The sequence below is a fragment of the Melanostigma gelatinosum genome, assembly GCF_949748355.1.
Source record: "Melanostigma gelatinosum genome assembly, chromosome: 12".
NCBI lineage: Eukaryota > Metazoa > Chordata > Actinopteri > Perciformes > Zoarcidae > Melanostigma > Melanostigma gelatinosum.
The window spans coordinates 10,991,861-11,063,949 of NC_136645.1; the positions used below are offsets into that span (position 1 = coordinate 10,991,861).

The window sequence follows — 72,089 nt, forward strand, 5'->3', positions numbered from 1 at the left end:
CCTGGTAAAATCAAGACTTGCATAGCCACAGCACATGAACAGGCTATGTATGTATTAGGCCTATGCATCGACAGGTCTTGTTCTCAATCAGCTGTGGAAAAATCACGATTAAAGAGCTTTGGGGAAAAAAAGATCAAATATTGTGGCATTTGAATTGTTCCATCCAGAGACCTGAAAGACTTGCAGCTGACTTGAACAGCTGATGAAGAGACTGGGACCTGAATTGAGACTTGCTTTGACACGAATTGAGACTGGACTTGCCATAAAATCCTTTAAAACAGATCTGCTGTAAATATATTTCCACCATAAAAACATTTAATTCAAGTTAACAAAAGCATCACATCCCCATAAAGGTTGAACCACCATCGTATACAGTCAAACGCGTATCTTTAAGAACTCTATTGCCACTCTGGGTGTCTGAATTGGTTGAATGCATAAACTGATGACGCTCATTCTCTCAGCTGAACTTGGTATTTCCTAGTATTCCCTTTTTGGCTGAAATACTTCAGTAGTGAGTTTGGGCAACGCAAGGCCTGCCAGTCGTAATGTATTCATATTTATGTTTTAAACACTGAGTTAGTATAAGCCCCCTACTATATGTACCTCTAATGCAGTGGTTCTCAACTGGTCTGGCTGCGGGACCCACCATCACCCCTTAATGACAAGCCGGGACCCACCCAAATTATATATATATATAAAATGTATATATTCAAATTATATATAATTTGGGTATATCTATATTCAAGAAGTCTAGTAATGTCTCTGTGTAGTAAACTGTCAAATCAAATAAATAAAGTATGCATCAATTATATTTTAACAAATATTCTTATTTTTCAAATTTAACTGGATGGATTATAAATAATACATAGAAATACATGAATAAATGTTCTTCTCATTTCAAATAAAATAACGGCTGGATTAAAGAATAAATTACGTAACACAATTCATTTTAGATAAATTATGTTCACTGAATTGTCCTGCAGCTTTAAACTCAGTTCATTCAGGGTGAAGTGAAAAAGCCACAATATTATATTTTTCTCATCTTCTAAAAAGAGAAAGTAGAGTTGGAAGAATTCACCTCTGTGAGTCTGTCCAGTCAGAGTCTAATGAATCTGGTCTCTCTGGACATTTTCTCTTTTGGAGATCGTCCGATGATTTGACTTTCACAACTCTCACTTCAACAGTCCTGCTCTGCTCTCTGTATCCTCGTCTCTCCCCGTGTGTCAAGGTGTGTACATCTCACTCAAGTCAGGAAACTTGTCAGAATACCCATATTTGATTGGATGAGCTGCATCACGTGATGTGATTCACAAATGCCCTTCAAAATAAAATCACAATTTAATTTTTTTTGTCAAACGAAACGGGTCCGCGACCCACCAGTTGAGAATCACTGCTCTAATGCACATCCCTTTCCATGAGCAGCACGGCAGTTTCCGCAGCGCTTCAGCCAAGCTGAACACAATGCTGCCATTGAACTAGGGCCACAGTGGATGCCTTTATATATACCATCAAGAGTGATACGCAACAGCACCTGGGCTTCACTTAAAGTGATAGGCCACATTAATGCAGTTACATACGAGCATCTTATATATTAGTTGGCACCAAAAACAATACACACAAATCTCACGACGAACACATTTACAGGGGGCGTATTTACAATTTAGCTGGTTTTAATATTTCTGGTGATTTTATTTCTTTGAGTTGGGCGCTGACAACTTCTTGCACAATAATGCGCGTCCAAGAACACAGAGTTTATAAGTACAGAAGCCGCTTTGTAAATTAACACCCAAACTGCCTGTTTCCCTAGAGGTGAGGAGGCAGCAGTGAAATACATTACTACTCTGACTACTGGCTTTAAGGAAAAGCAACACTTGTATGATAAAGACACATGTTTCTGAAGTAAGATATTTATTCCATAGCTACTCATTTTATACAACCCCATGTGTATTATATAGCCATCTTAATTGGCCTCTTTTTTTATGGTATATTGAGAATTGCTTGAAATGGCATTTTGGTAAATACATCAAAGATGATTCTGTATTTTCAGTGACCTATGAATACTCCTCATGAAGACGCCATCAATTGCAATGCCACATTCACTTCACCTGAGTCGGATATTTAAAGCCCTATGAGAGCACATCAGGTCTAATCTAAATAAATCCATTCTGTCAGTTGCCTAGTTGAGTACAGATGTATCAAAATACAGGTTGAACTCGGCAGAATGAAGTACGGTACTAGCATCATAAACCCTATGAACAGAAACATCTTCTCTTTCAGACACACACACAAAACACAACACAACACATATCCCTTTCACTGTAGTTTATCCCTGAATGTCTAAACATGATCAACTGTCAATACAAGCTTACTGAAGAATCCCTTACAAGTCAGGCTCGACATCTATGCTTATTTCATTTTAAATGAAATACAAAGCGCCACACAAAGCTTGAGGACCAGGCTTCTCAGTCAGCGCAGTATGTCAATAAATACTTTCTTTCTCAAGTGGCTCTTCATTTATCACAATGAGGCACGTCATTGGTGAGTATGACTATTATTTTATGGCCCAAATTTTACTGTCGGCAGTAAAACATGTTGTGTCTTTTACGGCACCTTTGCTTACTGGTTTTGGTCTGTGCAGTAATGGCTTCTCCTGGCTCCGGTCCATCGCATGCAGCGGTTTGCAAATCCACAGCTACATTTTTGACCTCTCGATTAATGAAATAGTTTCTCTTCAAGCAAACTGATGGACTTATTGATCAGTGTCTTCTCGTCATCCACAAATCTGTACCCAAACAGCTTCATGGTAGGACCACACACTCTCTGCACTACCTGAGCCAGTGTGAAGGGAATGCTAAATCTCCATTTCTCTGCCTGCTCTGATGAGTTCTTCTGCGTGGAGTAAATCCCGCTAGCTTCCCGTGTGGTCTGGGTGTTCCTCAGTATCCACTCCCTAGCTTGGGGACTAAATGGTATCCCTGTGAACCTGTACATCTCCTCTGCCTTCTGCATGGGGTAGCGGGCGATATCCTCATAACGCACCAACATGTAGCGTCTCCTCAGCCAGCGAGGTCGGCTTAGTCCCACCTCTGCTGACATCCGAATCTGGTCGCAGTTCCCTTTGAGCCTCTTCACCTCCTCATCATCTTCGGGGACCTGGCCGTCCTGCGCCCAGGCCTTCCACGTCTGGTACTTTGAAGAGAAAGCCACCATGCGGGATGCTAAGATGGCCCGTGGATCTCGGACTAGCTGGATCACTCTCACATCCAGGCGAGGATCCTCCACCAAAGGCTGCAAGGTGTCCAGCTGACGCACACGGACGGTTTTAATGGCGTGGTGTTGCTTGGAGAGGCAGGATTCAGACGCAAGGGTCAAGTTCAGCGGCCCACAGCGACGAGTCTTACAGTGATACCTAAGACAAGAGTGGTATAGTTTGTGTATGATATTACATCTTTCATAGATATCTTTCATAGAGTTGCAAAGAGGGAGGAATATTTTCAGGCATCTTGTATGGCATGACCGAGAGGCATTTTGGTTAGAAGCATCTCATCACCAAGCAACATTTTGTTGCTTAAAGGGCTGCAAGAACATGTTGCATGTTGAAGAACATTGAGGATCTCAAATAAAAGAAAGCTTTCATACTGAAGCTTACAGTGGTAGAAATACTGCCCCTTCCTCTCTGCAACTGTATCACAGTTCAATTCTAGTTCATTTTGCAGAATGCATCTACATTGTGAACTTGATCAACAGGGATTTTCTAGAGACTTTACAATACCTTTCAAAAACATCTTTGATTACAGGACTGCAGACAGATTCTCCGCAGAGCGATAAACTCGACTCTCTGCGGAAAAGAGCCGGGGTAACGTGGTCCTGAGGTGCGGGAGAGATGAACTTCTCGAGGGAAGAGAAATCACACAGGAAGAGCCCCTGGAGTACGTCCCGGTAGATTCCTGCCAACGCTGTTCCGTTGTTTGACTCTGAGGCCATGGTCAGCATGCGCTCGACGTGCCACAAAGGCTCAAACAGGTAGAACATGTTCTCCCCGTGCTGGTTGAAAAATTCCCCCACAAAAGAGGAACCTGTTCGCGTGGTGGCCATGAGCAATATGTGCTTATGGCCGCCGCTCAAGCTGTACGTGCCCAAGTCATCCAGCTCTTCCTCCTCTTGCTCCTCGGAGAGACTTGAGTAATTCAGTTTTACACCGGTGAGTTGAGAGAGCAGCATTTTGAGCATCGTCAGGGAGCCATTTTGTGTTGTGTTGCTGTAATCCAGTGGAGTCTGTGGGGTCTGCTGTGGAATCTGCCTCTGGATGAGTTTATCAGAGACCCTGAAGAGATAAAGAGGCTGGATTAGCAGCATAAACACCTGAGATAGCTCTTATATTTGACATTTAGCTGAGACTTTGACATGGAGCTACTGTAATGTTTGAGTTACAGCAACAGACCCAGATGATCTCTGTCCTTAAAAGGAATAGATGGTTGTTATGGGAAACAAATTGATTCACTGTCTTTCTGAGTTACATGAAAAGAGCAATATTATTGTCACAGGAGAGTGGTATCAATCTCATCATATAACTCAGCAGAGAGTCAATAAGCGTATTTGACAGATTGTTGTTTATTCTCTTACCTTGACAGGATGTTGCTTTCCTTTTCGATGATGACCAGGGCCACGATACAGATGAAGACAATTGCATATTTGGTCTTCATTCTTGAGTCCTGGCTTTGTAACTGGACGTCTAGAGTCTAGTCTGCGTGCTGGTCACAGCTTGTCACGCAGAGGCTAAAGCTGCATTCTGCAATAAGAGAGACACTTCAGTAAAGACAGAGTATGCTAAATGGATGTGATTCCTGCTTTAAGATGACGCTTAACATACTGTGTATCATTATCCTGCAAACTGTGTTTGGCGCAAACCTCGAGAACACTTTCACAGGTAAAAACTGAACAAGAAGACATGAAATATATATATGTCCAACACCACCATGAAATCATACAACAGACAAATCGGATTAAGTCGAAGGCATAAACCATGAATAAATGGGAGAGGACCACTAAAAATCTTCGCTCTAAACAACAGTTGCATTGATCTGAAACCAGAGGAATGTCCCGCAGTTTGAGCAACATGCTGCTTTTTTTAAGCTTGTTTGCCTCTTGGAAAAAGACGGCATTGCTTCTCGGTCAGGATTGGGTCAGTGATGAAGAAGAAGACGGATGAGAGGGAGGGAGTTACTGTAAACAGAACTGGTTTTCACGGTGAACTCTTCCACATGGCACTGAGTCAGCGGGCATGGTAAAAATGTTTTCAAGCGCTGTGTGATTTCTACACCCCCCCCCCCCCCCCCATCTCTTTTCACATGAAGAAGTGAGTCAGTTGCACCGTTGTACAGGTACATACCTAAGTATCAGTGTTGGGAATCAACAGATTTGCAAATGTGAAGTCGCAAGCCTCAACATGTTGACAGTCAAGTGATCTTTAGATGCATAATTGAATTGTTAATCAGTAGAAAGATGCAGGGCAAGTCAGAGCTTTGTATCAAAACCAGATCTTGCATCATTAAACGTAGGCGGATGACTGTTTCTCGTTGTTTGAGTAAGGTAGCCAGAGGAACAAGTTGCACTGCTGCCTCTGTTTTTTGGCAGTTTGCCATTCATTTTTAGCAGACTGTTTTTAATTTACAGGAGAGAAAAAAAAGTTCCCTTTCCTGTCATAATTAAAATGTCCACGCAACACCAGCCTCAGGTAGCCAACCAGAAGCAGACGGGTTAGCATGAGGCATAGTATCGCGGGAGTTAAGTTTGAAAGATAGAATAACATCTTTATCCACATGTTGTCACGTATGAAAAGAGCTCAAATGAAGACTGGGCGTGGACTACTTGATCATTATAAGCGGTTTCCACTGTCGTATCCTTCCCATCCTTTTGGGAGTATTGTGTTACTCTGCCACAAAGACGATCTAAGCAACCTGAACTCATACATATTGAGCCAAATCAGTTAAGGAAGGCGAGCCACATTTAAGTAGCCTCGCATTGGTGTCACATTGCTCCTGCGAAAGACTTTTCAACAAATGAACTATTCTGACATCATTTGAAATGATTCAGTACAACAAATTTCTTAATTCCGAATACATTGTCAATTTTCATGTTGCTGAAAAATAAGTGTAGACCACACGCGACCCCCGTCCACACACACACACACACACATGCCATTTGGACCTGTCAAGGCGGTGAATAATTTCTACAAAGCATATCATTAGGAGAAAAGGACACAGTTTTGTGGAGGGATTGTGTGCTCTGTAAGTAAATATCACCCAATTATCTGAGCTTAATACACCATAGCCGTCAAACTGTCAGGCTGAAGCACTTGAGCTGAGCACTTTTACATATTCAAGAGTCACTGGAGCGCTTGGCAAATCTGACTATCTACTCAAGCAGAAACGCACATCACTCTGTTTATCATCTCACTACAAATTACATTAATGGCTGCCTTCAAAGCCTTGAAGCTGCATCTCATGGAGACACTGGAAAGCTAAATTCTCACTTAAGGCGCTGCTGTTCGTCCAGTTGCAGTGTAAACAATGGCAAATACTGAAAAACGTTTCAATCTGTGCTGTTCATCATTTCCATGTGATTCATTGATTTTAGTTTGGATGTCATTTAGAAATAACGAAACCTACCCCCTATATATGTGTGTGTGTGTGTGTGTGTGTGTGTGTGTGTGTGTGTGTGTGTGTGTGTGTGTGTGTGTGTGTGTGTGTGTGTGTGTGTGTGTGTGTGTGTGTGTGTGTGTGTGTGTGTGTGTGTGTGTTGGGGTCTGTATGGTGCCTATTGAATACTATAGCCGTCATTAGGGGGGAGGGGTATTCAATTCAGGAGCATTACCAACCACTGAACCAGAATGAATCCAGACGAATGAACACTTCTGCTTACTTCGTCTCTGATGCTTTCGAGTATCCAACATTCAATCTGGAAAAAAATGGTTCTATGAGTAACTAACTTCAATCCAGAGGGAGTTATTGATTGTTGGAGACAACGGCAGCCTCCGTATCTGTGCAATCATTGTTTATACCTGCACCATATTAGGAATGCACATCACACATGCGTGGTTTGATTGCAGTGGGGAATATAGTGACAGACGTCATCGTTATTCATATCACGTTTGTCGTGCATGGCAGCAGGATGCTTTCAATCTCTACCGTGTGTCTCTGTAGGTTCTTGTTTTTTAAGCTTTGAGATATTTCCTGGCAGAAAGAAAACGAGATGTGGTGATGTTCGTGCATCAGTTGTTACAAACCTTCAGCTGATCTCTCTCGCTCTCTCGCGCTCTCTCTCTCTCTCTCTCTGCAATCGAGCAAAAACGTCCCTGATCTTGTGAGAAACAGTGTCGTTCCCTTCGTAGCATCTTGCTGCATTGTGTCGGACGAGGACACACTGCTTCATTGTGTCCTCGGACGCGGGCTCCTCTCCTCTGCCGGATGAATGAGAGGCAGCGCGGAGGCACGGACGTCTTGCAGAAACACCGACATTAAAGGAGGTCCAAACGGACGGAGAGCGGAAATAAAATAAAAAATGGTATTGCAATTTAGATTACATATGGAGTTAAAAAAAAGCAACAACTCTGTGCCACGGAGGCAATTGTTGAAATCCCCGTCAACCCGACAGACAGATGCACTAATTTGCCTTCAAATGAGTTTAAATAGCATCGCTTCTAAACTTTCCCCAACTTTCCCCACGTGCTGGCCGCCACTGCGCGAGCGAGCCGACTGTAGCCACGCTTCGCGTGCCCCCTCTCTCTCTCTCTGCGTGGGACATCCTGTGTAGGCGAGGTCACGTGATCCCCAAAACACCCTGCAATTAGGTATAAAGACCCCCCCTTGTTTGTACACTGTTTTAGGTATTTAAATCTCATTTAATTGCACGTTGTGAATGTTGCAACCGAAAATGTTGTCAAGTTAAAAAGACAAAGTTTACCCGGTTCATTTAGGAATGTTTGTCATACAATAATACTATGTCTGTTTATCCCTGCGTGAAGCGCATGTCACATAACTGCTTCACACATCCGAAGACAGAGCAACAGTTCAGCCTCCTAGAGTACAAAGTGTTGCTATCTTAATCTTAACATCGGCTAGTTGTGTTGGTAAGACATGAACAAACATATAGCCTACTGTGGTGGGAAAATGACATTTTGAAATTTAAAATGTAGTTTCCAAAGGAGAGTTAAATAACAAACGGAAAAATATGACAACAATAAAAACAACTTTCCCTCAACATCTTTGGCTTTCAGTTTTACTTCATAACATTCTTCATTACTCATGACTTGGACATTTGTGCTGACTGCACCCCTGTTGCCCTTGTAAAATAAGATATCTACTTGGATTTGAAGAATTTGAAGCATAGTTCTTCACATTGCACACGAGCACCAACTATTTCAAAAATGAACCTTGAAGTTCTCTAATGTGGTCCAATGTGTTTATCATGTACATATATTGGTCCTTACACTAGAAGTGTTTCACCACTTGAGGGCAGCAGTGTAAAAGAATGGCGCAAGCTGGAGCAGCGTATCAGAGATGGGCTGTCTGCCTGAGAGCACAGGCTTCGTTTTAGCATCAGAGGCCAATAACATGCTGTGCGTCAGCATCACTTTTTCAGCTATAAAGTGTATCAAATATGTTGCTGAGGTTCCAGTGACAACCACTACCAAGGTCTGAGGGTTTTGTTGTTGTTTTGTTTCTGCTGGTGGTCTTTTCAATCCATGGTGATTCCTGCAGACGTGTGTCATGTCTTTTAGGATTTTGCATGGTGCATGGCTCCGTATTGACGCTGCTAGCACTCTCTGAGGTTTATGAAATGAAAGGGCTGTTAACCTACAGTATACTCTACATGGAGAGATTAAAAGAGTGACCTAGTTTTAGAGTGGACCAGGCCTAAAAGCGAACCTCTGCCCTTGGCAAACCGCACTGGAGATGATCAATAATAATCCAAAATGGTAAAGCTGAATTGGGTGTCTTGACAACAGGTACTCTAACACAGTGATTCTTAACCATAGGGCCGCGGCCCAATCATGAGCGCAACCTAGAGGGCCGCGAAAAACCTTCAGTTTTGCACCTGTGGGGCGCGAGGGCCGCGGGACCACATAGGTTATCAATTGAAGACACCAGAGATATCACTGTTATCCATGAGACGCTCAGTTACAATATAGCTTCCCACCACCTGGTGGCGGTAATGCGTCAGTCAGTTGTTTAACAAGCTGCAATAAGCAGAAGAAGACACTCAGCTAGCCGCTAGCCTGTAGCGAAAGTTATGGATAAGTTATTAAAAAGAAAAAATGAAGACGACAGTGGTGCCATACCCCCCAAAAGTCTAAATGTGTGTGCAAGTACAACCCTGACTTTCTTAAGTACGGCTTTGTGAACGGAGGCAACGAGGCAGAGCCGAGTGCTCAGTGTGTGGAATGTGAGCTAATGCTATCAATCGAAGCACTGAAGCCTTCAAAAATAAAGCGACACCAAGCGACGAAACATCCAACGCTCGTGTGAAAGTCTGTTGGGCTTCTTGTTGTGTACGCAGGTTTACATACACATGATAATAAATGTCTTTGTGATGATCACATTGTATCATCTCATTTATTTAACAAGGGTTTTGCCTGTTCAACACCGGCATCCTCGATCCCCTCCCCTTCCGTTCCTACGGCTTGTTTGCGCAAATACGACACAAAACATGTCCGTGTTCGGTATCCCAGCATGCCCAAAATCCTCATCTTTGCAAAGAAATCATCGATTTTCTTTCATTTCTTATGGTTTCTCCACAAAAGGAGCCCACACACACACTGTCCAAAGTCACCATAACCGCTGCAAGTCGTATCTTGCAGCATTTCGAAGGAAAAAGACACATTACAGACCCGACAACGTGCTAGCGGATGTTACCATGGAGCTACTGCAGTCAGACAACGCTAGTACTTATACTACAAACCTTATCCTCCTCTTCTATAAGTCGTCAACCAACGTTTGCGTAACTGAGCTGTTCTCATTCTCGTTCGTGCACTCGGTCGCAGCCATTAAGCACAGCAAGTCCGCTACTCACACACCATGTCTTCGACCTTATATAAATTGCTTTTGCAATTTGCAAAGGCTAAATATAAAAGGAAAATAATATAAAATCAAAATATAAAGGGAGAAACACCTTTAGTGTGTCAGAATATCATTTGGTTACCAATGTGTCCATTTGGGTCTCCAAATGTCCTTTTCGAGCTCCGCCTGGATCTCTTCATGGAAGAAACACTGTAGAATGGTCATACTTTGTCCAATCTTCTTCAAATTTGAGGCAGTTGTTCACTGATAGTGTAGTTACAGCCCTATACTGTCCTTTACCTGTACAGATACAGCCACCGGCAGTTATTTATACTGAAAGATACTTTTTTATTTTATGCGGACAAAAATCTTAAATTTTTACTGACTCCAAAGGCCCACTGCTCTGTTTCTGTATGACCTACAGGTTGTCTGACACTTTTGATGCATATAGTCAGAGTGGGCCCCGGGACACTTTGTACTTGAAAAGTTGGGCCCCGAGGTCAAAAAGGTTAAGAACCCCTGAACTAGAAGACTGGACCTTATTTGAGGTGCAATGTCATCCTTAGTGCACAAAAAGCCTCATCAGAACAGAAGTAACATCAGAATAAATAGGATTTGGGAGTGTTTGCTGTGTCATCCGCATTACTGGGTTAATATGAAGCAAGAGTTGTCAGATCAAACGTTAGAGTTCGCATCAGTGCACAAGCGCTTTGAGCAGAAAAGGTCATCAAAAAACATTGTATACACGTATTTGTGACAGTACACACTTTTGAGGATATTTTTGAATGGTATGGAATGTTTGTTGATATCGTAAAGCATTATTTTATATATATTTTTAGTGTAACCAACTTTAAGATGTTAAATTTGGACCAAAAAAAGGAAGACGCATGCAAAAAAAAAAGTGACAACGGCACACTTAAACTCATGTTTGGGTCAATCAAGGTCACAGGGATCTTCTGTTGTTTGGAGTCATTTGTTTTTAGTAGGATGTAAACTATATTCAGGATCTTGACCAGTGGCATTCCATATTATTAAGCACTTTTCATACATTTTCACCAATATTTCTGATCTTATAATCCTGAGACTAAGAGAGACTTCAGCAACACAATGTTAGGCTTGTGTCCCCTCTATCCCTTTGGCATGAAAAGCTGCAAATTACGTCTCAACAAACGTGACAAATGCATTGAAGGGTGGAGATGACGGCTGGATTTCATGTCATTTACATCCTTGTTACACAAGGAACACATGCTTTTATTGTACAACACATGTATCCCTTATCAAACTCCAGACTGAATCAAGCTTCCTTTGACACGTGTCTGCGGTTCCAAACGGGCAGTTGTTTCGTCCTCTATCATTCCAGGCAGATGCCATATTGGTTTAATATCTTGAGGTCAGTGAACATATCAAAAGCTTTATTCCATACAAAGAAAAAAGAACATGTACACAAAGCACGTGCTGACGTCCAGTTTCACATCCACAAGTCAAAACAGAGCATACCATATGGGACAAAGGATTCAAAAAAAGATACAGAGCAACAGTACTCTCATTGATCCTCTGTAGTGTCACATTAATCCCTTTGTGTCATTAATCAGCGAATGGGGTTACTGCAATGAATTGAAACACATCAGAAACATTATATTTTAATATAAGCTGGGCATAAACTGCTGCGGGTTGATGTGCTGGAAAACTGGAAACGATAACTCCTTGCTTGCAGATAAGACACCATTTGTCTTTACACTTATCCACACACACACAAACTTAAAATTCATGCAGTCTTTGGCAAGAACATGGACGTCCAAGAAAAATGGTGTTATTATTGTTGGTGCTAATGAAGGGGAAACTTCTGATGTTGTGGTTGGAGGGTTTTGCCTTCTCCTTAAATGTGAGTGTAGTTCTGATTGACGCAGGGGCGGGCTGTGTGGGTTCTCATGTGGCTCTGTAAATGTGAACGCTGGTTAAACGATTTCTTACAGACTGAGCAGCTGAAAGGTTTTTCTCCTGTGTGGGTTCTCATGTGGTTCTGTAAAGTTGAACGCTGGCTAAACGATTTCTTACAGACTGAGCAGCTGAAAGGTTTTTCTCCTGTGTGGGTTCTCATGTGTATCTGTAAATTTGAATGATGGTTAAAAGATTTCTTACAGACTGAGCAGCTGAAAGGTTTTTCTCCTGTGTGGGTTCTCATGTGGTTCTGTAAACTTGAACGCTGGTTAAAAGATTTCTTACAGACTGAGCAGCTGAAAGGTTTTTCTCCTGTGTGGGTTCTCATGTGTATCGGTAAATGTGAACGCTGGTTGAAAGATTTCTTACAGACTGAGCAGCTGAAAGGTTTTTCTCCTGTGTGGGTTCTCATGTGTATCTTCAGAGTTCCACTCTTGCCAAATGTTTTCTCACACTCAGAGCATCTAAAATGTTTTTCACCAGCGCTACATCTTGAATCACTGACACGGACTTCATCAGGTTTCACATAGTTTAAACCTGACTGAGGTTCTCTGGTCTTCTTCCCATCACCACCCTCATCAGTGTCAGAAGAGTCTCCAGTCTTCTCATCAGTATCTGGTTCTGGATGTCTATCTGGATGCAAGTTCCTGTCTGGTTCTGGTCCTCCACAGTCTTCTCCATCAGCTTCTGTTCCCATCTGTTTAGTTTGTCTTTGATGAAGCTGTGAGGACTGAGCTTCCTCTTCTTCATCTTCACTCTTCACAGGAGTCAATGAGAACTTGACATCAGCCTCCTCCAGACCTTGAAGCTGCTCTCCTTCCTGACTGGTGCAGAGTTCCTCCTGTTCTTCTTTAATGTGTGAGGGCTCTGGGTCCTCCTGGTCCAGACTGGAGCTCCACTCCTGCTGCTCAGAGGGAACCTCTTCTTTAACCAACAACAGCTGCTGGACGTCTGCAGGAAAACAGTAAACACACACAGAGGGGTTACAAAGACATTTTAGAATTGAGCAAAGAGTCTCCTGGACATACACTTCCAGAGTATCACTAGAACCAGATAATACAATAATGTAATCAACTTATGTGACCATGAACATATGAACCATTTTAAGCTGCCAAACGGTAGATGATCTACAAGTATTAACTATTTATCTTCACCCACACACAAGCCAGGGTTGGGCCACATTGTGTGTGGGAGTCCTGGAGTCTCAGGGATGGGGAAGGTGCTGTTCCTGCAGGTTGCTGCACAATATCCCACCGACTAACCCGATTCACAACACAACTAGTTATAAGTTTTAAGCTACCACCTGCGTGTCAGAGCTCCCTCTTTGTACGGGGAGCGCCTCACCCGGAGATTCAAACCGTTGCTCTGTGACACACGCAACACTATTGCAAATGAGCACACACACACACACACACACACACACACACACACACACACACACACACACACACACACACACACACACACACACACACACACACACACACACACACACACACACACACACACACACACACACACACACAATACTGTTATGTTAAAATTTTCTCAAACAAAAGGTAAAGGAAAAAGCCCCCCTCATTGTTCCAGAGGAGAGGCAGCTCTCCCCCCCTGCTCTCTTTCTTCCATCATTAAGCAGGGCCGAATCAGCTGGTTGATGTTTAAATCAAAAGGAATTTAATATACCAACAAAAGAAAATGCAGTTACAAACTGAATTACACTATCAGTAGTGATATTTCATGAAATAGAGGCCCCATCCGCACCACACGACAGACTGCCTCGTGGTCCAGATGAGGTCTGATTATCTCCGGGGATTCACAGTTTCTTTGTCCCTCCAAAGTCTCTGAAATGTCTCATATTACACATTCCTTAGCCCATCGATGAGCTCAGTGATTGGCTGAACCCGTCGGACTTCAGTCGGCCACTTCCTTCACCAATTCACCCCCCTTCTTGAAGGCCGTGCTCAGAAACTCTTCAGCAACATCCCCCCCTCTCTGACTTTATGGCGGTGTGATAAATTCTCTGGTTTCTCTCACAGTGCACAACAAATTCAGTAACTCTCCCTTTAGTTTAAACCTTCTACAAGTAAACATATTGTAACACATAATATCCATCGCTAGGAGCGCTTTAAAACTTAAATTCCTCACAATGAAAACGGGAAATGAAGACGGTGTAGACATCTTAACACCAATGGAGTGGTCTCACCGACGTCACGATCTCCTTAGTTACGAGGTCGGTCGGCCATGTTGGAGTACATACAGAACCTACATGGCGGCACGTAAACAAGGAAGTGCGGCGAAAATACAATACTTTGAATCACTGGATAGTGCATCAAAGGGTCGCTACCTGGCCAAATTGAAGGTTATTGGTAACTTGGATCCTTATACGATGAGTGCAGATCGTTTCAGTGCCGAGCCTACTTACCTTCCATCGGTAAACTACGCCAACATCTACACGTATCTCGTGAACACCCCCAGTCCTTACACGAAAGACGAGCTGGAGTGCTACAAAGGGCTCGACGCTTATAATCAGTTTGTCAGTGGATGGGTCCGAGACGTCAAAGCAACGGTCGTCGAGAATTCTCATCTCGTCATTGGGAGGGTAAATATATACAGATCTGGTCCGATATTTAGCAATATTCAATGTTTACTCAGCGCAAACAGACACGTGTGTTTGTTTACATTGTACGTGCATGTCATTGTGTGCGTGTGTGTAGGAATTCACTTTCAACTAACTCCTAACTTCACCCCCCCCCACACATATATATATATATATATATATATACATATATATATACATACATACATATGTATATATATATATATATACATATATATATATATATATATATATATATATATATATATATATATATACATATATATATATATATATATATATATATATATATATATATATATATATATATATATATGATCCGACGTTAAACTCATATCAAGCAATGCTGAGGCTGCATCTCTGTGTTTCGCCTGTTGTACACGCTCGACACGTCTCTGGTACCGACTGCTGTCACGGGCCGATGAAGCTTCGGTAACCTTCTCATGTCCAAGTTTAATTTATATTTCCTTTATTAAATACTGTTCACAAACGAATTTGCAAATAAAATCACTGACCACTTATAAAGTGATCCGCACATACTCTAGTGTACGCCAAATTCCATTCCTTTATATCTCGAGAGATGCGTGACAGCCATTTCTCGCGACGTCGCTTGGATAGCTCCTTCGTGTCATTTCCTTGATGTGTAATGACCGCTGGCAAACGAAAGAATGATTTATTGTCTCTAACAGCTCTGCTGCCACAACCAAAGACAGCCCAAAAGTTCACCACCGATAGGTTATGCGACTCAGCCGTGCATGCCAGTGGCTTTGTGTGTACTCCAACATGGCCGACAGCTAAACTGTGACGTCACACGAGACCACTCCATATTAAAAGTTATCAGCCGGAGCATGAACAGTGTTAAACTAGAAAATGCATTTCCTGCTGAAAATGAGTTGGAATGCTGAAAGCTGAAATGAATCTCAAAAACATTGCTGAAAATAGATATCTAATTTTAAAAAAATTGCAAAAAGCTGAATAATCCAAAAAGATTACAAATATGAAGTTATATCACCCCTCTCCTGAAAGAGCTGAACATTTTGATATTCGAACGGTTTCTGTAGCTTAAAAGAATTCCAGCAGTAGTGATATTTGTTGGAGTAGTAGAAGTTGTCGTCGAAGTATTTGTAATTAGAAGAAGTAGTAGTATCAGCAGTCGTACTAATAGCTGTAGTAGTATTAGTACTGGTTATTAGTACTGGTAGTAGCAGGAATAGCAGTATTAGCAGTTGTGGTATCAGTAATAATAGTAGTGGTAGTAATAGCAGTAGTGGTAGTAATAATATTTATGGTAGCAGTAATAGCAGTAGCAGTAGTAGTAATAGTAGCAACAGCAAAGGTTGTAGTAGTAGTGGTAATACTAGAAATATTAGCAGTAGTAGTAGTTGTCGCAGTATTAGTAAGAGTATTCATTATTTCAACAAAAAACATTAAAAGTTCTCAGCCGGAGCATGAACAGTGTTAAATAAAGTGAACCCACGTGCTCTTTGTATCCGGATTTCCGGGTTGAGAACAGCGTCCAGAAGTTCCCGTTGTCGCTTATTCGCCTCTTTTGAACGAGAGAGTTCCTCCTCGTACTCTGCTATCGTTCTTTCAAACAGACCAAATATCTCTTCATCAGCCGCAGTTAGTCGCTGGTTGAATAAAGATCTCAACATTTCTACTTTAGACATTTTCACTAAACCACAGAAAGTTTTCCTCCAGACGAACTCCGTTAAAAACACCGTTTACTCTCATTAAACTCTGACTAGCGCTGTGTTGGTCACTTCCGTCCCCGTCCGTCTGTTTCCAGGTAGCATGCTAAGCTAACTTCAATAGCTTTATAGGCTACCAGGAGATTAGTCGTCTTCTCCTCATTCTTCTTCTTTCACTTAAATGGCGGACTACAAACCAATGTTTAAGGCGCCACCTACTGGACCGGAGTGTGTAACATCATGCCTTTATGACAGTTATCATTTAAACACAATCATCATGTTATTTATAAATATAATGAAACAATTAGAAATAAACTTCATATTGCAGTCATATTCTGGCCTTTTAACCCGTTCCATTCAAAATATTAAATAAAGCCCTTTTAAGCTGAACTTGTTTGTCCCCTGTCTCTAACAGTCCTTTGATGCTCCACTCCCTTCCTGTATCTACCACTCTGTTCTTCAGTCTTTCTCTTTCCACCCTGAACTTCCTCCACTCTATCAGCACATGTTCTACAGTTTCTTTACAGTTGCATATCTCACATTTATCCCACTCTGTCTTTTTCATGATGTGTATAATGTGTCATTGAGTCCTGTATGTCCGAACCTGAATCTGAAAGTAACATCTTCTTTTCTACTTTTACTTCCATCACTTCTCACTCTGACTGATGTCTGAATTGTGTTGTAATGTCTACCCTGATTGTCATTATTCCAAATTTCCTGCCAAGATGTCCCATCCAAAGCTTTTACCAGAGAATGTCGAGTACTCCCAACCATTGTACAGGACAGTCGATGCTATATTTCCGTTAAGTCCACCCTGAATTCTAATCCAGTGTGATAGTGCTGACTCAGTTCTCCTCACATGTAATGGCAGTTGCCTGGATTTCACCAGCAATGCATTAATGGGTGTGGTTTTGACTCTGGAGATGAGTCAGAGGAGAACCATCCAGAAGAAAAGGTGAACAGATAAAAGTCCATTCAGACAGGTTCTACGAGGAACATCCGGTTCCGCTGCAACATGGTGGTAACAAAAGCCCCTTAAACTAATAAAATAGAATATCATTACTCCTATCTTCAGTGACCTTCCATCCGGTACATATGTAACAGTTGTGGGTCGTGCAACGAGACGACTCAAGTGATTGTTTTCCAACATTTATTTATTGAAGACAAAATATCACCAATGAATTGCCTTCAGACCGTTTTCTGCCCCTCTGCTCCCTCAGCAACGTGTGATTTAATTCATTTTCTTCAAATACACACTGACCAATCAGAGCTCGGTACGTGCACCGTTGATGAATATTACATCATCACAGTTTAAACTGACAAATGCAAAAAAAGACAGCTGGCAATAAATCTCAGACTGTGTGAATTAGTAAATGAACAGATTTATGACATCACTGCTTCATTTAGAGCACGATAGATCTGACTATAAGTACATGTGTGTATTATGGTAAATGAATGTGTTGCAGATGTGTTTTCATGGTGGGTATGACAATATTTTGGCCTTATTCTTTCAGCTGTAGCCTTAGTGGTGCCAAACAGACTTGGGAGTTATGTAATGTTTCTGTATTGTAATTATGACCCAGACGAACAACGACTGGATGCACTGCAACAGGCTTTTATTCCGAGCTTCGTATACACGCTGTTCATGCGGTCTTGCTGACTGACTATATGTCTCGTCATCCTATCTTGTCTCAGACAGCTGACAGTACACGTGCAGCAAAGGTAGCAGAGGAGTATGTGAACTTCATCGCAAGTCATGCAACACCTAAAGCCATGACACTCACTGAGATCACGAGAGAGACACTCGCAGACCCAATCCTTCAAGTGATTAGCGCTCACATCAGACACAACACATGGCACCAGAGTGACAAGTCACGACATGCTGACATAGTAAAGCAGTTCAGACAAGTTAGCAGTGAACTAACAACATCACATGCATCAGACGTTGTACTGCGGGGCACTAGAATAATAATTCCCACGGCCCGACAAGTTAGAGTGTTACAGCTAGCCCATGAAGGACATCAGGGCATTGTCAAAACCAAATCCCTACTCAGAACCAAGGTTTGGTTTCCAGACATTGATCGCAAAGCAGAAGCAGTAGTACGCAGTTGTATTGCATGTCAAGCCAACACGACAGTTGCACATACTGAGCCACTAAAAATGTCCGTTCTGCCAGAAGCTCCTTGGCATAGTGTTAGTGCAGACGTCTATGGACCACTTCCAACTGGAGAGTACGGTATTTGCTTGTCATCACGGATGATTACACACGCTACCCAGTTGTAGAGAGCATAAGGTCAACCTCGGCTAACACAGTCATTCCGGTTATGGACAAAGTTTTCTCCATGTTTGGGATCCCCAGAGTTGTGAAAACTGATAATGGTCCCCCATTCAACAGTGACCAGTTCTCCCAGTTTGCAGAGTATCTAGGATTCCACCACCGCCGGATCACACCGCTGTGGCCTCAAGCTAATGCTACAGCTGAAAGATTCATGCGCACCCATAGGCAAAGCTATTCGTGTGGCCGAAACACAAGGCATTCCCTGGAAACAACGACTGAACATCTTTCTACGCGAGTATCGATCCACACCTCACAGCACAACAGAAAGCTCACCTGCTGAACTGTTGTTCCAACGTAAGATGTACACAAAGATTCCTTCAATCACTCACACTGCAAGGAACTGTTCAGACTCTGAAGTGAGAGCAAGGGACAACAAGGCTAAAGCCAAGATGAAATCTCATGCAGACTCTCATCGTAACGCTACACCACACACTCTCACTCCAGGTGACGCTGTGCTTCATCGTCAGCCCAAGCACAACAAGCTCACTGCAGCGTATAACAGTAAGCCATACACGGTGACCAAAGTCAAAGGCTCCATGATCACAGCAGCCAGAAGTGGACACTTCATTGTCAGGAATTCTTCATTCTTCAAGAAGATCACTCCAGAAGTAATGGACATCTCACCAGATCCCGATGATGAGGATTGTGATTACAGTGATGCCTCCAATACCTCAACAACACCGAGATACCCCTCAAGGCACAACAGACGTCCTCCCGCCTACCTACAGGACTATGGGTAGATTATGGACTGTTAAACGTGGACAATCTTTTGGCTGCATACAATAAATATGCTCAGGGACATGGACACTCATTTGATCTGTTGTGAACTTAGTCAGTCAGCAAGACCGCATGAACAGCGTGTATACGAAGCTCGGAATAAAAGCCTGTTGCAGTGCATCAAGTCGTTGTTCGTCTGGGTCATAATTACAATACAGAAACATTACAGGAGTAAATAGAAAAGAAATGTGTAAATATTCTCTCATCACACATTCACTGACGTGTGTCGGCTTCTTGAGTCGTGTTTTACAGTCTCCGGCTACTTTAATGTTTGGTGTGGGTGATTTTAAGTGATGGAAGGAAACTTCCTTACTGCTTAGAATTATATTTATATATTTTTTTATTTATTTGCCCAAAAGTCAGTTTCACATCGCTGGGGTCTCGGCTGAAAGAATAAGAATACATCAAAGTAAAACATTGACGTGAATACACGTGTTATTATAGTCAGATCTATCGCGTTATAGATGAAGCAGTGATATTATAAATCGGTTAATTTACAGAATGACAGTTAGTGATTTCTTGCCAGCTGTCCTTCCTGCATTTGTCAGTTTAAACTGCGTTACTTTCAGCATGAATTATGTTCATGTTCTATGTTGGTCTCAGAGTGCACCAGACTGATGCATTTAACTTTAAAATGTACAACATTTTCTTCCAGGTGAGCGTGTCCCCGGCCCCCTCTAGAAAACCAACACGAACTAGAAAATAAAAACTCAATTAGTGGATCAAGCTAAAGACAGTACCAAATCTGAGCGTGGACTCAATGAGCGATGCTCTCAAATTGAAAGAACACGCTCTTGGATAAAGATAGGATGAAAGCTCCATCGTTCCTCCCCTGTGTGATGGTTCATGTGGTGTGTCAAATGTATTTATACATTTGGTATAAAACCGTTATCACAAACAGAACCACTTTGTCTCTTATATGATTAACAGTGCCATTGATGAATAAATAATTCCTTCATCTGATGAGTGTACTTCCAATAATAAATGAATCCAGGTATTCAGCTGTTGGTTTTATCCAAAGTGTCTAACATAAAAACAGAGTCTTGATGAATGATCAAAGTTTCATTATTATTTAATGTTTGCAAACAGAGAACACAAAACACAACCACGTATTGCAGTGAACTGTGAATATGCTCTACACACTATGAAAACATTGGTGATTTAGAATGGAGATATATGATTGATATACCGATGCTTTTTCACACACATGATGGACATAGTTTTGGTATGATTAAGGCAAGGCAAGGCAAGTTTATTTGTATAGCACATTTCAACAACAAGGTAATTCAAAATGCTTCACATAAAACCATTAAAAGCATCAAAACATGAGGCAAAAGAAAAGGAGATTTAAAAACAATTAAAGAACAGTGTAAGAAATAAAATTCAGTAGTAAAAAGTAAAGGAGATTTAAAACATACATTGAATTGATGTCTCCCTGAGACATTACGCTGCACGCAATCAACCATACACTGCCGCGATTAGGACTCTTGTAATCCAAAATGTTCTTGATGTCATAGTGAAACGATTATTTGGTTTTCTGCACACCCTCACGTTCCAGAGATATAAACAGGACTGGAGCCAAACTAATTCCGTTTGCAGCTCTCTCTGTCAACATCACTTTTTGAAGAATAGCCAAAAACGTGCTCTCAACTTCAACCGCGTAACGTTATCATACATGCAGCAAACCCAAATGTTGCTGAGGGAAACATTTTCTCAACCATGTCTTTTGGAGTTAAAACACATTTAAATGCTTCAGCATTTATTATATCATGAGAAAATAAACAAATATGGTACACAATTGTTTTTGGTTGATTTACAATAACACAGTATTTTTAAAATGTACTGGCTCGTATCTTTTGAAGGCTTTTTCTCTTTAACCATGCACTTGAGTGCCTGAATTAGATATATATTTTATGCCACAGACCACCCATTGATGAGTGGACACCTTGTTTCTTTCCCTGCAATTTAAATCAAACAACTTCTTGCACAAAAGGCAGGAAAGGCAACTTTATTTATTCAGCACATTTCATACATACACAGGATAATGCGAAGTGCTTAAAGTCACTGAGACAACAAAGGGAAGAAGATAATAAAGTAAAATATAATAAAAAACAGAATAGATGAAAGAAGAACACTTTTAATTAGTGTGTAATTAAAAGTGATGGCAGACAAATATTATTTGCTTGCATTTGAAAGTAGTAAATTTTAAAGAAAGTCTGAGATCGCCTAGAAGTGTTAACCAGGTATGTACAGCTAAAAGCAGGTGCACCATGTTAGGCTATAATGAACAGTCCGGTGCTAACCTGAGAAATTGAGCCGCGTTGGAGCAGAACTCATTCAAGTGTTTTAGTCCCAGAAACAGAAGACTGCTGCTCTCGTCATACAATTGTCTTGTGATGCAGCAAAGAAGGAAACATGTATGTAGATAGATAGATGCTTTCTTAATCCCGCAAGGGGACATTTTTATGCTACAGCAGCATTTATAGATACAGGTAAAGCATTAAAAATAACACAGTCAAAATATAGAATATAACATATATATACAATATATATACAATAAAACAGAATAATATTAAATTAACTAACTAAACATGATTCGAGACATGGTGCATTCGTGTCAGTGCTGGTCTATACTACCGTCAGGATACACTGAGACCACTCAACGTAGTTTTGTCGATTGATGACAATAATCCAGATGAAGCAGCAGCAAGCTGAAGTGATGAGCATCTCCCTGAAATGTCCCTATGGGCAGCCTCATAGCTCCATCCCCAACAGGAACAAAGAGGTCAGCATGCCGCTGTGATTGAAGGCACAGGATTAGAAAGTAAGAAGATGACTACAGATGAGCAGTGAGCTTTTATCCGTATGATTTTTTGCAGTAACCCGTGCAAAGACAAAGCTTACAAGCAACCATTGAACATGTTTCATGAGGTTTTTTTATTTATCTTTTTAGGTTGTGGAAAGAGTCACAGTATTTGTAATGGATGCAAACGATGAAAAACCTGAATTCAAAAACATGCCGACACTAATTGATGTCCTGGAAGTAAGTTAAGCCAGAAGTGTATACTCTATGAACCTGAAGTGTCTCCCTGCATACAATTTAAAGGACATTATATTACAGAAAAAAATATAAAAGTAGATATGAGTAGCTTCAGTTCTTTTTAAACCTTATATGGTGTGACCTAAATCATTTTCTGTGATTTAGACAACTGAGTCTGGCAGCAGCATCTACAAAGTAGAGGCAGTGGACAAAGACACAGGCTCCGGAGGCTCAGTCACCTACTTCCTCCAGGTATCACTTGGCCCACTCACAGAAGACTCGCTCTAGCTTCTGTAGTAAATACATTCAGATAAGAAATAAGCACAGACAAAACATTTTTTTTAAATTCTCCTTGTATGAAAAGCTGAAAGTGCCAGCTCTAATGTTAATCTGCTTGTCACGGAAATAATGTCTAGATGTACTGATAACAAGGTTAACATCAGTTGGATTATTCCAGTGATCATGTATGCATGTGCCTGAACATGCTGGAGTAGTTATGAGGATGGGGATTAAATCACAATTACATTTGTATCACGTATTGGAGGCTTAGAGGGCTGCTTTGGCCGGGGTGGCAGAGAATGTTCGTTTGCACTTTGGGCTGTTAGAACCAAAGAACAGCTGGCCTGGACTGACAGTGACAACTGAGGCACTGCACATCTGGACACAGCAGCTTTCACCTGCCCTGTCCTTGAGCATATGGGCTCTTTACATCCAGATGTACAGAGAGATGGACTCTATGGATGATGCGGCCCAATTCAAGTGGCTATTGAATGCTTTTATGCAACCATCTGACCACTTTTCATGATATCTCACGTGAGTGGTTGTAAATGGGGTTTAGGGGGTTTCAGCGACAGGCTTTTACTCATGTGACCTAAAAAGTGTGTTATGTGTGTGTGTGTGCTTTTACTGCTTTTGTCCTGTTCTCTGTTACAGAATCCTCAGTCCACTTTGTTTGCCATGGACAGAAATAGTGGTGTCCTGCGTATCAAATATGGAGAAATGTTGGACTGTGAAAAAACAAAGACACACTTTGTCACTGTCATTGCGAAGGTCATAGGTGCATCAAAACTCATGAAATGTGTCTGTTGTGCAACAGAGTACTTTCATTTCCAATTCAAAAACAAGTACCCTGTGGAGTTTTTGTCTGCTATTTTATTTGCTGTCATGTTTGTTAAGACATGGCTAGCATACAAAGATGTAAAAAGTCAGCTTTGGAAATGTTTTATGAGGAAGGAAATATATTCAACACATTTGGTAGGCCTCAAGGATGCCCAGAATACTTTTGGGTAAGAAACCCTTCACAGGGCTTTCTGTATATGATGTCCTCATTAGAAAAGTATCTACATTACATAAACATAACAAAATAAAAGGTAGATTTAAACTGCACATTTCCTTTGTTCCAGGACAGTGGTGGTCATTTTAATGGCAAGGAGCAGTTTATGTCATCCTCTGCTACCCTGACGATCAATGTAATCGATGCACAGGACACTCCGCCATCTTTTATCGGGACACCGTATTTTGGCTATGTTGATGAAATCTCAGTGCCAGTGAGTATGAAAACAACCTTCATTGACATTTTTCTTTGACTCTACCTCATAACTAAAAACATTTGAGTTTGTATACCAACTCTTCATTGCACAAATCTTTAAACCTTTTGTAAAGTAAAATCTGCCACGTTTCTTTTTTTATTGCAATAAATTTACATCTTAAATGAGCATCACATTGAACACAGCATAGCAAGACATGGGAACGCTAATAGTGACTGTAATTTATTTCTATATTTCACATTATGAAGAAGAAACACCACAAGACAGACAGCATTATCTCGTATCACGCAGCTTTAATTGCTAACATTTCTCAGTAATGCCCCGGCTGACTCAAAAGGGAATAATTAGGATCATGACATTTTAATGTCCCAAATCGAATCCGTTATTCCTTTGAGGAAGGTAAGCGTTTCACTCAAAGAACATCAGCGTGATTTTGAAATGAATCGACAGCGCTCAGAGGTCTGCCTGTTGTTTGTCTCTCCAGGTGACGATGGTGTTTTTAGCATCAATGAAACAAGCGGTTGTATCACACTGCTGACTCTCCCCATCTATCTGAAGAGAGAAATCTTTAACATTAAAGTCAAGGTAAGTTGCAGTTCACAAAGATTACTGTAGATATCCCACAGTCTCAGTGATCAATGTGACGTGACCCTGCATAACCTTTACCCCTGGTGTCCAGGCAACAGAAGTAAGTCCTGAAGGCAGACTCGTGGACTACGGGGTGACCACGGTGGTGATCCGTGTGGTGGACCTGAACAATAATTTACTTTCTACGGAGAGAACGGCCCTCAGAACATGTTTGAGTTGACCATGAATGAGCATCCACCTGAGGGAGAGATACTCCGGCGGCTGAAAATCACTGTCAACGACTCCGATCAGGTGGGGAGGCCTCATTGTCTTCCATATGTTCTCATACACTGACTGATCAGTATGAACATGACTAAGCCTCATACAGTGTTATTACCGTTGAAAGCTGCCTCAGGAGACAGTGATTGCTATCATGATTTTGTTACAGTGATTATGTAACAGCACTCATTTCCAACCAAATTACATTGTTATCCAATAAGAGACTGATTTAATCAGCATTCATTGTGCCTTTCCATCCATGAAATGACTTTAAGCCTGCCATTATCACTGACAATCCTTTTAAAATTGCACAAATTTGAAAGTAAGCCAACACTAATTAAAAGGTGCTCTCTAGCTGCGCCATTTGTCAGCTTATGCAAGTCTCTTTGGGTTTCCAGCTCCTTGTATGAGCCTCGTCCAAATGGCTGATGTTCACCAAATGTGTTCTCTGATAATACTGTTACAACATGCAGGGCGAGCTCTCTTTGTCCAGCAATATTATGTTTCACCAGGAATACTACTGCTGCCACTGATATGTCCTATTGATCTCTCATACATTATTGTAATAAATACAAAGCTTTTATATTGATTGAATGGACTGTATACCACATGGATTATACTGTACTTCTGCGATAGCTTTGTGACAGATTACTATAAATAGATCCAAGCATGTACAATATAACTGTCATTTTCACTAATGTGACGTGTGTTCTCTTGCAGGGAGCAAATGCTAAATTTAATCTTAGACTGATCGGACCGGGAAGGATGCTGCGAGTCGTCCCTCAGACTGGACTCAATGAGGCCCAGGTCACAATCTTAGTTGAAGACTCTGCTGCCATGGACTATGAGAAACACCACTTTCTCACATACAAGGTGAGAAAGGGAGAAAGTGTACAAATAGCAGCATTATATCAACTGCATCTGCTGTGTATTGCTCTTCTTCCACCTATATATTTCTAATCTGTCTCCTCTCTAGCTACTTGCAGCTGAGATCGATACGCCCGAGAGATTCAGTGCCACAGCAGACGTCGTCATTCATCTCCTGGACACAAACGACAACGCTCCCAAATTCTCCTCAGAATACTACATCGCCAGAATTCCAGAAAACTCACCCGGTGGCTGCAATGTGGTGTCAGTCATGGTGAGAGTGTCTTAATCCTGTCTAAAAATACATGCCAACACCAATGTACGTCACTGAGCTAAAGATAAATGCTGATTTAAAAATGAATGCTCGCGGGCCATTAATTCCCTGCATGTCGACTTTTTTGAGGGGTTGGGATAATATGTGAAAACACAGATAAAAGCTAGGCGAGGTAAGCTGCCAGATGGCTATCACTTTCATTTTGTTGTATAACACCAAATTACCAGATGTTCCCCCCCTAATGCTTAGCAGCACAGAATTGTGTGCAGAAATAAACACTTTTCGCAACATGTTTCAGTGTCATTTAGTTTAAAAATGATGGACGGATGACGTTTTTTTTTTTGCTGTCATCCATCGCTCTTGTCGTTTCATATCAGCTTTGCCGGCGCTCAAAGCAGCAGGGGGGCTTGCTGATAAATCCTGCCCTTGCATGAGCGCTACAGAGGCTCATTTCCCTGATCCCAGGCAATTTCAATCAGATGAAAGAACAGCCATCAAGTGACCTTGGACACATTGAGACAGCGAACAGGCCTCCCTGCAGCGACAGACAGACGGACGGATTAGCCGATGGCCATGATGATGTTCCTATGACATCAAAAAAGAGTATTTTTATAGCTGACCCCTGCAATATCATCTTTAAATCCAGCACAGATTCATTCAGTTTACTAAATCCATGGCGGCAGACAGTTCTTTTTCCTGCTTTAGTAAATAGGTACAAACAAATCTAACATCAATGTTTTGAGGTTTATCAGCGGTATGACGTAGACAGTAAGTGGGATATGCCTCAGCTCACTGAGCCACATACTGCACTCAAACTCCTAAAGGAGAATTACAGATTACCCCACCTGCTATCAAACTGACCGAATATACGCAAGTGCCTCAACCAAACTCATAAAACACAATTTCTCTCTATAATGTTTTCTGTTCATCCACAGGCAACAGACCCAGACTCAGGACCGTGGGGTGATGTGAAGTACTCCATGTACGGATCAGGGGCTGACTTGTGAGTATATGTTACATACTTTATTTTTCAGCACTTGGCACCCCCTTCAAATTGATGTCATCCTTGTAATGTTATCACCCTGCACAATACATATAAATCTATTATATTACATTACATTACATATAACAAGCAAACCATGTTTTCAAAGTTCCGGGCTACCTTTTTGCTGCCTCCGCTGAGACTATTTATTGGTCCATTACGTCATATGTAAACGCATTATGTGTAGAAAACAAGGCGGTGACAGCAAATGAGAATGAAAACATATAAAAATAAGTCACAAATGCTTAAACAACAATATTGATACCCTCAGAACCTCAGAACTCAGAACTGAACTGTATTAAATTACTAGTTGTGACAACAAATCTCAGTTTGGGAAAACTAATTTTGTTGATAATCTTAATACATTTTTCCACATATCAAGTTAAAAACAAATTATTTCACCAAATTCAGGTAATTTATATTCTGAGATGGGAAAAAAACCCAATGAATTAAGCCACTCAATTAAGAAGCCCATTAAGAAGAAAGCCTGAAGAAGGCACTCCCATTGACCAGTTAACCTGCGACTTTCTGGAAACAGCTGAACAAAATGCATTTATTAACTGGTTAATGGTTGAAGTGTACACATGGGCAAATCCTTTATTTATGATTTAATAACATTAACAATTGCAAATGACTTAGCTTTTGCTGTAGGCTTATCCAATCCTTTATTAATTACTTATTCACACTTATACCTGTAGACTTGATAGAGTGAGGCAAGTGTTACCCTCTTAAATTGCCTGACTATTGATGAGCAAGGGGGATATTTCCTAATCTTGCTTACAGCTGAATTATAAAAAGCATTGATGAATCATGTATTATAAAGCAAGGAGCTCCAACGTATGAGCTCTTTATGAAGAATACTTTGTTAAAAAGTGTAGTGTCGATGTTGTATTTTGAGGACTATTTTTATTTGGTTCTTAAATGTGTGTAAAAGTATAGTTTTACTTCAGTTTGCAGCTACTCGACCCCAAATCTTTTTTTTAGGTGGACCAGTGTTAGCAACATGCATGGTAGCAGGGACATATGAGGCAGCAGCGGCCTGGTTCGTTCATGATGAACTGTTTACTGATCTGCAGCGCACTGCACTCTAAATATTAAGTCTGATGACGCAGATTTTTACTGAATTAAACAGTACAGCCCAACACGGCTGACATTAGGAAGGCTATAGTGCACTATAATCTCCAACACTCTGAACCAACACTGATGGTGTGCAGATTGAGAGAATCAGTGGTGATTATAGCGGTGGGCCAATATCCAGATTTAGATCTCCTCATTTTAAAGAGGGGTTATAAGGTCTGCGATTAAACCGTATTTAAATATCTAATTTACCACAAGATATCACTCCGGGTGTGTGTGGATGACATGTCGTGGACATCACACTCTTACCATGAAATCCTCTGATTATCTTCAGGCCATATGTCCACCACACCGCGGGGTCTGGCCGGGCCTTGGCGATGCAGCGCAGGGTGAGGTTTGCGCCCTGAGGCAGGCTGATGTTGGAGGACGGGGTGGAGACGATGGGCTTCACGCACGCCTGCAGCTCTACCTCATGGAAGAACTTGCCCGTCTTAAATTCCGGCCCTGAGCAGGTCAAGTAGGAGTTCATCAGTATAATAGGGGGGCTCAGGGATCTGATGAACTCCACGAAGCCCTTCAGGCGGCAGTCGCAGACCCACGCGTTGTCGTGGAGCGCGAGGACGACGTTCGGACCGAAAGCGGCCCCCTTCCGCTCCTCTGCACTTTCTGGTAGAGAGGCCAATTTTGGAAAACCTCTTTCGATATGACCATAAGCAGATTGAAGGATAAGTCTAAGTAAGTCAGTTCTGGCAAAAATTTCAACGCGTGCTCGGGCAGGACGTCCAGCTGGTTGTGCTTCAGGTCCAGGATCTTCAGGGCCGGCGTGTCTTTGAACGCTGTCCATGCGACTGAACGGAGCTTGTTCCCTTACAGACGGAGCTCGGTTAAGTTTACCAAACCCTCCAGACCCTTTGAGTTGATCACTGTGATATCGTTGAAGTTTAACCACAAGTTTTCCAAGTTGTCTGTGAGAATGCCCCTCTGGGTATTTCAGGAAAGTGAGATTTTTCTATTCGTATTTTGGTCATATCATCTGGAAGGTTCTCTGGTATGGCCCCAAACGCACTCTCTTCCATACATATGAGCGACCTGCGATTAAAAGGAAGAGTTTAATTGAACATTTGGGTATATGTAGTGTGGAAGAAAGTATCCATCTGCACCCACATTGAAGATACGTTTCGTACTCCTGGATGTTAAACAAAGCAATAACTAGCACGTAACAAATTATGTCCATAGTCCGTGAAATTTCATAAAATTGAGGGCTACATTCGTGCTCAAGACATGTCGAGTGCGGCAGACGAGTGAAGCCTATTACCGTGAATCTAATCCCTGAGTACCGAGTAGGCTACTGAACAAATGGCGTCTAATTCTTTGTGTCGACAGATTAACACCAGGACAGTGAAAGCAGGTTTGACCCTCTGTGTTGCGATGTCGATCTTTAGGAATTGTTTGAAACTAATCATCTATAAATGCTTATAGATCACTTATATGCTATTAATAAGAACAAATGTCTGAGTTGCCAGTTGGTGAAAAGTATACTCTGACTGGTGATTTACCGTTTTTATTTAACAACAATGAAGTTATAAAAGTTTTAAATCCATTAATAAATACCTGCAAGTTCCACTCTCTAATCAGCCATCAAGTATGCAGCTATACAAGTTCATAAATTATTAATAATTTAATTTTGGTTAAGATTATCTGCATGTTTTCACAGAGAATAACTGGTCCATTAGATGGTTTTATTGATGAATTAAAGAGCCAGAAAGAGAACAGTCCTGTTGGGAAATCTGGTGGAATTTTTCACAGGCTGACAACCTTGAAGTTGTTATTGTCAGTACCTTATAACCGATAAATTGTTGGTACATTTCTTTTGAGCAATAATAAAGCTGTCAGAACTTACAAACCCTTTCGGGGGACTTATCAGAAAGTCGTACCTTTAAGTCGCAGACTACCTGAGACAGACACTGACAGTCAAGAGATGGCAAATACTGAACTCATTCCATGGAATAAGTTTGTTCAAACCAGCCACATAAATAAAATAAAGAATACAATCTGTATCATCCTTTTGAAATGAATATCTACCAACATGGTGTGATGAAACAAGACATAAGAAGACAAAGCACCACTAACTGGATATAAAAGTTTATTCAACTATTCAAATAATATCATTGGAATGAATAGATCTACATTTAAAAGGGTAATGATGGTGGCACAAAACATGTACATGAAGATATTTCAGTATGTGTCTCACTGCTGGGAATAGAAATCGTGTAACATTTCATTTAGCATCATTTCCATTTACATCATGTCATCGTGCAGTCCTTTCTGTACTTCTCTCCAGCTCCAGCTTTCCTCCACACACCAGAGTGTTGAACCATGCCGATGTGTATATCTTCTCTGAGAACATACGACAGATATGTACAGAGGCACAGACTTAACTGTATTATGTAAGTGTACATCATGCAGTGAAGTATATACAATTCATACACATACATTAATGATATCAACAATAGAGTATCTACCAATGAGTTCCCTTTAAGTCAGATCAGGTTGCAGAGGTTTCTTCGCTGGGCCATGCAAGTGAGATGAAAAATAATTGACAATAATTGCTCTGCTCTTTCAGCTTTTAGACATGTTTTTTCAGGCTTAGTGATCAAACATTCTTTTAGACATAAAAGCATGTGCACACGTTGTCTTGTTATTAATTAATGCACACATGTATGTCAGTGAAGTGAGTTCCACTCTATCTGTAAGAAACATTAAATATTCTACAAATGTCTGAAAAAAAACAAGTTAATTATGATGTTAAATATTCCTCTAAACTGATATTTCCATTATAGTGCAGCGTGCAAAAGTCCTTTGATAGAAGTTGGATCTCTGTGGCGGTGGAGTTGGTGGCGTGATCCAGCGAGGAGGGATGGGTGGGGGGGAATCCCATGGTTTGGGCGTACGGGAGCGCGTGGGAGGGGGACTGATGTCAGGATGTTGCTGAGAGTGAGAGAACGGGCAGTGATGGGGATACGGATGTGGATGTGGATGGAGATGGGGGGGGTGATGGGAATGCGAATGGGTGTTAGCGGTCTGACCGGGACATGGATGCAGGTACGTGCGAGGAAGATGGTGTGGAGCAGGAGCCGGAGCTGGAGCATGATGTCAGCAGAAGTACTCGTTAGGCTGTCCCTCTATCTTAGCTGTTGCCTCAGAGTCCAAGCTGGAGCGGGCTGACAGCAGCCTGTTGGACTCCTCTGCGTTCAGTCTGTTCAAATACTCCCCCTCGAGCCCTTTGGCCTTCGTGCCAGGCGACAGCGTTTCAAAGGTCATGTATGAATCTTGGATGTCCTTGGATTCCTTTCCCCAGTACTTCTGAATGCGTCTCTTCAGAGCCCCACAGCACACGATGACAGTGAGCGGGACCGCAATTATACAGGCCACTGTGATCACAATCACATTAATCAACCTCTGGGTCCCAGTGGCACTGGCTGCTTCATCAGTGGAAAATATGACACACTGCTCTTTCTTGGGGATCAGCCCCCTCACACACACACAGGCAATGTACTTGGTCCTGGGCACCAGCCCGTTGATGGTAACACGGTTCTGTCCCGCCACAACATTGATCTTCCTCATGTCCCTCTCTCCAAACACAGCATACAGCACACTAAATGCTGTTGTGTTCTTGGCCTTAGGAGCTCTCCAGTTCAAAGAAATTCTATTGTCTGTGTCACCCACCACCTTTACTGAGCGGACCACCCTGTCCGGGTTCTGCTGCAGCGATGACGTGTTGGCCGCCAGGTTGCTTAGATTAGTCTTCTCCAGATCCAGCAGCCCATCTGGGTTGGAGGAGGTGGCAGGCCCGGGGGTTGCTCTGTTAGCTAGGCTGTAACTGGCTCGTCCAGGATCAGGACCAAGACCAGGTGGAAGGCCTGGATCCAGGGCAGGCAGTGATGAAGGTGTGGAGGTTGGAACCACATATCTTGCCACCAGTTTCTCCTGGTAGGCAGCTTTGCCCACCGGGTTGGGTTTCTTGACTTTGGCTTTCTTGTCATTGCTGGTTTGGTTCCCCTCTGGTTTTGGTGAGTTAGAGACAATGAGAGAAATGACAGCTTCAGCGTTCCCAGCATAGTTAGTGGCCTTGCAGATGTATTTCCCTGAATCTCGATAGGACACAGCTGGGACCCGGAGGATGGACCAGGTGATTCCCTCCTTTGAGGTTTCCTGCTGGACTATGGTGGCAGAGAGGGGAGAATATGATCATTACAAAATGGTTACAAAAGGACAATGAGAGAGAAAATTTAAATATGAGAAATATCCCCTTTCATTGATGTGCAAGTGATTACACAATGTTGAAATGGTCATCAGCAGTGTTGCATAACTCATTGCTGCAGCCATAGCTGTCAGTCAGACTTACAACCTCACTAACTCCACTGTTAGCTTTCTGTTTAATTAACAGCAGCACTACAGTGCGTAAAAAAGCATCTTATCTCAGTCACAACACACAGAGAAAGACTCACCTGTTCCATTAAGGAGTCGCCCATCTGCCTTGCGCCATGACAGGTCTGGGATGGGGACTCCAATGGTGCCACAGCGGAGCAGCACATTGTTCCCAACAGCGCTCCGGACTTGTGCCACAGCTGTGTGGATACGTGGGAGCTGACAGCGCCGCAACTCTGCGTCACTGAACAGGACCCCTGATACACTTTCCGGTGCTGAACACCTCAGCCTCGTGTCAATGAATGCCACTGAAAGAGTCGGAGACTTCTGGAACTGGACCAGGTCGTAGAGCCGACAGTCACACACCCAGGGATTGTCATGCAGACCTGATGGTGAGGGCACATGTGAGGTTACAGAAGGAAGACGAGCGTCCAGCTGTGTGCAAAGTGATAGAGCCTGCAGATGGCCAGTGTGGATGTAAGGATGTTAATCCTGTAAGAGGATTAACAGTTAATTCATAAACTACATCATGGCCATGACACGACAAGGACGACGACGATGATGATGATGATGATGTTGATGATGATGCTGATGATGTCAGCAGACTAGTGTCCAAGGTCAGGTCTTGCTGTCATTTCACCCTCCTGTCCTTTAGAGCTGACCCTGGAACAGCTGTCCACTGTTCTGAGTATGAGAATGGGTTAAACACGCAGAAGATGAGTAAGAGTACAATATTTTTTTTATTTTACACACAGATGGATAGATATGAAATAAGTGTCAGCAGGAGCTGTTGAAAAACATATTAATAAATACTTACACCCGATATCTGCTCAGTGGGCTACATTGCAAACCATTTACTGTATGGCTTAGAAATGCTAAATAGCATTAAAATAATGTGTTACTTTGGTCTTTAAATGTTAATTATGTTACATCGTTTTTCAAAGCAAATATCGTCTTCAAATATTAATGGGGCAAATTGTATTATGTACTACCGACCTACTCTTACCATACATCAAATGATGTGTTGCTTAACAACTGTTTTGTCCAGCTGCTGTTCAACGACGCTGCTTTGTGCAAAATGAATTTTGTTTTTTTGCTTTTGCTTTTTGGTTTTGTGAACCGAGGCAGGCGTAAACCACGACTGAAGTTTTAGGGGATTTACCAAGTATCATCTTGGAGCTCTCTGGACCTTGCACAGGTTTCGCCGCAAGCCAGGTGGACAGCACCTCAGTCGGCAGGGTCAGCAAGCTGTTGCTGGACAGATCCAAGTAGGTGAGGTTTTTGATGTAAGTGGTGGCCTCCGCTGGCAGCGAGGGGAGCTGATTGTTGTGCAAATCGAGAAGTCTGAGACTCTGCATATCCATGAGAGATTCCCAGGGAAAGGCGGTGAGGGCATTCCCGTCCAGACGAAGCTCTTCCAGGTTGAGCAGTCCCCGGAAACTGTCCGGGCTCAAGGCGGACAGCGTGTTGAAAGACATCCACAGGAATTCCAGACTGGAGAGGTCGTTGAAGGCTTCGCTCGGTATCCGCTGGATGGCCGTCTTCTCAATCCGCAGCTTGGACGTGTCAACAGGAAACCCGACAGGCACAAGAGATATCTCGGGATCATTGCAAATCACGCTCCTAAAAGGGAGACATCATTGGAGAATGTTTGTTCACCTCCAAATCATCGGACCCAAATTACGCATTTAAGAACATTTTTAACAAAGTAAGTGAAAAATATAGCAATTAATTAGAAATTAGCATTAAAGTCTGAGATGAAGGTTTTGAAGTCCAGAGGATACCAAAATATGTGGTCAATTCCCAATAAGAAAATGCTGTGGCTAATAATTCTGAAACAATACTGATTTCCCAATCCATCCAAACTATCCAAAGTCGCATACAACGTATAGATGGGGAGGTTGAAAGTGCCTTTGAAAGATAATCCTGCATTAAATTAAATTGGACCGACATGTACTCGTTGAATTATCTTTTGTACACGTGTTCACCTCTATGCAAACATCTGTCCTCATATAACGACTACACCGTATCAAAAGATGTAAGTCTGCCAGAGCACTTTATAATGTGTTTTATGAAGTAATGTTCTCTTGGACATCTTCCTTACCTGGCCTTTGATCCATCACTCAAGTTGTGGTAAAAACAGCTGCACTGCGACGGGCAGGAGCTCACTGGGGAGAGAAGTTCACCTGTGGCCGCGTAGAGCCCCAGGAGAAGGACGAGGAACATTTTGGCCCACTTTTACGCATACGCTGCTTGGCTACATGCGCCCAGTTTGCGCCCACTGAAGTCAAACTGACTTGCTTTTTTCTCTCATTTACAGGAATATCATCCGCATTGCTTTGTCCCACCGCTTCGCTGTCCCATAGTGATCGGACTGCTATGAGTCCCGAGATAAAAAGGATAGACAAGGATCAGCGAAAGGACTGGCGTTCTTTTCATTTGGATGCGTATTGCATCCCGGAATCCGATAGGCTGATGCAGAGACGTCCCTATTTATTGTCACAGAAAAACACTTCCGAAATGGTCATAATCCACTGTGATGTTTGGATTTTTTCTTTCCCTCAAATGTAGCTTGTGCATATGAGCCCTGCCGTGACTGTTAATCTGTAAATGGACAGCATTATGTTCTACCACAAGGTGGCCCCTTTATCCCAGCCTGCGGCTCCTACCTTGAGACCTTCGCACAGATGCTCATTTAACATTTCCTTAATCCGCAGTCCTTTTTTTTAAATGTATTTATTTTCTTGATCACAAAACGAATATCACTGCAGTTAGAATGCAGATATAGAGACTTTGATGTAAAATGAACAATAATATGAAAATACTTTTCATGTAAAGTAAGAGAAGAGAAAATGACCCACAGTTGGGGCCTGAACCACTGACAAGATATTTCCAAAAATGAATCAAATAATTTCCTGCACAATGTCTCATCAAGGAAAATGCCCATTCTTAAAAGTTGTACTCCTTTTGGCACCCCCTCTTCATCCCATTTATGTATCTGCACGTAAATTACGCATGTAGACTATTAATCAACAGGAAACAAGTGTTTTATAAACCAACACAAAATGTAAAAATAAATAAAATGACTAAATTAAGAAAGAAATGTATGTTTATCAGTTTGAGTGAAAGCGACTCAGTGGCCTTTAGATTTCCCCTTCGTTAGTCCAACACCACGAGAGGAAAATACCTCCCATTGTAAGGTTTGAGTTTTTCTGTATTGGTAAATCCATGTGTTATTTGGCACCTGTTCCTTATGTGTCCCCTTGTATTGCATCATGCTGGAAGCTTAGTGTAACACTTGGCTGGCACTGCAAAGTGTGCCGACTCTGGCCTGAAGATCTGACGAAACACACAAAACATTCTTTAATGTGTTTGGACAAAGAACCAACATTGCATCTGACTCACATTTCACCACAGTGCCAGGTCAAAAAGGTTTGATAGAGATTAATACATCCTGTAGATTGATAATGACAATAATAGTTATTGAATAATGTGCGACATATGGATATATTCAACTCTCCCGTCTTTTCCCTTTACTAAATAGTTATTTCACTCTTTTGTTTTAAAATCCCTTCAAATCACAGGTTGATCAGTATGGTTTAACAACCTTTCAGGTCTGTGTTGAGGCTCTAAACGTGTTGTGAATTCATGTTCCCTCATGTTGAAAATGTTAAACATTCCATATTGCAATGCATAGTTAATCTCATTTACTGAATCCAATAAAGCTGTCCCTTTACATTGTATGAACTAGAAGACTGGACCTTATTTGAGGTGCAATGTCATCCTTAGTGCACAAAAAGCCTCATCAGAACAGAAGTAACATCAGAATAAATAGGATTTGGGAGTGTTTGCTGTGTCATCCGCATTACTGGGTTAATATGAAGCAAGAGTTGTCAGATCAAACGTTAGAGTTCGCATCAGTGCACAAGCGCTTTGAGCAGAAAAGGTCATCAAAAAACATTGTATACACGTATTTGTGACAGTACACACTTTTGAGGATATTTTTGAATGGTATGGAATGTTTGTTGATATCGTAAAGCATTATTTTATATATATTTTTAGTGTGACCAACTTTAAGATGTTAAATTTGGACCAAAAAAAGGAAGACGCATGCAAAAAAAAAAGTGACAACTGCACACTTCAACTCATGTTTGGGTCAATCAAGGTCACAGTGATCTTCTGTTGTTGTTTGGAGTCATTTGTTTTTAGTAGGATGTAAACTATATTCTGGATCTTGACCATTGGCATTCCATATTATTAAGCACTTTTCATACATTTTCACCAATATTTCTGATCTTATAATCCTGAGACTAAGAGACTTCAGCAACACATTGTTAGGCTTGTGTCCCCTCTATCCCTTTGGCATGAAAAGCTGCAAATTACGTCTCAACAAACGTGACAAATGCATTGAAGGGTGGAGATGACGGCTGGATTTCATGTCATTTACATCCTTGTTACGCTAGGAACACATGCTTTTATTGTACAACACATGTATCCCTTATCAAACTCCAGACTGAATCAAGCTTCCTTTGACACGTGTCTGCGGTTCCAAACGGGCAGTTGTTTCGTCCTCTATCATTCCAGGCAGATGCCATATTGGTTTAATATCTTGAGGTCAGTGAACATATCAAAAGCTTTATTCCATACAAAGAAAAAAGAAAATGTACACAAAGCACATGCTGACGTCCAGTTTCACATCCACAAGTCAAAACAGAGCATACCATATGGGACAAAGGATTCAAAAAAAGATACAGAGCAACAGTACTCTCATTGATCCTCTGTAGTGTCACATTAATCCCTTTGTGTCGTTAATCAGCGAATGGGGTTACTGCAATGAATTGAAACACATCAGAAACATTATATTTTAATATAAGCTGGGCATAAACTGCTGCGGGTTGATGTGCTGGAAAACTGGAAACGATAACTCCTTGCTTGCAGATAAGACACCATTTGTCTTTACACTTATCCACACACACACAAACTTAAAATTCATGCAGTCTTTGGCAAGAACATGGACGTCCAAGAAAAATGGTGTTATTATTGTTGGTGCTAATGAAGGGGAAACTTCTGATGTTGTGGTTGGAGGGTTTTGCCTTCTCCTTAAATGTGAGTGTAGTTCTGATTGACGCAGGGGCGGGCTGTGTGGGTTCTCATGTGTCTCTGTAAATGTGAACGCTGGTTAAACGATTTCTTACAGACTGAGCAGCTGAAAGGTTTTTCTCCTGTGTGGGTTCTCATGTGTATCTGTAAACTTGAACTCTGGCTATAAGATTTCTTACAGACTGAGCAGCTGAAAGGTTTTTCTCCTGTGTGGGTTCTCATGTGTCTCCGTAAATGTGAACGCTCGTTAAAAGATTTCTTACAGACTGAGCAGCTGAAAGGTTTTTCTCCTGTGTGGGTTCTCATGTGTATCTGTAAACTTGAACTCTGGCTATAAGATTTCTTACAGACTGAGCAGCTGAAAGGGTTTTCTCCTGTGTGGGTTCTCATGTGTCTCTGTAAAGTTGAACGATGGTTAAAAGATTTCTTACAGACTGAGCAGCTGAAAGGTTGTTCTCCTGTGTGGGTTCTCATGTGTTTCTGTAAATTTGAACGCTGGTTAAAAGATTTCTTACAGACTGAGCAGCTGAAAGGTTTTTCTCCTGTGTGGGTTCTCATGTGGCTCTGTAAAGTTGAACGCTGGTTAAAAGATTTCTTACATACTGAGCAGCTGAAAGGTTTTTCTCCTGTGTGGGTTCTCATGTGTCTCTGTAAATGTGAACGCTGGTTAAAAGATTTCTTACAGACTGAGCAGCTGAAAGGTTTTTCTCCTGTGTGGGTTCTCATGTGTTTCTGTAAATCTGAACGCTGGTTAAAAGATTTCTTACAGACTGAGCAGCTGAAAGGTTTTTCTGTGTGGGTTCTCATGTGTCTCTTCAGAGTTCCACTCTGGCCAAATGTTTTCTCACACTCAGAGCATCTAAAATGTTTTTCACCAGCGCTACATCTTGAATCACTGACATGGACTTCATCAGGTTTCACATAGTTTAAACCCGACTGAGGTTCTCTGGTCTTCTTCCCATCACCACCCTCATCAGTGTCAGAAGACTCTCCAGTCTTCTCATCAGTATCTGGTTCTGGATGTCTATCTGGATCCAAGTTCCTGTCTGGTTCTGGTCCTCCACAGTCTTCTCCATCAGCTTCTGTTCCCATCTGTTTAGTTTGTCTTTGATGAAGCTGTGAGGACTGAGCTTCCTCTTCTTCATCTTCACTCTTCACAGGAGTCAATGAGAACTTGACATCAGCCTCCTCCAGACCTTGAAGCTGCTCTCCTTCCTGACTGGTGCAGAGTTCCTCCTGTTCTTCTTTAATGTGTGAGGGCTCTGGGTCCTCCTGGTCCAGACTGGAGCTCCACTCCTGCTGCTCAGAGGGAACCTCTTCTTTAACCAACAACAGCTGCTGGACGTCTGCAGGAAAACAGTAAACACACACAGAGGGGTTACAAAGACATTTTAGAATTGAGCAAAGAGTCAGTCGGCCACTTCCTTCACTAATTCACCCCCCTTCTTGAAGGCTGTGCTCAGAAACTCTTCAGCAACATCCCCCTCTCTCTGACTTTATGGCGGTGTCATAAATTCTCTGGTTTCTCTCACAGTGCACAACAAATTCAGTAACTCTCCCTTTAGTTTAAACCTTCTACAAGTAAACATATTGTAACACATTATATCCATCGCTAGGAGCGCTTTAAAACTTAAATTCCTCACAATGAAAACGGGAAATGAAGACGGTGTAGACATCTTAACGCTGATTGGCCAAAACTCGACACGTCTCATCAAACATGTTTTATTGCGAAGATCACGACATCACATGTTCTCCTTGTCTCACTCCAATCTGAGAAACGCTGGCTGGCCAGTTGACTCCAAACTACATTAAAAGTTATCAGCCGGAGCATGAACAGTGTTAAATAAAGTGAACCTACGTGCTCTTTGTATCCGGATTTCCGGGTTGAGAACAGCGTCCAGAAGTTCCCGTTGTCGCTTATTCGCCTCTTTTGAACGAGAGAGTTCCTCCTCGTACTCTGCTATCGTTCTTTCAAACAGACCAACTATCTCTTCAACAGCCGCAGTTCGTCGCTGGTTGAATAAAGATCTCAACATTTCTACTTTAGACATTTTCACGAAACCACAGAAAGTTTTCCTCCAGACGAACTCCGTTAAAAACACCGTTTACTCTCATTAAACTCTGACTAGCGCTGTGTTGGTCACTTCCGTCCCCGTCCGTCTGTTTCCAGGTAGCATGCTAAGCTAACTCCAATAGCTTTATAGGCTACCAGGAGATTAGTCCTCTTCGTCTTCTTCTGCTGCTGCTTCTTCTTCTTCTTCTTCTTCTCCGCCTTATTCTCATTCTTCTTCTTTCACTTTAATGGCGGACAACAAACCAATGTTTAAGGCGCCACCTACTGGACCGGAGTGTGTAACATCATGACTTCATGACAGTTATCATTTAAACACAATCATCATGTTATTTATAAATATAATGAAACAATTAGAAATAAACTTCATATTGCAGTCATATTCTGGCCTTTTAACCCGTTCCATTCAAAATATTAAATAAAGCCCTTTTAAGCTGAACTTGTTTGTCCCCTGTCTCTAACAGTCCTTTGATGCTCCACTCCCTTCCTGTATCTACCACTCTGTTCTTCAGTCTTTCTCTTTCCACCCTGAACTTCCTCCACTCTATCAGCACATGTTCTACAGTTTCTTTACAGTTGCATATCTCACATTTATCCCACTCTGTCTTTTTCATGATGTGTATAACGTGTCATTGAGTCCTGTATGTCCTAACCTGAATCTGAAAGTAACATCTTCTTTTCTACTTTTACTTCCATCACTTCTCACTCTGACTGATGTCTGAATTGTGTTGTAATGTCTACCATTATTGTCATTATTCCAAATTTCCTGCCAAGATGTCCCATCCAAAGCTTTTACCAGAGAATGTCGAGTACTCCCAACCATTGTACAGGACAGTCGATGCTGTGTTTCCGTTAAGTCCACCCTGAATTCTAATCCAGTGTGATAGTGCTGACTCAGTTCTCCTCACATGTAATGGCAGTTGCCTGGATTTCACCAGCAATGCATTAATGGGTGTGGTTTTGACTCTGGAGATGAGTCAGAGGAGAACCATCCAGAAGAAAAGGTGAACAGATAAAAGTCCATTCAGACAGGTTCTACGAGGAACATCCGGTTCCGCTGCAACTTGGTGGGTAACAAAAGACCCTTAAACTAATAAAATAGTATATCATTACTCCTATCTTCAGTGACCTTCCATCTGGTACATATGTAACAGTTGTGGGTCGTGCAACGAGACGACTCAAGTGATTGTTTTCCAACATTTATTTATTGAAGACAAAATATCACCAATGAATTGCCTTCAGACCGTTTTCTGCCCCTCTGCTCCCTCAGCAACGTGTGATTTAATTCATTTTCTTCAAATACACACTGACCAATCAGAGCTCGGTACGTGCACCGTTGATGAATATTACATCATCACAGTTTAAACTGACAAATGCAAAAAAAGACAGCTGGCAATAAATCTCAGACTGTGTGAATTAGCAAATGAACAGATTTATGACATCGCTGCTTCATTTAGAGCACGATAGATCTGACTATAAGTACATGTGTGTATTATGGTAAATTAATGTGTTGCAGATGTGTTTTCATGGTGGGTATGACAATATTTTGGCCTTATTCTTTCAGCTGTAGCCTTAGTGGTGCCAAACAGACTTGGGAGTTATGTAATGTTTCTGTATTGTAATTATGACCCAGACGAACAACGACTGGATGCACTGCAACAGGCTTTTATTCCGAGCTTCGTATACACGCTGTTCATGCGGTCTTGCTGACTGACTATATGTCTCGTCATCCTATCTTGTCTCAGACAGCTGACAGTACATGTGCAGCAAAGGTAGCAGAGGAGTATGTGAACTTCATCGCAAGTCATGCAACACCTAAAGCCATGACACTCACTGAGATCACGAGAGAGACACTCGCAGACCCAATCCTTCAAGTGATTAGTGCTCACATCAGACACAACACATGGCACCAGAGTGACAAGTCACGACATGCTGACATAGTAAAGCAGTTCAGACAAGTTAGCAGTGAACTAACAACATCACATGCATCAGACATTGTACTGCGGGGCACTAGAATAATAATTCCCACGGCCCGACAAGTTAGAGTGTTACAGCTAGCCCATGAAGGACATCAGGGCATTGTCAAAACCAAATCCCTACTCAGAACCAAGGTTTGGTTTCCAGACATTGATCGCAAAGCAGAAGCAGTAGTACGCAGTTGTATTGCATGTCAAGCCAACACGACAGTTGCACATACTGAGCCACTAAAAATGTCCGTTCTGCCAGAAGCTCCTTGGCATAGTGTTAGTGCAGACTTCTATGGACCACTTCCAACTGGAGAGTACGGTATTTGCTTGTCATCACGGATGATTACACACGCTACCCAGTTGTAGAGAGCATAAGGTCAACCTCGGCTAACACAGTCATTCCGGTTATGGACAAAGTTTTCTCCATGTTTGGGATCCCCAGAGTTGTGAAAACTGATAATGGTCCCCCATTCAACAGTGACCAGTTCTCCCAGTTTGCAGAGTATCTAGGATTCCACCACCGCCGGATCACACCGCTGTGGCCTCAAGCTAATGCTACAGCTGAAAGATTCATGCGCACCCATAGGCAAAGCTATTCGTGTGGCCGAAACACAAGGCATTCCCTGGAAACAACGACTGAACATCTTTCTACGCGAGTATCGATCCACACCTCACAGCACAACAGAAAGCTCACCTGCTGAACTGTTGTTCCAACGTAAGATGTACACAAAGATTCCTTCAATCACTCACACTGCAAGGAACTGTTCAGACTCTGAATTGAGAGCAAGGGACAACAAGGCTAAAGCCAAGATGAAATCTCATGCAGACTCTCATCGTAACGCTACACCACACACTCTCACTCCAGGTGACGCTGTGCTTCATCGTCAGCCCAAGCACAACAAGCTCACTGCAGCGTATAACAGTAAGCCATACACGGTGACCAAAGTCAAAGGCTCCATGATCACAGCAGCCAGAAGTGGACACTTCATTGTCAGGAATTCTTCATTCTTCAAGAAGATCACTCCAGAAGTAATGGACATCTCACCAGATCCCGATGATGAGGATTGTGATTACAGTGATGCCTCCAATACCTCAACAACACCGAGATACCCCTCAAGGCACAACAGACGTCCTCCCGCCTACCTACAGGACTATGGGTAGATTATGGACTGTTAAACGTGGACAATCTTTTGGCTGCATACAATAAATATGCTCAGGGACATGGACACTCATTTGATCTGTTGTGAACTTAAAAGGTACTGATTTAGCCAAGTTTGTGAAGTTAAGGGTTTGTTAAACATTTCTATAAGACAGAGTGTGAAATTAATGTTTTAAGGGATACAGTTAATACAGAGCTGCCTCTAGATGAGTACAATGTTCAGTACAGTAAATATAGTTGTTGAAGTTTGAGTAACATGTAAGAGCAAGCCTCGTTTAAGAATGTCAAGCTTTAGGTATTTCTTTAAAAATAAAAAAGGGCAATGTGATGTTCACAGTAGAACCCCGCCACCTGGTGGGCGGAACAGGATATACACAGTCAGTCAGCAAGACCGCATGAACAGCGTGTATACGAAGCTCGGAATAAAAGCCTGTTGCAGTGCATCAAGTCGTTGTTCGTCTGGGTCATAATTACAATACAGAAACATTACAGGAGTAAATAGAAAAGAAAAGTGTAAATATTCTCTCATCACACATTCACTGACGTGTGTCGGCTTCTTGAGTCGTGTCTTACAGTCTCCGGCTACTTTAATGTTTGGTGTGGGTGATTTTAAGTGATGGAAGGAAACTTCCTTACTGCTTAGAATTATATTTATATATATTTTTATTTATTTGCCCAAAAGTCAGTTTCACATCGCTGGGGTCTGGGCTGAAAGAATAAGAATACATCAAAGTAAAACATTGACGTGAATACACGTGTTATTATAGTCAGATCTATCGCGTTATAGATGAATCAGTGATATTATAAATCGGTTAATTTACAGAATGACAGTTAGTGATTTATTGCCAGCTGTCCTTCCTGCATTTGTCAGTTTAAACTGCGTTACTTTCAGCATGAATTATGTTCATGTTCTATGTTGGTCTCAGAGTGCACCAGACTGATGTATTTACAGTTTTCTCAATTGTTAAAACACTAAAACTGTCAAGTTCTCCCCTTCTTTGTGCAATCTCCACTTGAAGGAGTTGGACATCTACCCAGAGTTGCTGGACTTCACTCAATAACCACACTTTTCTTTTCCTCTTATCTTCTTTTATTTTGTGATTTCAAGGTTTCAGGTAAGTCGGTACTTTGCAAGTAAGCAAGTAGTTTGCAAGCAAGCAGGTAGGTAGTTGAAAAACCTTTTGAACCAATAAACAAGAAAAGGGTTGTTTTTACAATGTTCTGGAAAATATACATTTTTAACAATTATTTCCTTTTCCCTCTTAAATTAAACAAAGTGCGACATAAATTCTCCAACTGTTATTATTAATGCATTTAGGGATTTCATTAAGTTAACTTCAGATTTTAAATATTTTACATTTACTTGATTTAAATAATGCCACCACAATAATATAATATCATAATCATTTTAACTAATTTCTCTGCTACATATAAGCTCACTAAACAATCATGACATCATTAAATTATGAATGAGAATCAAACATGACACACACTGGCATTTATAGGGTTAACGACCGCACTGCCGGTTCGGCCCCGTGGCTAACACTAGCGGCTATCGCCTGCACAAACATTTACATTCAATTGTCCGCTGGGTCTCCTGATGGGCTTGGTGTCTTACCGGCTGCCTCTCTGGCGTTTGTAGGTCTGTTTGCACGGGGTTGGATGTTTTTGCGCTAAGCATTGCTTCAGTTTGCGGCTTCGCTTCACTTCCTTCCTTCCTTATTGATGTTGTGTGCCACCTCATTTATAGTCCGTGCGGCAACTCGGACTGCCGAAAGGTTCCTTTCCGGTTTGCAACATGAGTTCATTAATTATTTCTTTAGTTTGACTTCACACCTCCCACTCGATCTTCGCCTGGAAACGGTGTGAAGATCGACAGCTTCAAAGGCAAACTTGGTTCTCCCTTCCCTGCTGCGTTTGACTTTCTGCCTGTTCCTCTGCAGGTAATAGGACAACGAGCCGCCTGACGTCCCTGTGAAGGACGGTGGCTTGGATCTTTTCCCTCCTGATTTTGGGAATTGACTTGCCTTTCAGAGCTCTCGTGACAGGGACACAGTAGCTCGGGAAAACTCTTACATTGACGTCCCTTACAACGCCTTTATCATCTGGGGTCGTGCCGATGACTCTGCCAAGCTTGAACTGCCCTCGTAGCGCATTCTGGTCACACAGCCACACAACATCTCCAATGGCAACATTTCTTTGTTCAGTATGCCATTTGCTTCGGACAAATAAGTTTGGACCAGCGAGTTGGCTCCAGCTCCTCCAGAACTTGGTCACCTCCGACTGCATAGCTCTCAGTCTTTTGTACGGGTAGTTGTGAAAGTCAAAGGTTTTCAAGTCCCCACTTTGAGAGGCCCGGCCCAGTAGGAGAGTGTTGGGTGTGACATACTGAATGCAGTCCTCTTTGCTCTGTACTCTTGCGTCAATTGGACGCTCATTTGCTAGGTTGGCTGCGATGTAAAGAGTTGTCTGGAACTCACTGTAGCTTAGTGAAGCCTCATTCCCAAGATTCTGGAATGCCCTCTTTACAATTCGCACAGCAGCTTCTGCAGCACCATTCCTGTGTGGAGAATCGGCTGGATGGATTTTCCACTGCCACTCAGTTCCATTCCTTGCTGCGGTCTCTTCAAGGTTTGCTTTGTCTAGGTCAAAAACCCTGTAGAGCTCCTCCAGGACTGGTTTTGCTCCAATAAAATTGGTGCCTGGGTCCGACCACATCTTTCTTGGATGACCTCTCCTTCCTTCCCTTACAGAGATGACTCCTGTGGAGGAGATTGCCTCCCACTTTGGACTCTCCACAGCTTGGCTTCCTTTGCCAAACTGTTTAGCTGCTCTCCAGATCCATGCAACTGTCTTTACCAGACGGCTCAGAGTGCTGTATCTCCTGACATCCACCAGCGTTTGGATTGCAGACCCTGCAGGTAGCCTCCGTTGCTCTGTTTGTGCCTCCTGTTTCAGTTTGTGTTCCACTTGCTGCTTCTTAGCCTGAGCTCTGGTCAGTGCAGCAGCATATGCCTTTTTTTGAAGTTTTGTGACGTTCTCCCTGGCAGTGGCTGCGAGTTCTTTGGCTGATGTGATTGGCCACTCCTCCACTGGCAAGCTTAGAAACTTTGGACCTTTTTGCCACTCTGAGTCCTCATCGAGATCTTGATGGCTGGCTCCTCTTGTTATAATGTCGGCAATGTTTTGTGGGCCAGGAATCCACCACCAATCCTGGACCCTTGTGTTGCTTTGAATCTCCCCGATCCTATTTGCGAAGAATGTTTGATAGCCATAGCTTTCCCGTTGTATTGCACCAAGGATGGTCTGGCTATCAACAAAATGGTACCACCTCTGAATCTGGATTCGGCTGTGCAGTTCAAAGTACTTTTTCAGCCGTGAGGCAAACACTGCTCCACACATTTCTGCTTTGACAGCATCCCCTCCTTGATCCAAAGGAGTAAGTTTTGCTTTGGACTCCACCAGCCGGATGACCGGGCCCTGGTCTGAACTCCATCGGAGGTACATCACTGCTCCATAAGTATGCTCGCTACCGTCAGAGAATGTGATCGCCAGGGGACCATCAGTAAAGCTTGGGGGAGTCAGTGCTCTGGTGAACTTGACTTTGGCAAGTTGGCCGTACTCCTCAAAGAGCTTTATTGCGTCCTCCCTGAGTGCATCTGAGAGCGCAGTATCCCATGAGTCCTTTACAGGTGCACTTCCACCCTTTGCTTCCTGGAATGCCCTACGTACCAGGATAGCTCCCTTCTGCTTGATGGGAGTTACCAGGCCGACTGGATCATACAGCCCTGACACTTGGCTCAGCAGTGCTCGCCGAGTCAGGGGGTTGGGTGTTTGGGCTCTTATCTGCTCCTGCAGAAGGTTTTGGCTGAGTCTCATCTTTTTCTTTCTCTTTGAGAAGTTTATTCCCACCATGACATGGAGTTTGTCCTCTTCTACCATGTAGCCAAGGCCGAGTGCTTTATTATCCTCCTCTCGCATCTGGTTTGGTAAGACCATGGTCTTTTCCGCAGCCTTTTCCAGCTTGTCACTGCACTCTTTCCTCCCACTTTGCTCAGAATAAACCCAAGGTTTGAGCTCGAACCCGCCAGCTTTCAGAATCTGTTGCACATTCGCCGTGATGGTTTTCAGCTGGTCTAAGTCATTGTGGGACGTGAGAATGTCATCAACGTAGCTGTCTTCTTGAATAACCTGCCGTTCCTCTTTGAGGTGAGTGAAAGGTGGGAGGTTGGCAGTTTCACGCATTGCAAGCTGTGCGATGCATCCTGCTGGCTTGTCACCGATGTTTACCCTGGTGATTGCATATTCCCCCAGCTCTTCGTCCTCTGAATCACGCCAAAGGAATCTATGCAGGTGCATCTCCTTTTCTTCCAGCCAGACTGAGTTATACATCTTCTTTATGTCCCCCAGAGCAGCATGCACTCCACCCCTGAATCTCAGGAGCACTGCACGAATCTGGTTGAGGACATCCGGGCCTTTCATCAGTAGGTCGTTCAGGCTCACACCTCTGAACTTTTGACTACTGTTCCAAACAAGTCTCACAGGGGTTGTGACAGAGTGGGGGTTTGGAGCAATGAGGTGACTCACATACCATACTGGCCCATGCCAGTTGATCACTGTGTCTCTGGATAACTTGGTTGCAGCTTTCCGATCTATCATGTCATGGACTTGAGCAGTATAGGCAACTTTCCATTCAGGTTCTTTGGCCAGTTGCTTTTCCGTCCTGAGGAATGTGGCCTCCACAGTCCTTTTATTGTTCGGCAGGGAGTCTGGGTTCCCTACCCATGGATATCTGGTATGCCAGTGTGGTTCTTTGCTGTGGGCGTCTCCTGTGACGTAGGTGAGACCCTCTTTCACCACTTGGAGTTCTCGCTCCTCGGCAAGAGTCATTTCCTTGCCACCCGGCTGACAGTTCCCACAGCGGCAGCCTCCACACTTTGGCTCACATCCTGCGCCGATGCTGTCCCATCTCCACCACTTTAAAAAGTCTTGGTTGATGGCTGAAGTGCTTGATTCACAGAGCTGGATGGTGCCTTGATTATTTGCCAGCGGACCCTCTGGGACCATGCTGGTGAGTTGTTCCTCATATCTTGCAGCCGCTGCTCTCATCGACCTCGCAAAGTGTGTCTTCGACATGTGAGCTGACACGGTGAGTTCTTCAAAGAGTTCAGGATGCGTTCCTCCCACTGTTTTCCCCAGTGGACCGTCCCACAGCACAAGGTCTCCAACAGCTCTGATCCTCTGTGGCGCTAGTTGACCTTCTTTGTGGCTAATGAGCAGACTTATTTCTTTAGGTCTCCGGAGTTCATCCAGCGGTGCATCTGAGAAGAATCTCTGGAGCTCCTTTGGTTCCACATGTTTATGTATCTCTGCAATGCTGTCCAGTCCATAACACACCAATTGGTGGGCTCTGAGAGTGCCTTTTGGTGTCTTCACTCTGATCTTGAGGAGGTATCGTTTCGTCTCTACACGAACCTCCATGCCCCCAACTCCATGGACGACAAGTGCGACTTCTTCATTTTTGAGGTTTAGCCTCCTTGCAGTCTTGTGGGTTATGTAATTGGTGTCAGAAGCCAAATCGATTAATGCTCCAATTTTCTGCCCAGCGTTTGCTGTGACCTCGACAAGCATCATCAGTACTGGCAGCTCTCGAAGTCCGCTTTCCCCTAAAAGGCTTGGTTGGTCTTTGACAGTATTGAAAGCCCTGGATGCAGTATTGGAAAACACATTTCGGCATTGGTTTGCCAATTCAGGTGAGAGTTTCCCGAAGAAGCCCTCCTGCTCCTCTGTGTACTTCCTCCTGCCTTTATCCCCTTCCGGACCGAACCTGCTCCTCTTCTCCCGATCGCTGCTTCTCTTCTGACCATCGCTGCTTTTCTTTGCCTCAGCGTTGGGGCACAGATAGAAGTGATGCTCAGGAGTATCTGCATCCTTGCAGTCCTGGTTTCTGCACAGGAATCCAGGTTTGCACTGTGAGCCATCGCCATGAACCTCCAAACATCTTTTACATGCTCCCAACCTTTTTACTGCAGCTCTCTTCTCTGCTAGTTTCAGCGCTCGGAACTGTCTGCAAAAATAGATCTTCCACTTGTGTTTTACATCACTGCAGACCACACACCCTTCCTGGTCGTTGCTTGATTTGGTTGACTTGGTTCTGGCATATCTTGGCTCCACCTTGGTTTCTCTCTTGTTTGGCTCTTCCTCCATCAGTTGCTCAAGCTGTTCATATATGCTCTCCTGGTCTTTGAGGAATGCCAAGAGACCGTCGAACCGACCTCTTGAAGTCACATCATTCCTCCTGTCAGCTGCATACACAAGCCATTCCTTCTTGAGTGTCTCCGGGAGTTTACTTTCAATGGACTTAGTCACAAGGGGATTTTTTATAGCACCTGTGTCTCCAAGGTCACTCAAATCTTGAAGTGCTTTTTCCACAGTTTTAATTAAGTCGACGATTTTCCGTGGCTGGTGACTTTTGACAGCTGGCATCTTCTGTATCTCCTCCACTATTTCTATGGCAATGGATGTTTGGTTGCCGTAGCGGTTCTCTAGCACACGGAAGATGTCATCAGATGTGTTGTAAGCCGTGAGCCGAAGTTCTCGTGTGATCTTATCCTCCAGGCTGTCTAGTAGCTGGACCTTTTTCACTTCTTTTGAGCCTGTTGGCTCTCCCTGACTCTGCAGCGCTTCCCAGTCCTTCTTCCACCTGTGAAAATCACGTTTGATGCCACCAAACTTGGGGAGGGCTGTTGGCTTTAGCTTGATGGTTGGTATCCGATAATTAGATGTAGCTCTCACCTGGGCTTGTCTATCAGTATCCTCCTTTATGGTTGCTTGTATGAAGTCAGCCTTTCTGGAGACCATCAAGGGGACGTGAAGTTCGAGCTCTCTCACATGCCTCTGAAGCTCCCCCTGAGCCTCTGGTGGGGCCCACTGCTTCCATCGGCCATGCGTGTCCTTTGCTGTTCCTACCAACCCTTTCAGTTGGTCCAGCATGAATTGATACGCTTCCTGGTTAATGTTTGGTTGCACAGCAGCGACGCGTTCGCATGCTGCCTCTGCTGCTTGTAGTGCTATAGACATTTCCCTACTTCCAAAATTGACCCAAAGAGTCTTCTGGACCAACCTCTTGACCTCCTTCAGCTTCTCTTGGCACTCATTTGTAGTTTTTTCCAGGTCGGCTTTTTCCTGCTCCGTTAACATGACTTCATCCGTTTCCAGCTCTGCTTCGAGATCTGCAATAAAGCCAGCTTCCAGCTCATCATTTGCCTCCATGACGTTCTCTCCTAGTGCCTTGAGTTTGTTGAAACTGTCTCTGAGCTCTTCTTCAGACATGTCCGTATGTGACCGGGTTATACTGTTGACCAGACGGGAAAACACTCTTTTGGCTGTAGTTCTTTCAAGTTTCAATTGTTCAACTGATTTTCCAGCTTCTTGATTAGCCATGTTTACTTTTATTTTTAAGGTTCTTTAATTGTGAATTTGACAAGTGGAGTTTCCAATGGCGCCTTTACTGTTGCTTATGGTGCTTTATCCTCCACTCTTTTTCCTTTCCAGGATTCCAGGTTTTTTGCTCCTGCTGTTCCAGCTTTAAGCTCCTGTACTTTTTCCTGGCCAGCTTTATGGTACTGGCGGTTTTTCACTGTCAAGTTCTCCCCTTCTTTGTGCAATCTCCACTTGAAGGAGTTGGACATCTACCCAGAGTTGCTGGACTTCACTCAATAACCACACTTTTCTTTTCCTCTTATCTTCTTTTATTTTGTGATTTCAAGGTTTCAGGTAAGTCGGTACTTTGCAAGTAAGCAAGTAGTTTGCAAGCAAGCAGGTAGGTAGTTGAAAAACCTTTTGAACCAATAAACAAGAAAAGGGTTGTTTTTACAATGTTCTGGAAAATATACATTTTTAACAATTATTTCCTTTTCCCTCTTAAATTAAACAAAGTGCGACATAAATTCTCCAACTGTTATTATTAATGCATTTAGGGATTTCATTAAGTTAACTTCAGATTTTAAATATTTTACATTTACTTGATTTAAATAATGCCACCACAATAATATAATATCATAATCATTTTAACTAATTTCTCTGCTACATATAAGCTCACTAAACAATCATGACATCATTAAATTATGAATGAGAATCAAACATGACACACACTGGCATTTATAGGGTTAACGACCGCACTGCCGGTTCGGCCCCGTGGCTAACACTAGCGGCTATCGCCTGCACAAACATTTACATTCAATTGTCCGCTGGGTCTCCTGATGGGCTTGGTGTCTTACCGGCTGCCTCTCTGGCGTTTGTAGGTCTGTTTGCACGGGGTTGGATGTTTTTGCGCTAAGCATTGCTTCAGTTTGCGGCTTCGCTTCACTTCCTTCCTTCCTTATTGATGTTGTGTGCCACCTCATTTATAGTCCGTGCGGCAACTCGGACTGCCGAAAGGTTCCTTTCCGGTTTGCAACATGAGTTCATTAATTATTTCTTTAGTTTGACTTCACAAAAACCCATTGGCTGAACAAAGTTCTCAGTTGCCTTCACTCATTTAGCTAATTGTGCAGTCTGTTGTCAATACCTTAAACTCTGTCACATGGTAAAACACAATTTTCAGATCTCACTTAGACTTTTCAGCAAAACTCTAAACACATTCTCAGTCTCAAAACACATTCTGCACTCTAATGCACATGTCATCCATACTGGTAAACACAAGTGACAACAATCAAATACAAATAGAGAACACATGTCATTGATTAAACACAATCACTCAAAATTGATTTCACTTGTATCAAATGATGTGACACAACCAATATTAGCCAGTTTAGAGAGCAAACAGGTGGTTGAAGGTGGGAAGGAGAAAGTCTGAGAATGGATAGAAGAAACAATGTGAGAGGACATCGTGCTTTCTATTTGTTACAGTAACAGTACTGACTGCTCAATAGATTTTGACTGGTTGCAGGTTCATATCAACAAAGAACAAGAATTACAGTATCACAGAGACAAAGGACACGTTTGTGAGCTGCAGGGTACAGTACTGTAAAACTAGGGGTACAAGGAGGAGGAAGAACAAAAGAAATTGCAAAGAGCAAAGCACAGTAGTCATTTCTGATCAATTTTGAGCTACTGTAATGGAACATGTTTTCGTGTATATGAAATTAGTTTTGAGATTAAAAATCTCCTTCTCCCTGAGAACTATATGTTTTGAACAATGTGTTTTCTATTTATTGGTGTGTTGTTTACTGACTGCTTGATAGTGTATTATTTTGATCACTTTGTTTATGATTTGAGAGCAGTGTTTGATTTTGAGCACAAGTAAAACTGTTTTGAGGCGAAAGTTTCATTTTGCAAGAGGATTCAGAGGTTTTGTAAATAGTGCTTGAAGATGAGGTTTTGTGTTTACAGTTTTGAGAGAATGGGTGACCGTTTCAAGAAATGTGTCTTAGCAATATAGAAAAACTGTAACTTTAAAATGTACAACATTTTCTTCCAGGTGAGCGTGTCCCCGGCCCCCTCTAGAAAACCAACACGAACTAGAAAATAAAAACTCAATTAGTGGATCAAGCTAAAGACAGTACCAAATCTGAGCGTGGACTCAATGAGCGATGCTCTCAAATTGAAAGAACACGCTCTTGGATAAAGATAGGATGAAAGCTCCATCGTTCCTCCATTGTGTGATGGTTCATGTGGTGTGTCAAATGTATTTATACATTTGGTATAAAACCGTAATCACAAACAGAACCACTTTGTCTCTTATATGATTAACAGTGCCATTGATGAATAAATAATTCCTTCATCTGATGAGTATACTTCCAATAATAAATGAATCCAGGTATTCAGCTGTTTTCACAGTAACCTGTAACCAAGACTGTGATGGCGTCTGTGCAAATTTACAACATGTGATTTCATATTTGATAAAGAGTCTCTCCAGCGTCATACAAACAGTTCACATTATTTTCAAAAGACCTTCTGAGCATGTGGGCCCCTGAGTCAGAGTATCCCAGTTCTTCCACAGACACTAATCCACGTAGTGCACCTGCACCTGGAGATCCTTGGAGATGTACCCGAGAAGGGTCGTCGTCAGCTGCTGCTTCAGGGTGGCGTTGCCCATCACTAGAGCAGTTAGCTGAGCCAAATCTGTCCACTGAATGACTCCTGTTGTGGAATATTTCCTTAACAAGTTCAGGAGTGAAGTTGGTTTTATCCAAAGTGTCTAACATAAAAACAGAGTCTTGATGAATGATCAAAGTTTCATTATTATTTAATGTTTGCAAACAGAGAACACAAAACACAACCACGTATTGCAGTGAACTGTGAATATGCTAGAAGACTGGACCTTATTTGAGGTGCAATGTCATCCTTAGTGCGCAAAAAGCCTCATCAGAACAGAAGTAACATCAGAATAAATAGGATTTGGGAGTGTTTGCTGTGTCATCCGCATTACTGGGTTAATATGAAGCAAGAGTTGTCAGATCAAACGTTAGAGTTCGCATCAGTGCACAAGCGCTTTGAGCAGAAAAGGTCATCAAAAAACATTGTATACACGTATTTGTGACAGTACACACTTTTGAGGATATTTTTGAATGGTATGGAATGTTTGTTGATATCGTAAAGCATTATTTTATATATATTTTTAGTGTAACCAACTTTAAGATGTTAAATTTAGACCAAAAAAAGGAAGACGCATGCAAAAAAAAAAGTGACAACTGCACACTTAAACTCATGTTTGGGTCAATCAAGGTCACAGGGATCTTCTGTTTGGACTCATTTGTTTTTAGTCGGATGTAAACTATATTATGGATCTTGACCATTGGCATTCCATATTATTAAGCACTTTTCATACATTTTCACCAATATTTCTGATCTTATAATCCTGAGACTAAGAGAGACTTCAGCAACACAATGTTAGGCTTGTGTCCCCTCTATCCCTTTGGCATGAAAAGCTGCAAATTACATCTCAACAAACGTGACAAATGCATTGAAGGGTGGCGATGACGGCTGGATTTCATGTCATTTACATCCTTGTTACGCTAGGAACACATGCTTTTATTGTACAACACATGTATCCCTTATCAAACTCCAGACTGAATCAAGCTTCCTTTGACACGTGTCTGCGGTTCCAAACGGGCAATTCTGTTTCGTCCTCTATCATTCCAGGCAGATGCCATATTGGTTTAATATCTTGAGGTCAGTGAACATATCAAAAGCTTTATTCCATACAAAGAAAAAAGAAAATGTACACAAAGCACGTGCTGACGTCCAGTTTCACATCCACAAGTCAAAACAGAGCATACCATATGGGACAAAGGATTCAAAAAAAGATACAGAGCAACAGTACTCTCATTGATCCTCTGTAGTGTCACATTAATCCCTTTGTGTCATTAATCAGCGAATGGGGTTACTGCAATGAATTGAAACACATCAGAAACATTATATTTTAATATAAGCTGGGCATAAACTGCTGCGGGTTGATGTGCTGGAAAACTGGAAACGATAACTCCTTGCTTGCAGATAAGACACCATTTGTCTTTACACTTATCCACACACACACAAACTTAAAATTCATGCAGTCTTTGGCAAGAACATGGACGTCCACGAAAAATGGTGTTATTATTGTTGGTGTTAATGAAGGGGAAACTTCTGATGTTGTGGTTGGAGGGTTTTGCCTTCTCCTTAAATGTGAGTGTAGTTCTGATTGACGCAGGGGCGGGCTGTGTGGGTTCTCATGTGGCTCTGTAAATGTGAACGCTGGTTAAACGATTTCTTACAGACTGAGCAGCTGAAAGGTTTTTCTCCTGTGTGGGTTCTCATGTGTATCTGTAAAGTTGAACGCTGGTTAAACGATTTCTTACAGACTGAGCAGCTGAAAGGATTTTCTCCTGTGTGGGTTCTCATGTGTATCTGTAAAGTTGAACGCTGGTTAAACGATTTCTTACAGACTGAGCAGCTGAAAGGTTTTTCTCCTGTGTGGGTTCTCATGTGGCTCTGTAAATTTGAACTCTGGCTATAAGATTTCTTACAGACTGAGCAGCTGAAAGGTTTTTCTCCTGTGTGGGTTCTCATGTGTTTCTGTAAATTTGAACTCTGGCTATAAGATTTCTTACAAACTGAGCAGCTGAAAGGTTTTTCTCCTGTGTGGGTTCTCATGTGTTTCTGTAAATTTGAATGATGGTTAAAAGATTTCTTACAGACTGAGCAGCTGAAAGGTTTTTCTCCTGTGTGGGTTTTCATGTGTATCTGTAAACTTGAACGCTGGTTAAAAGATTTCTTACAGACTGAGCAGCTGAAAGGTTGTTCTCCTGTGTGGGTTCTCATGTGTTTCTGTAAATTTGAACGCTGGTTAAAAGATTTCTTACAGACTGAGCAGCTGAAAGGTTGTTCTCCTGTGTGGGTTCTCATGTGTTTCTGTAAATTTGAACGCTGGTTAAAAGATTTCTTACAGACTGAGCAGCTGAAAGGTTTTTCTCCTGTGTGGGTTCTCATGTGTATCTTCAGAGTTCCACTCTGGCCAAATGTTTTCTCACACTCAGAGCATCTAAAATGTTTTTCACCAGCGCTACATCTTGAATCACTGACACGGACTTCATCAGGTTTCACATAGTTTAAACCTGACTGAGGTTCTCTGGTCTTCTTCCCATCACCACCCTCATCAGTGTCAGAAGAGTCTCCAGTCTTCTCATCAGTATCTGGTTCTGGATGTCTATCTGGATCCAAGTTCCTGTCTGGTTCTGGTCCTCCACAGTCTTCTCCATCAGCTTCTGTTCCCATCTGTTTAGTTTGTCTTTGATGAAGCTGTGAGGACTGAGCTTCCTCTTCTTCATCTTCACTCTTCACAGGAGTCAATGAGAACTTGACATCAGCCTCCTCCAGACCTTGAAGCTCTCCTTCCTGACTGGTGCAGAGTTCCTCCTGTTCTTCTTTAATGTGTGAGGGCTCTGGGTCCTCCTGGTCCAGACTGGAGCTCCACTCCTGCTGCTCAGAGGGAACCTCTTCTTTAACCAACAACAGCTGCTGGACGTCTGCAGGAAAACAGTAAACACACACAGAGGGGTTACAAAGACATTTTAGAATTGAGCAAATCGTCTCCTGCACATACACTTCCAGAGTATCACTAGAACCAGATAATACAATAATGTAATCAACTTATGTGACCATGAACATATGAACCATTTTAAGCTGCCAAATGGTAGATGATCTACAAGTATTAACTATTTATCTTCACCCACACACAAGCCAGGGTTGGGCCACATTGTGTGTGGGAGTCCTGGAGTCTCAGGGATGGGGAAGGTGCTGTTCCTGCAGGTTGCTGCACAATATCCCACCGACTAACCCGATTCACAACACAACTAGTTATAAGTTTTAAGCTACCACCTGCGTGTCAGAGCTCCCTCTTTGTACGGGGAGCGCCTCAACCGGAGATTCAAACCGTTGCTCTGTGACACACGCAACACTATTGCAAATGAGCACACACACACACACACACATAATACTGTTATGTTCAAAATGTCTCAAACAAAAGGTAAAGGAAAAAGCCCCCCTCATTGTTCCAGAGGAGGAGAGGCAGCTCTCCCCCCCTGCTCTCTTTCTTCCATCATTAAGCAGGGCCGAATCAGCTGGTTGATGTTTAAATCAAAAGGAATTTAATATACCAACAAAAGAAAATGCAGTTACAAACTGAATTACACTATCAGTAGTAATATTTCATGAAATAGAGGCCCAATCCGCACCACACGACAGACTGGTGTGTCCGCCTCATGGTCCAGATGAGGTCTGATTATCTCCGGGGATTCACAGTTTCTTTGTCCCTCCAAAGTCTCTGAAATGTCTCATATTACACATTCCTTAGCCCATAGATCAGCTCAGTGATTGGCTGAACCCGTCGGACTTCAGTCGGCCACTTCCTTCACCAATTCACCCCCCTTCTTGAAGGCTGTGCTCAGAAACTCTTCAGCAACATCCCCCTCTCTCTGACTTTATGGCGGTGTCATAAATTCTCTGGTTTCTCTCACAGTGCACAACAAATTCAGTAACTCTCGATTTAGTTTAAACCTTCTACAAGTAAACATATTGTAACACATAATACCCATCGCTAGGAGCGCTTTAAAACTTAAATTCCTCACAATACTTGCAGTGGACGTTAACTTAACCCAACAAGTCTGAACGGTAATGGAACTTAAACTTTAACGGAGGGAAACAGAAGTTGTCAAGTATGTGGCAATAGTATGTTCAAAAAATCCCTCAGCACCAATACAAGAGGTCATGATCTGAAGCTACAAGTACAACACCAGCCTGGTCCACGGAAACCTTTTTTCTCTAGTAGAACACCACCAGTATGGAACAGCCTGAGTCAAGCAACAGTTAGTGCCTCCTCAGTCAATGCATTTGAGACCAGCATAGGGAGAGAATGGCAACACCATCAAAGCCAACACCAACACATATTTTCCTACTAATTCACCGTCCAGTTTCACGTTCTTCATTAACATATCTAACAAACCTTGAGACTCAACTATTTACGGATGAGGATCAAGCCATCACCTTGGTTTAGGGTCTCAATACTCTTAAAGGGTACCTAATGACCTTTACTAAAGATAAATGAAGACGGTGTAGACATCTTAACGCTGATTGGAAGACTCGACACGTCGCATCAAATATGTTTTATTGCGAAGATCGCGACATCACATGTTCTCCTTGTCTCACTCCAATCTGAGAAACGCTGGCTGACCAGTTGACCCCCCCCCCAAAAAAAAAAATAAAAAAACTCTACGGATCTACACTCACGTGGATGATTTATTTTGATTCAAAACGGCTTATTTCGCCAAAAAGCGACACGTTTGCGGGTATTAAATCAGGAGAAGAAGAAAACGACGAATTGCAACAGAGTCTCACTCCAAACTATATTAAAAGTTATCAGCCGGAGCATGAACAGTGTTAAACTAGAAAATGCATTTCCTGCTGAAAATGCGTTGGAATGCTGAAAGCTGAAATGAATCTCAAAAACATTGCTGAAAATAGATATCTAATTTTAAAAAAATTGCAAAAAGCTGAATAATCCAAAAATATTACAAATATGAAGTTATATCACCCCTCTCCTGAAAGACCTGAACATTTTGATATTCGAACGGTTTCTGTAGCTTAAAAGAATTCCAGCAGTAGTGATATTTGTTGTAGTAGTAGAAGTTGTCGTCGAAGTATTTGTAATTAGAAGAAGTAGTAGTATCAGCAGTCGTACTAATAGCTGTAGTAGTAGTAGTACTGGTTATTAGTACTGGTAGTAGCAGGAATAGCAGTATTAGCAGTTGTGGTATCAGTAATAATAGTAGTGGTAGTAATAGCAGTAGTGGTAGTAATAATATTTATGGTAGCAGTTAGTGATGTTACGAGATGTGCCGACGCTTCGAAGCGTGTGTCGAGTAATGGAGGGGGCGTTTCCTTGAAGCGCGTATCGAGGCGTGCTTCATGTAGGGGAGGAGCCAAAAATGATGACGTCCGAAGCCTCGCTGCCCGGCTGTACCACGTGACTGCTTCGGGAAGTGGTTCAGAGTTTGCCGGGAGGTTCGACAGCAATATAAACCACTCAGGCTCCATTCAAAATGTGGGTTGTTGGTGGAGAGTTGCGGTCAGTTGAGAGTTTGGATAGTTTGGAGAGAGAGAGATAGTTTGGATAGCGTTTATATAGTTTGGAGAGTTTAGAGAGAGAGAGATAGTTTGGAGAGTTAGGAGAGTGAGGAGAGAAGGATAGGTGATGGAGCCAGCTAGGAAGAGGAGGGTTTCCCCTGTGTGGGAACACTTTGATTTGATAACTCCTAATAAGGTAAGCTAAAGCTAACTCTATTTCAGACACATTAGGTTTGCTTATCAAGAACTGTATTTTTCACAGTTTCTTCTTTTATTCAAAGGTGAGGTGTTTATTGTGCTCCAAGGAGTTGGGGTACAATAACACCACCTCATCCATGCTAAGGCATCACCGTGCCTTGCATGAGAATAAGGAGGAAACTGGAGCTTCACCTAGCCATTGTAAGTCATTACAATATTACAAATGCACCATCACAATTTTTCCCTGTTCACTTTTGTTTATTGTGCAAATAAAGACAGGTAACAGACACTGTATTTATTCTCTTTTAACCAGCCACCAGAAAACAAGAGCTGGATGAAGCCCTCGTCTCCATGATAGTGAAGGACACACAGCCCTTCAGTGTTGTGGATGATGTTGGATTCAGGGCATTTGTGTCCAAACTGGATCCTAATTATGTTATCCATACAAGGCAGGTATGTATGGGTGCATGCATGAAATTGAGAAACTGTTATTTCTGAATAAAAATGAATAAAATGTCCCGTGTCCTGTACATCACTGTCCAAGTTCCACAAGCATATTCAGTCCCCTCTTCCTAGTTCCACAAGCACTTTCACTGTCCTCTGCCTGCTTAAGCCCATGCCATTTTCCTAAAGTGACATAATAACATCATTACACAACCTGCCATATCATATGATACTACCATTTTGGGAAAATTCACACACAGAATACATTCAAAAAATATATAAAAATATTTTATTATGCACATATGTGATCATTTATGTACAGAAATTATTTGGTCATACATTTTTGTAATTCAGTCATTCCCAACAGCCATAACAGACACAACAATTCAATGCATCACATTATGTGGTTCAGATACAGCTGCCTGTGATTATACACTTGGCCAGTAGGTGGTATCGTGTGCACATGAAGCACCGAGTAATGAACCCTTTCTCGAACCAATTGGCTGAAGTGTTACGAGGCCTCATGAGGCTTCATCTCGCCATCACTAGTAGCAGTAATAGCAGTAGCAGTAGTAGTAATAGTAGCAACAGCAAAGGTTGTAGTAGTAGTGGTAATACTAGAAATATTAGCAGTAGTAGTAGTTGTCGCAGTATTAGTAAGAGTATTCATTATTTCAACAAAAAACATTAAAAGTTATCAGCCGGAGCATGAACAGTGTTAAATAAAGTGAACCCACGTGCTCTTTGTATCCGGATTTCCGGGTTGAGAACAGCGTCCAGAAGTTCCCGTTGTCGCTTATTCGCCTCTTTTGAACGAGAGAGTTCCTCCTCGTACTCTGCTATCGTTCTTTCAAACAGACCAAATATCTCTTCAACCGCCGCAGTTAGTCGCTGGTTGAATAAAGATCTCAACATTTCTACTTTAGACATTTTCACTAAACCACAGAAAGTTGTCCTCCAGACGAACTCCGTTAAAAACACCGTTTACTCTCATTAAACTCTGACTAGCGCTGTGTTGGTCACTTCCTTCCCCGTCGGTCTGTTTCCAGGTAGCATGCTAAGCTAACTTCAATAGCTTTATAGGCTACCAGGAGATTAGTCCTCGTCCTCTTCCTCTCCTCCTTCTTCTTCTTCTCCTTCTTCTTCTTCTTCTTCTTCTTTCACTTTAATGGCGGACTACAAACCAATGTTTAAGGCGCCACCTACTGGACCGGAGTGTGTAACATCATGACTTTATGACAGTTATCATTTAAACACAATCATCATGTTATTTATAAATATAATGAAACAATTAGAAATAAACTTCATATTGCAGTCATATTCTGGCCTTTTAACCCGTTCCATTCAAAATATTAAATAAAGCCCTTTTACAGTTTTTCTCAATTGCTAAGACACATTTCTTGAAACGGTCACCCATTCTCTCAAAACTGTAAACACAAAACCTCATCTTCAAGCACTATTTACAAAACCTCTGAATCCTCTTGCAAAATGAAACTTTCGCCTCAAAACAGTTTTACCTGTGCTCAAAATCAAACACTGCTCTCAAATCATAAACAAAGTGATCAAAATAATATACACCATCAAGCAGTCAGTAAACAATACACCAATAAATAGAAAGCACATTGTTCAAAACATATAGTTCTCAGGGAGAAGTAGATTTTAATCTCAAAACAAATTTCATATGAACGAAAACATGTTCTATTACAGCAGCTCAAAATTGATCAGAAATGACTACTGTGCTTTGCTCTTTGCAATTTCTTTTGTTCTTCCTCCTCCTTGTACCCCTATTTTTACAGTACTGTACCCTGCATCTCACAAACGTGTCCTTTGTCTCTGTGATACTGTAATTCTTGTTCTTTCTTGATATGAACCTGCAACCAGTCAAAATCTATTGAGCAGTCAGTACTGTGACTGTAACAAATAGAAAGCACCATGTTCAAGGCCATACAATTTGTTTATTGTACACTGTTGATTCCCTGGAAGTGTGTGTTGTCTTGTATCACTCGTTCCTGGATTTCTGAGTCGTATTAGATTATCTTGAAGGACCATGCCCACTATAACGGTCTCTTGCTCCTGAGTGAATATAGCTCTCCTTCCACCTGCATGTGGCAGCCTTGCAGTTCTACAAAAAGTAGATGTGCAGTTACAAAAAATATTCATGCAGTACAATACATATAGTGATGAACTTTACAAATGTCTATTGAAACAGCTGCATATAGTGTCGTACAGTCAATTTGCAATTACAAAAATACAGTAGCATACTGTACCTGTTCTCTTCTCTGAATATCCTTACTATGGTGGACACAGAAAATCGGCTCAAATTGGGGTGCACTCTAAGTCCTGCTTCCCTCAGTGTCAGTCCGTGGACTATAACATGGTCTATGACTGTTGCTCGAATTTCATCAGATATTTCCACTCTTTGTCTTCCTCTTCCTTGCCCTCCTCTTCCTCGTCCTCTCACATTGTTTCTTCTATCCACTCTCAGACTGTCTCCTTCCCACCTTCAACCACCTGTTTGCTCTCTAAACTGGCTAATATTGGTTGTGTCACATCATTTGATACAAGTGAAATCAATTTTGAGTGATTGTCTTTAATCAATGACATGTGTTCTCTCTTTGTATTTGATTGTTGCCACTTGTGTTTACCAGTATGGATGACATGTGCATTAGAGTGCAGAATGTGTTTTGAGACTGAGAATGTGTTTAGAGTTTTGCTGAAAAGTCTAAGTGAGATCTGCAAATTGTGTTTTACCATGTGACACAGTTTAAGGTATTGACAACAGACTGCACAATTAGCTAAATGAGTTCAGGCAACTGAAAACTTTGTTCAGCCAATGGGTTTTAGTGTTTTAGCAATTGAGAAATACTGTAAGCTGAACTTGTTTGTCCCCTGTCTCTAACAGTCCTTTGATGCTCCACTCCCTTCCTGTATCTACCACTCTGTTCTTCAGTCTTTCTCTTTCCACCCTGAACTTCCTCCACTCTATCAGCTCATGTTCTACAGTTTCTTTACAGTTGCATATCTCACATTTATCCCACTCTGTCTTTTTCATGATGTGTATAACGTGTCATTGAGTCCTGTATGTCCGAACCTGAATCTGAAAGTAACATCTTCTTTTCTACTTTTACTTCCATCACTTCTCACTCTGACTGATGTCTGAATTGTGTTGTAATTTCTACCCTTATTGTCATTATTCCAAATTTCCTGCCAAGATGTCCCATCCAAAGCTTTTACCAGAGAATGTCGAGTACTCCCAACCATTGTACAGGACAGTCGATGCTGTGTTTCCGTTAAGTCCACCCTGAATTCTAATCCAGTGTGATAGTGCTGACTCAGTTCTCCTCACATGTAATGGCAGTTGCCTGGATTTCACCAGCAATGCATTAATGGGTGTGGTTTTGACTCTGGAGATGAGTCAGAGGAGAACCATCCAGAAGAAAAGGTGAACAGATAAAAGTCCATTCAGACAGGTTCTACGAGGAACATCCGGTTCCGCTGCAACTTGGTGGGTAACAAAAGACCCTTAAACTAATAAAATAGTATATCATTACTCCTATCTTCAGTGACCTTCCATCTGGTACATATGTAACAGTTGTGGGTCGTGGAGCGAGACGACTCAAGTGATTGTTTTCCAACATTTATTTATTGAAGACAAAATATCACCAATGAATTGCCTTCAGACCGTTTTCTGCCCCTCTGCTCCCTCAGCAACGTGTGATTTAATTAATTTTCTTCAAATACACACTGACCAATCAGAGCTCGGTACGTGCACCGTTGATGAATATTACATCATCACAGTTTAAACTGACAAATGCAAAAAAAGACAGCTGGCAATAAATCTCAGACTGTGTGAATTAGTAAATGAACAGATTTATGACATCACTGCTTCATTTAGAGAACGATAGATCTGACTATAAGTACATGTGTGTATTATGGTAAATTAATGTGTTGCAGATGTGTTTTCATGGCGGGTATGACAATATTTTAGCCTTAAGTTTCACCACAAGTTTTCCAAGGCGGGCGTCTGTGAGCATGCCCCTCTGGGTATTTCAGTAAAGTGAGATTTTTCTATTCGTATTTTGGTCATATCATCTGGAAGGTTCTCTGGTATGGCCCCAAACGCACTCTCTTCCATACATGTGAGCGACCTGCGATTAAAAGGAAGAGTTTAATTGAACATTTGGGTATATGTAGTGTGGAAGAAAGTATCCATCTCTCTCTCTCTCTCGATCTATCTATCGCCCTCTCTCCCTCTCTCTCTATATCTACATATATCTATCTATCTATGCTTTATAAAAACAATAGACTAGGGCCACAAATTGGAGCTACAGACCTCAATCTAGCCCTTAAGGCTTTTTAAAAACAATTTAAGATATGCACTTTCATGTAACCATATGTCCTTGATCCATTTTCCGCCACCTACTGACACAGTCAATCTGTAAATGGACAGCACTATGTTCGACCACAAGGTGGCCCCTTTATCCCAGCCTGCGGCTCCGACCTTGAGACCTTCGCACAGATGCTGATTTAACATTTCCTTAATCCGCAGTCCTTTTTGTTAAATGTATTTATTTTCTTTATCATAAAACAACGAATATCACTGCAGTTAGAATGCAGATATAGAGACTTTGATGTAAAATGAACAATAATATGAAAATACTTGTTTTCATGTAAAGTAAGAGAAGAGAAAATGACCCACAGTTGGGGCCTGAACCACTGACAAGATATTTCCAAAAATGAATCAAATAATTTCCTGCACAATGTCTCATCAAGGAAAATGCCCATTCTTAAAAGTTGTACTCCTTTTGGCACCCCCTCTTCATCCCATTTATGTATCTGCACGTAAATGACGCATGTAGACGATTAATCAACAGGAAACAAGTGTTTTATAAACCAACACAAAATGTAAAAATAAATAAAAGGACTAAAATAAGAAAGAAATGTATGTTTATCAGTTGGAGTGAAAGCGACTCAGTGGCCTTTAGATTTCCCCTTCGTTAGTCCAACACTACGAGAGGAAAATACCTCCCATTGTAAGGTTTGAGTTTTGCTGTATTGGTAAATCCATGTGTTATTTGCCACCTGTTCCTTGTGTTTCCCCTTGTATTGCATCATGCTGGAAGCTTCGTGTAACACTTGGCTGGCACTGCAAAGTGTGCCGACTCTGGCCTGAAGATCTGACGAAACACACAAAACACTCTTTAATGTGTTTGGACAAAGAACCAACATTGCATCTGACTCACATTTCACCACAGTGCCAGGTCAGAAAGGTTTGATAGAGATTAATACATCCTGTAGATTGATCATGACAATAATAGTTACTGAATAATGTGCGACATATGGATATATTCAACTCTCCCGTCTTTGCCCTTTACTAAATAGTTATTTCACTCTTTTGTTTTAAAATCCCTTCAAATCACAGGTTGATCAGGTTTAACAACCTTTCAGGTCTGTGTTGAGGCTCTAAACGTGTTGTGAATTCATGTTCCCTCATGTTGAAAATGTTAAACATTCCATATTGCAATGCATAGTTAATCTCATTTACTGAATCCAATGAAGCTGTCCCTTTACATTGTATGAACTAGAACAGTGATTCTTAACCATAGGGCCGCGGCCCATGATTGGGCCGCGAGCGCCACCTAGAGGGCCGCGAAAAACTTTCAGTTTTGCACCTGTGGGCCGCGAGGGCCGCGGGACCGCATAGGTTATCAATTGAAGACACCAGAGATATCACTGTTATCCATGAGACGCTCAGTTACAATATAGCTTCCCACCACCTGGTGGCGGTAATGCGTCAGTCAGTTGTTTAACAAGCTGCAATAAGCAGAAGAAGACACTCAGCTAGCCGCTAGCCTGTAGCGAAAGTTATGGATAAGTTATTAAAAAGAAAAAATGAAGACGACAGTGGTGCCATACCCCCCAAAAGTCTAAATGTGTGTGCAAGTACAACCCTGACTTTCTTAAGTACGGCTTTGTGAACGGAGGCAACGAGGCAGAGCCGAGTGCTCAGTGTGTGGAATGTGAGCTAATGCTATCAAACGAAGCACTGAAGCCTTCAAAAATAAAGCGACACCAAGCGACGAAACATCCAACGCTCGTGTGAAAGTCTGTTGGGCTTCTTGTTGTGTATGCAGGTTTACATACACATGATAATAAATGTCTTTGTGATCATCACATTGTATCATCTCATTTATTTAACAAGGGTTTTGCCTGTTCAACACCGGCATCCTCGATCCCCTCCCCTTCCGTTCCTACGGCTTGTTTGCGCAAATACGTCACAAAACATGTCCGTGTTTGGTATCCCAGCATGCCCAAAATCCTCATCTTTGCAAAGAAATCATCGATTTTCTTTCATTTCTTATGGTTTCTCCACAAAAGGAGCCCACACACACACTGTCCAATGTCGCCGTAACCGCTGCAAGTCGTATCTTGCAGCATTTCGACGGAAAAAGACACATTACAGACCCAACAACGTGCTAGCGGATGTTACCATGGAGCTACTGCCTTCAGACAACGCTAGTACTTATACTACAAACCTTATACTGCTCTTCCATAAGCCGTTAACCAACCTTTGTGTACCTGATCTATTCTCATTCTCGTTCGTGCGCTCGGTCGCAGCCATTAAGCACAGCAAGTCCGCTACTCACACACCATGTCTTCGACCTTATATACATAGTTTTTGCTATTTGCAAAGGCTAAAAATAAAAGGAAAATAATATAAAATCAAAATATAAAGGAGAAACACCTTTAGTGTGTCAGAATATCATTTGGTTACCATGTGTCCATTTGGGTCTCCAAATGTCCTTTTCGAGCTCCGCCTGGATCTCTTCATGGAAGAAACACTGTAGAATGGTCATACTTTGTCCAATCTTCTTCATATTTGAGGCAGTTGTTCACTGATAGTGTAGTTACAGCCCTATACTGTCCTTTACCTGTACAGATACAGCCACCGGCAGTTATTTATACTGAAAGATACTTTTTTATTTTATGCGGACAAAAATCTTAAATTTTTACTGACTCCAAAGGCCCACTGCTCTGTTTCTGTATGACCTACAGGTTGTCTGACACTTTTGATGCATATAGTCAGAGTGGGCCCCGGGACACTTTGTACTTGAAAAGTTGGGCCCCGAGGTCAAAAAGGTTAAGAACCCCTGAGCTAGAAGACTGGACCTTATTTGAGGTGCAATGTCATCCTTAGTGCACAAAAAGCCTCATCAGAACAGAAGTAACATCAGAATAAATAGGATTTGGGAGTGTTTGCTGTGTCATCCGCATTACTGGGTTAATATGAAGCAAGAGTTGTCAGATCAAACGTTAGAGTTCGCATCAGTGCACAAGCGCTTTGAGCAGAAAAGGTCATCAAAAAACATTGTATACACGTATTTGTGACAGTACACACTTTTGAGGATATTTTTGAATGGTATGGAATGTTTGTTGATATCGTAAAGCATTATTTTATATATATTTTTAGTGTAACCAACTTTAAGATGTTAAATTTGGACCAAAAAAAGGAAGACGCATGCAAAAAAAAAGTGACAACTGCACACTTAAACTCATGTTTGGGTCAATCAAGGTCACAGTGATCTTCTGTTGTTTGGAGTCATTTGTTTTTAGTAGGATGTAAACTATATTCTGGATCTTGACCATTGGCATTCCATATTATTAAGCACTTTTCATACATTTTCACCAATATTTCTGATCTTATAATCCTGAGACTAAGAGAGACTTCAGCAACACAATGTTAGGCTTGTGTCCCCTCAATCCCTTTGGCATGAAAAGCTGCAAATTACGTCTCAACAAACGTGACAAATGCATTGAAGGGTGGAGATGACGGCTGGATTTCATGTCATTTACATCCTTGTTACGCGAGGAACACATGCTTTTATTGTACAACACATGTATCCCTTATCAAACTCCAGACTGAATCAAGCTTCCTTTGACACGTGTCTGCGGTTCCAAACGGGCAGTTGTTTCGTCCTCTATCATTCCAGGCAGATGCCATATTGGTTTAATATCTTGAGGTCAGTGAACATATCAAAAGCTTTATTCCATACAAAGAAAAAAGAAAATGTACACAAAGCACGTGCTGACGTCCAGTTTCACATCCACAAGTCAAAACAGAGCATACCATATGGGACAAAGGATTCAAAAAAAGATACAGAGCAACAGTACTCTCATTGATCCTCTGTAGTGTCACATTAATCCCTTTGTGTCATTAATCAGCGAATGGGGTTACTGCAATGAATTGAAACACATCAGAAACATTATATTTTAATATAAGCTGGGCATAAACTGCTGCGGGTTGATGTGCTGGAAAACTGGAAACGATAACTCCTTGCTTGCAGATAAGACACCATTTGTCTTTACACTTATCCACACACACACAAACTTAAAATTCATGCAGTCTTTGGCAAGAACATGGACGTCCAAGAATAATGGTGTTATTATTGTTGGTGTTAATGAAGGGGAAACTTCTGATGTTGTGGTTGGAGGGTTTTGCCTTCTCCTTAAATGTGAGTGTAGTTCTGATTGACGCAGGGGCGGGCTGTGTGGGTTCTCATGTGGCTCTGTAAATGTGAACGCCTGTTAAAAGATTTCTTACAGACTGAGCAGCTGAAAGGTTTTTCTCCTGTGTGGGTTCTCATGTGGTTCTGTAAATGTGAATGCTGGTTAAAAGATTTCTTACAGACTGAGCAGCTGAAAGGCTTTTCTCCTGTGTGGGTTCTCATGTGTGTCTGTAAAGTTGAACGCTCGTTGAAAGATTTCTTACAGACTGAGCAGCTGAAAGGTTTTTCTCCTGTGTGGGTTCTCATGTGTATCCGTAAAGTTGAACTCTGGCTATAAGATTTCTTACAGACTGAGCAGCTGAAAGCTTTTTCTCCTGTGTGGGTTCTCATGTGTTTCTGTAAAGTTGAACGCTGGCTGTAAGATTTCTTACAGACTGAGCAGCTGAAAGGTTTTTCTCCTGTGTGGGTTCTCATGTGTCTCTTCAGAGTTCCACTCTTGCCAAATGTTTTCTCACACTCAGAGCATCTAAAATGTTTTTCACCAGCGCTACATCTTGAATCACTGACACGGACTTCATCAGGTTTCACATAGTTTAAACCCGACTGAGGTTCTCTGGTCTTCTTCCCATCACCACCCTCATCAGTGTCAGAAGACTCTCCAGTCTTCTCATCAGTATCTGGTTCTGGATGTCTATCTGGATCCAAGTTCCTGTCTGGTTCTGGTCCTCCACAGTCTTCTCCATCAGCTTCTGTTCCCATCTGTTTAGTTTGTCTTTGATGAAGCTGTGAGGACTGAGCTTCCTCTTCTTCATCTTCACTCTTCACAGGAGTCAATGAGAACTTGACATCAGCCTCCTCCAGACCTTGAAGCTGCTCTCCTTCCTGACTGGTGCAGAGTTCCTCCTGTTCTTCTTTAATGTGTGAGGGCTCTGGGTCCTCCTGGTCCAGACTGGAGCTCCACTCCTGCTGCTCAGAGGGAACCTCTTCTTTAACCAACAACAGCTGCTGGACGTCTGCAGGAAAACAGTAAACACACACAGAGGGGTTACAAAGACATTTTAGAATTGAGCAAATCGTCTCCTGGACATACACTTCCAGAGTATCACTAGAACCAGATAATACAATAATGTAATCAACTTATGTGACCATGAACATATGAACCATTTTAAGCTGCCAAACTGTAGATGATCTACAAGTATTAACTATTTATCTTCACCCACACACAAGCCAGGGTTGGGCCACATTGTGTGTGGGAGTCCTGGAGTCTCAGGGATGGGGAAGGTGCTGTTCCTGCAGGTTGCTGCACAATATCCCACCGACTAACCCGATTCACAACACAACTAGTTATAAGTTTTAAGCTACCACCTGCGTGTCAGAGCTCCCTCTTTGTACGGGGAGCACCTCAACCGGAGATTCAAACCGTTGCTCTGTGACACACGCAACACTATTGCAAATGAGCACACACACACACACACACACACACATAATACTGTTATGTTAAAAATTTCTCAAACAAAAAGGTAAAGGAAAAAGCCCCCCTCATTGTTCCAGAGGAGAGGCAGCTCTCCCCCCCTGCTCTCTCTCTTCCATCATTAAGCAGGGCCGAATCAGCTGGTTGATGTTTAAATCAAAAGGAATTTAATATACCAACAAAAGAAAATGCAGTTACAAACTGAATTACACTATCAGTAGTGATATTTCATGAAATAGAGGCCCCATCCGCACCACACGACAGACTGGTGTGTCCACCTCGTGGTCCAGATGAGGTCTGATTATCTCCGGGGATTCACAGTTTCTTTGTCCCTCCAAAGTCTCTGAAATGTCTCATATTACACATTCCTTAGCCCATCGATGAGCTCAGTAATTGGCTGAACCCGTCGGACTTAAGTCGGCCACTTCCTTCACCAATTCACCCCCCTTCTTGAAGGCTGTGCTCAGAAACTCTGCAGCAACATCCCCCTCTCTCTGACTTTATGGCGGTGTCATAAATTCTCTGGTTTCTCTCACAGTGCACAACAAATTCAGTAACTCTCCCTTTAGTTTAAACCTTCTACAAGTAAACATATTGTAACACATAATATCCATCGCTAGGAGCGCTTTAAAACTTAAATTCCTCACAATACTTGCAGTGGACGTTAACTTAACCCAACAAGTCTGAACGGTAATGGAACTTAAACTTTAACGGAGGGAAACAGAAGTTGTCAAGTATGTGGCAATAGTATGTTCAAAAAATCCCTCAGCACCAATACAAGAGGTCATGATCTGAAGCTACAAGTACAACACCAGCCTGGTCCACGGAAACCTTTTTTCTCTAGTAGAACACCACCAGTATGGAACAGCCTGAGTCAAGCAACAGTTAGTGCCTCCTCAGTCAATGCATTTAAGACCAGCATAGGGAGAGAATGGCAACACCATCAAAGCCAACACCAACACATATTTTCCTACTAATTCACCGTCCAGTTTCACGTTCTTCATTAACATATCTAACAAACCTTGAGACTCAACTATTTACGGATGAGGATCAAGCCATCACCTTGGTTTAGGGTCTCAATACTCTTAAAGGGTACCTAATGACCTTTACTAAAGATAAATGAAGACGGTGTAGACATCTTAACGCTGATTGGCCAAGACTCGACACGTCGCATCAAATATGTTTTATTGCGAAGATCGCGACATCACATGTTCTCCTTGTCTCACTCCAATCTGAGAAACGCTGGCTGGCCAGTTGACCCCCCCCCCCCCAAAAAAAAAATTTAAAAAACTCTACGGATCTGCACTCACGTGGATGATATATTTTGATTCAAAACGGCTTATTTCGCCGAAAAGCGACACGTTTGCGGGTATTAAATCAGGAGAAGAAGAAAACGACGAATTGCAACAGAGTCTCACTCCAAACTATATTAAAAGTTATCAGCCGGAGCATGAACAGTGTTAAACTAGAAAATGCATTTCCTGCTGAAAATGCGTTGGAATGCTGAAAGCTGAAATGAATCTCAAAAACATTGCTGAAAATAGATATCTAATTTTAAAAAAATTGCAAAAAGCTGAATAATCCCAAAAGATTACAAATATGAAGTTATATCACCCCTCTCCTGAAAGAGCTGAACATTTTGATATTCGAACGGTTTCTGTAGCTTAAAAGAATTCCAGCAGTAGTGAAGCCCCTACAGTCCGTCTATAAGCAGGCTATCAAGGTACTTGACATCAAGCCCAGACACTACCACATCTGCAACATCTTGCCCAAATACCATCTTCTGTGTTGGGATAGTCTTGTCAAATTCCATAACAGCTGCTTAACCTTTAAAATTCTTAATGGCCTTGCACCTCCCCCGTTGAGCACTTTCATAACACAAAAGACCAATAGCAGACTAACCAGAGCAACAGCTCGCGGGGACCTAGTGGTCCCAGGCAGGAGAAGCAAGTTTAGCCAGCTATCATACTCTGTCACAGCTTCCGTTACTTGGAACACTCTCCCATCACACATAAGACAGAGCACCACATACAGGTTCTTCACACACAACCTCAAAGCCTGGCTCATTAACAACCAGGTGTGTCAGCACTAACAGTCTCATGCCTGCCATGTACGTATGTCGCCTGCCTGTCTGTCTGCCTGCCTGCCTGCCTGCTTGTCTGTCATGTTTGATCCTGTGTCTGCAGGATTGTATTGCACAGCTCTGTTTGCTTGTTTTTGTGTTGTTGTCTTTTTAAACAGTTTTTAAATGTTTAAATGTTTTTAGCGGCTTTTAACACCGTGCCCAGGGACAACGGTTGAAAATTAGCTTTTTTAGCTAACACTGTCACATTTACAGTCATGTTTTTATTAATGTGTGCTGTCGATTAATGTGAACTGTCCCTGTACAAATAAAATCTTAATAATAATAATAATGATATTTGTTGTAGTAGTAGAAGTTGTCGTCGAAGTATTTGTAATTAGAAGAAGTAGTAGTATCAGCAGTCGTACTAATAGTACTAATAGTACTAGTACTGGTTATTAGTACTGGTAGTAGCAGGAATAGCAGTATTAGCAGTTGCGGTATCAGTAATAATAGTAGTGGTAGTAATAGCAGTAGTGGTAGTAATAATATTTATGGTAGCAGTAATAGCAGTAGCAGTAGTAGTAATAGTAGCAACAGCAAAGGTTGTAGTAGTAGCGGTAATACTAGAAATATTAGCAGTAGTAGTAGTTGTCGCAGTATTAGTAAGAGTATTCATTATTTCAACAAAAAACATTAAAAGTTATCAGCCGGAGCATGAACAGTGTTAAATAAAGTGAACCTACGTGCTCTTTGTATCCGGATTTCCGGGTTGAGAACAGCGTCCAGAAGTTCCCGTTGTCGCTTATTCGCCTCTTTTGAACGAGAGAGTTCCTCCTCGTACTCTGCTATCGTTCTTTCAAACAGACCAAATATCTCTTCATCAGCAGCAGTTAGTCGCTGGTTGAATAAAGATCTCAACATTTCTACTTTAGACATTTTCACTAAACCACAGAAAGTTTTC

General features: G+C 42.0%; 4 protein-coding genes across 4 annotated transcripts; 1 reads left to right on the plus strand and 3 right to left on the minus strand.

Moving 5' to 3' along the window:
- Nucleotides 1-2,712: 2,712 nt before the first annotated feature.
- chst3a (carbohydrate (chondroitin 6) sulfotransferase 3a) lies at nt 2,713-4,712 on the minus strand (the record flags this gene model as incomplete). Its single annotated transcript, XM_079280299.1, has 3 exons — nt 4,624-4,712; nt 3,773-4,324; nt 2,713-3,409 (listed from the first exon to the last, which is right to left on the minus strand). Exons 1-3 carry the CDS (start codon nt 4,701-4,703, stop codon nt 2,713-2,715), a joined length of 1,329 nt encoding a protein of 442 aa, XP_079136425.1. The 5' UTR covers nt 4,704-4,712.
- Nucleotides 4,713-22,117: 17,405 nt separating this feature from the next.
- cdhr1a (cadherin-related family member 1a) lies at nt 22,118-27,003 on the plus strand (the record flags this gene model as incomplete). The annotated part of the gene is given in 11 exon segments (XM_079280134.1): nt 22,118-22,207; nt 22,376-22,465; nt 22,628-22,714; nt 23,396-23,512; nt 23,866-24,009; nt 24,436-24,594; nt 24,689-24,770; nt 24,773-24,888; nt 25,576-25,728; nt 25,832-25,996; nt 26,932-27,003. Coding segments are annotated over 11 exon segments (1,275 nt in total).
- Nucleotides 27,004-28,200: 1,197 nt separating this feature from the next.
- On the minus strand, nt 28,201-31,264 carry lrit2 (leucine-rich repeat, immunoglobulin-like and transmembrane domains 2; the record flags this gene model as incomplete). Its single annotated transcript, XM_079280135.1, is given in 7 exon segments — nt 28,201-28,238; nt 28,425-28,773; nt 28,776-28,982; nt 28,986-29,077; nt 29,080-29,204; nt 29,291-29,301; nt 31,067-31,264. Coding segments are annotated over 7 exon segments (1,020 nt in total).
- A 4-nt stretch (nt 31,265-31,268) lies between these two features.
- On the minus strand, nt 31,269-34,769 carry lrit1a (leucine-rich repeat, immunoglobulin-like and transmembrane domains 1a; the record flags this gene model as incomplete). Its single annotated transcript, XM_079280554.1, has 4 exons — nt 31,269-32,335; nt 32,624-32,929; nt 33,706-34,166; nt 34,648-34,769. 4 exons carry the CDS (start codon nt 34,767-34,769, stop codon nt 31,269-31,271), a joined length of 1,956 nt encoding a protein of 651 aa, XP_079136680.1.
- Nucleotides 34,770-72,089: the final 37,320 nt, after the last annotated feature.